Source organism: Henckelia pumila, chromosome 1 (genome assembly GCF_033568475.1).
Source record: "Henckelia pumila isolate YLH828 chromosome 1, ASM3356847v2, whole genome shotgun sequence".
Taxonomy (NCBI): domain Eukaryota; kingdom Viridiplantae; phylum Streptophyta; class Magnoliopsida; order Lamiales; family Gesneriaceae; genus Henckelia; species Henckelia pumila.
In genome coordinates this window covers 108875734-108947007 of record NC_133120.1, presented here as the reverse complement: position 1 = coordinate 108947007, position 71274 = coordinate 108875734, and the positions used below count along the sequence as shown (strand labels likewise).

The 71274-nt window shown below is 35.0% G+C and overlaps 8 protein-coding genes and 2 long non-coding RNA genes across 13 annotated transcripts in view; 3 read left to right on the top strand and 7 right to left on the bottom strand.

The window, feature by feature from the left end:
• The window catches only part of LOC140891813 (uncharacterized), a 3579-nt gene extending 10 nt beyond the window's left edge, over positions 1-3569 (bottom strand). Inside the window, exons 1-4 of one of the 2 annotated variants that reach the window (XM_073300477.1) lie at positions 3084-3569; positions 2069-2258; positions 673-2014; positions 1-201 (exon numbers count right to left, since the gene is read on the bottom strand). The exon at positions 1-201 is cut by the window's left edge and continues 10 nt beyond it. In XM_073300477.1, coding sequence (XP_073156578.1) covers positions 710-2014; positions 2069-2258; positions 3084-3421 — 1833 coding nt within the window. In that variant the 5' untranslated portion in view covers positions 3422-3569 and the 3' untranslated portion in view covers positions 1-201; positions 673-709. Of the gene's footprint in view, positions 202-672; positions 2259-3083 lie in introns of both variants that reach the window. The other variant, XM_073300468.1, reaches the window with a different exon arrangement.
• A 13864-nt stretch (positions 3570-17433) lies between these two features.
• On the top strand, positions 17434-18811 carry LOC140875959 (DNA-directed RNA polymerases II, IV and V subunit 10). The gene is made up of 4 exons (XM_073279791.1): positions 17434-17526; positions 17621-17679; positions 18162-18256; positions 18660-18811. The coding sequence occupies exons 1-4, from the start codon at positions 17491-17493 to the stop codon at positions 18683-18685; spliced, it is 216 nt and encodes a 71-aa protein (XP_073135892.1). The 5' UTR covers positions 17434-17490; the 3' UTR covers positions 18686-18811.
• A 468-nt stretch (positions 18812-19279) lies between these two features.
• Positions 19280-23041, bottom strand: LOC140875213 (uncharacterized). The gene is made up of 6 exons (XR_012148371.1): positions 22631-23041; positions 21673-21760; positions 20479-20575; positions 20128-20236; positions 19674-19744; positions 19280-19583 (listed from the first exon to the last, which is right to left on the bottom strand). It is a non-coding gene; the product is annotated as an uncharacterized lncRNA (long non-coding RNA).
• A 683-nt stretch (positions 23042-23724) lies between these two features.
• LOC140875215 (uncharacterized) lies at positions 23725-25882 on the bottom strand. Of its 2 annotated transcripts, none has more exons than XM_073278821.1 (4): positions 25724-25882; positions 25317-25414; positions 24331-24545; positions 23725-24147 (listed from the first exon to the last, which is right to left on the bottom strand). In XM_073278821.1, the coding sequence occupies exons 2-4, from the start codon at positions 25404-25406 to the stop codon at positions 23874-23876; spliced, it is 579 nt and encodes a 192-aa protein (XP_073134922.1). In that variant the 5' UTR covers positions 25407-25414; positions 25724-25882; the 3' UTR covers positions 23725-23873. The 2 variants fall into 2 exon arrangements, with proteins under 2 accessions (XP_073134922.1, XP_073134923.1); XM_073278822.1 differs by lacking the exon at positions 25724-25882 and adding an exon at positions 25580-25714.
• A 1812-nt stretch (positions 25883-27694) lies between these two features.
• LOC140876231 (uncharacterized) lies at positions 27695-30095 on the bottom strand. The gene is made up of 4 exons (XM_073280139.1): positions 29976-30095; positions 28819-28961; positions 28525-28739; positions 27695-28243 (listed from the first exon to the last, which is right to left on the bottom strand). Exons 2-4 carry the CDS (start codon positions 28906-28908, stop codon positions 28003-28005), a joined length of 546 nt encoding a protein of 181 aa, XP_073136240.1. The 5' UTR covers positions 28909-28961; positions 29976-30095; the 3' UTR covers positions 27695-28002.
• Positions 30096-36490: 6395 nt separating this feature from the next.
• On the top strand, positions 36491-37676 carry LOC140872139 (uncharacterized). Its single transcript, XM_073274908.1, has 2 exons — positions 36491-37481; positions 37642-37676. Exons 1-2 carry the CDS (start codon positions 36491-36493, stop codon positions 37674-37676), a joined length of 1026 nt encoding a protein of 341 aa, XP_073131009.1.
• Positions 37677-38825: 1149 nt separating this feature from the next.
• LOC140879795 (uncharacterized) lies at positions 38826-39189 on the bottom strand. The gene is made up of 3 exons (XR_012149508.1): positions 39123-39189; positions 38955-39042; positions 38826-38866 (listed from the first exon to the last, which is right to left on the bottom strand). It is a non-coding gene; the product is annotated as an uncharacterized lncRNA (long non-coding RNA).
• A 3760-nt stretch (positions 39190-42949) lies between these two features.
• On the top strand, positions 42950-45981 carry LOC140889139 (glucan endo-1,3-beta-glucosidase 5). The gene is given in 3 exon segments (XM_073296849.1): positions 42950-43895; positions 44734-45485; positions 45488-45981. Coding segments are annotated over 3 exon segments (1449 nt in total). The 5' UTR covers positions 42950-43551; the 3' UTR covers positions 45841-45981.
• Positions 45982-58827: 12846 nt separating this feature from the next.
• On the bottom strand, positions 58828-61827 carry LOC140878055 (uncharacterized). Its single transcript, XM_073281658.1, has 8 exons — positions 61674-61827; positions 61315-61603; positions 61074-61136; positions 60736-60775; positions 60432-60496; positions 60123-60239; positions 59130-59258; positions 58828-58996 (listed from the first exon to the last, which is right to left on the bottom strand). The coding sequence occupies exons 1-8, from the start codon at positions 61736-61738 to the stop codon at positions 58949-58951; spliced, it is 816 nt and encodes a 271-aa protein (XP_073137759.1). The 5' UTR covers positions 61739-61827; the 3' UTR covers positions 58828-58948.
• Positions 61828-63751: 1924 nt separating this feature from the next.
• On the bottom strand, positions 63752-69192 carry LOC140878045 (uncharacterized). Of its 2 annotated transcripts, XR_012149312.1 has the most exons (15): positions 68899-69192; positions 67828-67955; positions 67546-67731; positions 67327-67395; positions 67179-67235; positions 66256-66309; positions 66112-66174; positions 65961-66023; positions 65405-65569; positions 65172-65327; positions 64845-64925; positions 64682-64743; positions 64416-64531; positions 64141-64262; positions 63752-63768 (listed from the first exon to the last, which is right to left on the bottom strand). XR_012149312.1 is itself a non-coding variant. In XM_073281649.1 (14 exons), exons 1-13 carry the CDS (start codon positions 69062-69064, stop codon positions 64450-64452), a joined length of 1332 nt encoding a protein of 443 aa, XP_073137750.1. In that variant the 5' UTR covers positions 69065-69192; the 3' UTR covers positions 63821-64140; positions 64416-64449. The 2 variants fall into 2 exon arrangements, 1 of the variants encoding a protein (XP_073137750.1); XM_073281649.1 differs by lacking the exons at positions 63752-63768; positions 64141-64262 and adding an exon at positions 63821-64140.
• Between the last annotated feature and the right edge of the window lie 2082 nt (positions 69193-71274).

Genomic DNA, 71274 nt, shown 5'->3' with positions numbered 1-71274 from the left:
TTTCCAACCAAATTCATCATACGTATTATAGTCAAAACTCAAGAACAAGCAAACACAGCCTTACAAACTCTTTCTCACATTAGAATTTGAGATTTATTACAAAGAAAGATCCAGTACTTTGTGCCTAACCAGAAGTAGATCTTAACTAGTCCACCACTGTGACGTCCACATGTACCAGCTACCAACACCGAGATAATTCCACTGCAGAGAAAATGAAATCAACTGTCAAACATAAATGTATTTTGCATCAGCCATAGGCCCATATCCACAAAGAACACAACTTCTCAATAGTGAATGTCTGTATATTTTCAATAATAAATAGATTTCGTATTGTCTAAAATGAAATATAACTTGTCCACAGACCATAACTGAAAATGCTTAACTATTTACAATCGAGTGAGTGAACGCCTTATATGACTGCTATATCGGCCACATGTGGTCATTTTAAAAAAGTTATGATGACTTCACAAAGCATACACACATGGAGAGAGATTGGGAGCAAAAAATATCCCAAAAAACTTGACAGCCTGCCTACGTTGGCCTTATAGATAACAAGAGATGTGCAATCCTGTTCTAAGTGATTGAAACACGGAATGAGAGAAAATTGCAAATATTAACAGAGTTTCATGATTCCTAAATAAATGTGCAAGATGCAGCAGAAATTAAATTTACCATCCTTGTCTCCGGGTGCAAGACATATCAACCAGAACTACGACCTGTATCTAGGCCGTCTATCATCATTCCGATCATCATCTCTTCGTCCTGTAGAACGTGCATCATCATATCTACCTCTCTTCAAAGTGTGCTCTCTCTCTCTCTCATCCTTTCTATTCATGTGTTCCTCTTCCTGATCTTTTCCACGTTTTACCGGTTGGTGCTCTAACTTCTCCTCACGTTTTCTGCTTGAATCTTTACCTCCATCTCTGTCATGTTTTCTTCCACGGAGGTCTTCTTCATCTTCCCATTCTCTTCTACTTCGTCCATGATATTCACGATAATGCTCATCTCTCCTATTGTCATGTCGTAATTCCTTCCTACTGTGTAGTACATCCCCATGGTCATCAGCATCGAGGTTTTTTCCACCATGTCTTGGTGGCCTAGAATCCCTGGCATGATTCTCTTCCCTGTATGATTTATTCTGTCTATCCAATTCAATCTCAGGACCCCCACTCCCCTTGTCTTTTGTTTGATATAACTTTTTTGGCTTCACATCAGGTTCCCCATCCCATCTTCCACGCTCAAGTTCATCTCCAGATTCATCTTCCTTCGATTTATAGAGTAGTTCCAATTTCTTGAAAGTGACGTCAATTTTCTTAGAATGCTTCTCCCTGATATCATCTTTTTTCGATCTATCGTCATGGAGCTCCTCATCAGAATCATGCTGCTTGCTCCTCGAAGGTCCTTTTAACCTCTGAGTCCTATTTTTTGGACCTTCATCAGAACTACCATCAGAGTCATGCTGCCTACTGTACTTAGGCTGGGTTCGCTTCTGTCGGTGGTGGTTGCCTTCATCAGAACTATCATCATCATAAGAATAGCGATGCTTGTTTTTCGACTTTTTAGTCTTATACCCATGGTCTTCATCAGAACTATAATCATCGCGTCGTCTGCTTTTTGGAGGATGCTTTAGCTTTGAACGTTTGAGGCTGGAATCAGAACTATTGTCATCGTCTGAATCGTAACGCTTAAGAGTTTTTCTAAGGTTCTTGTCATGGTCGGACTCAGAACCAAAATCAGAACTACGCCCAGACGGAGCTTCAGAACCAGAAGAATCACTGTCGTGTTTTACAACTTTCTTTTGTGTCCTCGACGTCTCTTCCCTCCTCTTGCGAACACCAATCTTAGAATCAGCATCAGTAACTGCTCTTCTACCGTCCTTTTTGGGTTTACTCTTTGCCTTTCTATCACGCTTCTCGTCGCTGTCTGAGTCGGACGAATCACCTCGTGCCCCTCTGATTTTGTCCTTGTTGTGAAACTTGGGTTCATACTGACCAGAAGTATTTGGGTTAACAACCTTCCCTGTGTTATCCTTCTCATCTCTTCCATTTTTTACATGATGCTTACGAACATCAGCAGTATTCTTTTTGTGAATGTTTCTTGGCTCATCCTCGTCATCATTCTCTTCAATGCTTGTGGCCATAGCATCATGGTGTTTCTTTTCTCTATCACCTTCAGATTCTATTCCAAGAGCATTTTTTAGTGTTTCCATCTGTCTTTCCTTCAATGCAGCAATCTGGTGAGTCTGTGTCACTGAAACCCTAATTAACAAAAAAAAAAAAATCACGCACACAAACTCAACATATAATCCAAAAGCAAACTGCCAAAATATAATGGTTACTCGATGTATGCATGACATAATAGGAGGAAATTGGAAACAGCATAAGCTCCCCAAACATGTTTGATCAAAGTTTATGGTGGTTTATAAGAAGATAACCAGCAAGGGTATCTCTAGAGTTAACTATGAAAAACTCTGCTATTTAGAAGACGTAGACCCTGCCAATTTTGCACGTAGCACACTGTTGCCAAGCGAGGATCAATGATTTGTTAGTGATGCAACCAAAAAAACATAAGCTCGCTCAAAATATTTTATATACAACATGATATCTCAACTCAGATTAAAGCAACAACTGCCATTCAAAAAACTAACTTATCAAAATAAAGCCCAAAGCTATGGATTGAAACATTCCAGTTGTGCATCATGTCAGTATTCAAAGTTGACGGCATTCACCTTTCCCAGAATGCTACTTCTAGTGATACCAAATGGCCAAATACTTCAAACAAACAAGCTTGTTGATTTTTACCACATACAAAATTGACTTAAAAATCTTCGTTTGGACAAAAAATTTGTTTTGTAGCCCATACAAATAAGGGGACAATAAAGAAAAAGAATCTACTAAAATTGCAACACGGATTCCATGCGAAAGATGCAAGTTCAAACCAATGCCATATCATACCCAATACTGAATCCCCCCCCCCCCCCCAAAAAAAAAAAAAACTCTCCCCACCCCCAAAATAAAAAACCAAACAGACAGAAAGCAGAAATCAATTCTTATACAACGAAAGAAATAGAGAGAACCCAATACTTTTCGGGGATGACTGCTGAGTGACTCCCTTCATCAACATCAAGCGCCTTCCTCGCCTCATCAAGCTTCTCCGCAATCTCGGCATCAGTGTAACCCTGATCGATCAGCTTCTCCTCCAACACAAGAAGCTTGAGCTGAATCTTACGCTTGCGGTCGTGCTCCAATATATCCTTATTGGGTTTTCGGGTCACGCCGGCCATTCCCTGACCCGAATCGAAGCCCTTGCTTGAGTCCATAACAACTTTGTTGGTCCTCGGCTTGATGAAGAACTTGTTGGTTTGGACATAGCCATTGGTGCCAGACCCTCTCGCTGTCTGCAATCCTATCCCGTTGTACATGTTTACGGATTCCGATCTTGAAAAGAAAAAAAAATCCCCAATATCCGATTGATTTGAGTGTGCTGTTCCAAACCCTAGCGCCCAAACAAATCCATTACAAATCAATTTCCACTAGATCGAGAGAATGTCTCTGAAATAGCGAAAACGTTTGGAATTTTCAGATCCAATGTTTTTCCTTTTTCGGTTATGGGCTGGGCTATTAATCACATGGGCCTGTGATCAATCATTAATTTGTACTTTAATACTTACACAATGTTCCCCAAAATTTTGACCTTCAATAAATTAAAAATTTAATAACTTATATTTATAGGTTTCCCTTATGCGCTTATTTTATTCTTTATTTTATTATTCTAAGGAAAAATGATGTTTTTTGAGTGAAGAAGATATTGTTATATAACCAAAGGTGATTATTTAATTGGAATTACATGGTGTTTCAGTTGAACAATCTTTTAGCATATGTATTTGTATTTTTTAGATGACCAAAATTAGGGTTGGGATACCGAACCAAAATATCGACTTTTTGAGATACCGTATCGAAATTTTTTTGACATATAGACATTTTCTTGGTATATTAAATTTTTTTTGGGTATCTATACGGTATTAGTATGAATTTTTTCAATACTAAAATTTCAGAATTTCAATATCGGTATCGGTATGAATTTATTTCATACCAATATTTTTGATACGGTATACCGAAAACCCACCCCTAACCAAAATAGAGTTTTTAATGTCATATCATTTTCATAAAAAAAAAAAATTTGAACAAGATAATGAAAGACTATGAAAAAAAAAAACACACACACACATAACATAATTTTGGCCGGGTCCATTATGGTGTCTTGTTTTTCAATCAAAATAAGGGAAGAGTCGATGCTACCCCACCCGGGTAGTGCCCGGGTGGGGTAGCAACGGCCTGGATGTTGTTGCAGGTCAAATGATTTGACCTGGAAACAACATCCGGGTCGTTGATCTGGCATCAGGGGTATTACCCTGATGCCAGCATCGACTCTTTCCAAAATAAGATTGCAAGGAGTTGAACCAATTTAACTATTGAGATAACTAAGGGAGTGTTTGCAATCATTAAAAAAAGTGATTGTTAGCTTTTGGCTTAAAAAAATCATTTTTGTATGTTTCTTAAACCTAGATTATGTGTTAGCTTATGCTTAACTTAATTAAAATCCAAAAGCTAGTCATGTGGTGATTATGATTCTCCAAAAGTGATTCTAATAAAAAGATCATTGTTAAAATCTTTCTAATCACTTATTTATCAAACACTACCCAACTTTGATTTTTAGATTTTCACATTTGTTTCCAAACACTACCAAATTTTGATTTTTTTTTAAATTTTTTATAATCTATAAATTAATCACTTCTACAAATTACAAGCACTCCCTAAGTACTCTATTGTTATTACAATCTCTTTGTATATTAGGGAGTATTTGCAACCACTAAAAAAAGTTATTGTTAGCTTTTGACTTAAAAAAATTATTTTTGTGTGTTTCTTAAACCTAGATTATGTGTTAGCTTATGCTTAACTTAATTGAAATCCAAAAGCTATGTGGTGATTATGATTCTCCAAAAGTGATTCTAATAAGAAGGTCATTGTTAAAATCACTCTAATCACTTATTTATCAAACACTACCCAACTTTGATTTTTAGATTTTCACATTTGTTTCCAAACACTACCAACTTTTGGTTTTTCTTAACTTTTTTATAATCTATAAATTAATCACTTCCACAAAAGCACAATCTATTGCAAACACTCCCTTAGTATCTTGTTGTGTTGAGGTTCAAACAATTGAAGCTTACACTATAAATTTCCTAACGTTTACATCAAATATAAATTAATATTTAAATTGCACTCATAGGTTAATGATCTTATAATACACATGTAGTTTGAAGAAATTTTCCTTCGAATCACTTTGATTCAAACTCAGACTCTCGTACTTTGAAATAAAATCGAATGATATGTCTATTAGTATAATATTTTTTTTACTCAACTCGTATTATTCATTCTTAAATGGTTGCTTTTGGAATAATCAGTAAAACTTACATAAAATCACTTCCAAATACTATCATCATTACTAAATGTGTAAGGTCCAAAAGTTTACTAGCCCAATCACGATAATTTTAAATGATTCATATGATTTTATGCATGATATTTAATTGTTATGATTAATTTTATATGATAATATGATGTGTTTGATATTTAATGTGTTGCAAGTTATTTTAATGTTTTCAGGTTTGAAATTTAATTCTAGACCGAAAAAAAGAGACTAGCCTTCGAACAAGTTAAGAAAATATTTTATGTTTAAATTTAAAGTTTGGGGCAGTGTTATTTTATGGGCTGGGTGAATTAATTTTTAAAAGTTTTGTTTGCAGCTAATGGGCCGACTTTGAAGCCCATTAGTCACAAACTATCAGGCGTCAAAAAACTTTTCAGTCCTTTCTTTCCCCCTATATGCCGATTTCTCTCTCTCTCTCCCATTCTCACGTTCAAAATCTGCTTCCACAAGCTAGGGCAAGTTCTTCAGTATTCGAGGCCATATCGTTCCCAAGATGCAGAGTAAATCCAAATATCAGCGATCAGACAAGTTTTTAACGTTTTGAAACCGTCATTCAAGTTTATAGGTATTTTGATATGAACCCTAGGTGTATATATCGATTTAATACATGATTAATGAATAACTTTTGAAGTATGATGTATAGTCGTGAAGCGTGATGCTTTCCTGATGTTTTTGAGTAAAAAGTTACTGAAGTTTATGGATTTAAGGGTAAAAGTCTGATATTTTTGATGTGAGTATTTTAGAACTAAAGATTTAAATCAAATTGTTGATATTGGTTGTTTTTGGACAAACCCTTTCGACTTTTGAAGCTTTTGAATGACTAAGATTATTATTTTTCAATTGTCAAGTGTTTTTGGTGAAAAAGAGTCGAAAGGGACCGACTAGGGGAGAGGTAGTCGAGAAGAGAGCCTGCGCGTCGCTGCCTGGCGCGCTCGAGCGCGGGTGCGCTCATAAATGCGCGCTCGAGCGCAAATAGTGCTGCACACTTTTTATAACAAACATGATGAGTGGCTCCAGTGTCGATCCACCACTCCTTTGGATTTGATCCAATCAGATTCACTTCAGAAATGGCAGTGCAGAGGTTCATGTTTGAAACCTCCTTAAATATGTCATCCATGAGATTTGCCTCACGGTTTCTTTTCGGCTTCTTGCATTCAGAAGACTTGTGGTCTGGACCGCAACAATTATAGCACTTCCTAAGAAACTTGTTCTTGGACATATCATTCTTTGGGCCCAACTTGGAGCCTCCACCCGCAAATCTTTTTGCCTTTGAGCTTCTCTCGTGCTCGACAATATTTGCTTTAGCAGCAACTGAAGAAAACAATCGTCTTTTAGAACTCTTGTTGTCTTTTTCAAAACGAAATCAAACAATGAGCTCTTCAACATTCATCTCCTTTCGTTTGTGCTTCAAATAATTCTTAAAATCATTCCAAGCCGAAGGCAACTTCTCAATAATAGCTGCCACTTGGAAGGTTTCACTTAGCACCATGCCCTCCGCATGTATATCATGCAAGCGCACTTGGAGTTCCTAAACCTGGCTGATAAATTATTTAGAGTCGATCATCTTGTAGTCCAAGAATCTACCAAAAATAAACTTCTTAGCCCCGAAATCTTCGGTTTTGTATTTCCAATCCAAAGACTCCCACAATTCCCAAGCCGTATTTTTCTCACTATATACATTGTACAACGAATCAACCAAACCATTCATTATATAATTTCTACACAAGAAATCTGAATGTTGCCATGCATCAACAACACTAGCAGTCTGCACATCTCCATCAACCTCAACAGATTTGGAAGCATCCTCAGGGAGAAACTTTGCTAGATTCAAGGTGGTGAGATAGAAAAGCATCTTCTGCTGCCAGCTTTTGAAATTCAAGTCGTCGAATTTATCCGGCTTGTTAGCATGGCTCAGAGGCATCGTAGCAGCAGGAGCAACAACAACAGGAGAAGTGGCCTTTGGCATATTCGAGTCAATCGAATCAGTAGCCATATCTGAACTCTATTCACGTAATTAGAATAACGAAAATCTGTTTTAAGTTTGTAAGACGAAATAGAAATTAGTGAACTATAAATAATAATATACAAGAACATAAATGAAGCAAATATGAAAACATTATAAAGTGTAACAGATAAACATAATCGAGGCTTGTACGAGGTACAATTTCCTTAAAACGGATTCGTTTCCTCCAGGATGTGCTTCGAGAATCACAACGGACGACTGTTTCTCATGATACAACGGTAAAACCCTGTAGTCACCTAGCACGAAGGTACTACACTGACGAACTAAATATGTATCTGAACTCTATCACGAATGGAGCAGAAGGCAGAGACCAAAATATAGAAAGATTTCAAAATTGTGTTGTTTTTGGGACTAGAGGCTGCCACTATATATATGCACCAGAAAGCTATCCGAAAGGCCAAGGGTCGGGGCATACAGAAGGTGGCTAACATTAGGTAGGCGATTTTGCCTTGATCAGTCTGACATTTGACGCACCTAGGTCGCGCTAGTACGCTTGCACACACTTAATATAAGGACACTCATTTCAAGTTAATATTCCAAAGTGGGACACTTAATATTCCACATATAACCATCCACATAACAAGCTCACTTAGTCATTTGTCCAATTTCAATTTCCATTCACATAAATGGAAAAACTCAATATCTTATATAGTCCAACAACGGGGACTTCATGAAATGCGACGGAGGTACGACGGCGGTGGCGGGGAAGCTGAAGTCGTAGTCTTATGCGGTGGCGGCCATGGATTTGCTACGAGGATAGAAGCTGGTTGTAGTGACCCAACCCGGATCCACTACCTAATCAGAGTTAAAAGAATAATTAAGCATGCATTAAATAAAATCGCTGCGGAAGACTTAAATACAATCAGACCGGCAGAATACAACCGGCTAACAAACTCGATTTATACATCCCAATCGAATTACTTAGATAAAAACCTACAGCTAAATACTGCTGTCTTCAAGGTCGCTGGCTCCTCCAGGCTCCTGGTGCTCAATCCTGCACCTACACCTATCCCGTCGAAATAGGGTATCAAGATACACAAAAAATACTGGACGTGAGCTCTAAGCTCAATACGAAAGCACGGATAAACATAAAAATATGATGCATGCAAATGACAGGGTATCCATATCTGGGATAACTGTATACGAACTACTCAGACTGGCGCCTGGGATATAAGCTCGTCACATCGGGGTAGCTAACCACTGTGTGCGACCACTCATTCCCGAATCACGGATGCGGACCACGGAGTCCTTCAGGTATCAGTACCTAGGGGTACTCGATATCAAACGTCCTAACAGGGCTGAGCAACCCTAATTGGCTCATCTCGAAAGATATACAGATGTACAGGCACAAGATGATATGCACATGCTGCATAACAATAATAACATGCAAACACATAAATGCAACATATAAGCATGTATATCTGCTGGCAATCTCAGTCAGTACTTACATACCTTTTTAAAGCAGTCCTAGTAGTCCCACTCTAGGTTCCAAGCCTATCATCAAGTCTATAATGCAAATACCCATGCATCATTCAATAAGCGCTAAAAGCCTTAACTAAGCTATTGCATACTCCTAAATAATTTAAGGAGACCATAGCTATACCTGCGTCCGTCGTCAGCCCACTGATGGTGACTATCCCGCAACTAGGGCACTCTCCTACTGCAAATCCACAGCCTCGAACACGGCTCTACAACACGAGCACTGCTCCGCTACTATGTCAAACACTGTCTGACTATACTAAAACAAATATCCTATTCCAACTCTAGAATAAGAGTACCCAAAGCCTTAAAATAGGACCACGAGGGCGAAGGAGAGAATTCAGAATTGGCAAGAAATGAATGCCTCGGACCTTATATTTATAGGCATCGATCGGAACCTCCGATCCTCGATCGGAACTTCCGATCCTTGATCGAAACGTCCGATCCTGCCATCAGAGCTTCCGAACATCCTTATCTGCCACATGTCAAAATCTCACTGGTTGACTTCGGATAGGGGTGATCAGAGCTTCCGATCATGTTTGGAGCTTCCGATCAACCACACGTCATGGATGACGTAATTCGATCGGAGCTTCCGATCGTTCATCGGAGCTTCCGATCACCTTCGGAGCATCCGATCCTAACTTCAGAGCTTCCGATCTGTCTGATCCTCCGGACCATTTCTGATCATTTTGGGTCTATTTTCGGGATTCGTTAATCTATTTAGAAGTCTCCTTAATCACGTTTTTTTAAATCTATCATGATCACACGATAATTACTCATTATCATTAATTCTGGATATGGGCCACTACATTCCCACCACCTTAAAAGGATTTCGTCCTCAAAATCTAAGGTAAACCTCGGGACTATAGTATAAACCCTTCGTCCAATTCATTAGTAGTTTCGGTTCAAAATATCTTGTCAAATAACCTTCGACAATACCAAACCTCGCTAAACCTGCAGGGTCTGTTCATTCACTGAACCACATCAGAACATAAACTCGATTTATAATTCGCACTGATTTCAAACTCGTATGCTTTTAACAATCACTCTGGAAATCACTGCCTTCTTATCAGCAATCCTGCGAGAATCGAGTAACACTACTGACTATCGTCAGTTATCCATCGATAACTGCAACAACATGGCACCTTCAGTCCAAATTGCCGACTGTATCAGCCACACTGCCTACAAATCTTAGCGATGACACTCCTGCTAAGATCGTAACTAGCCATCACCTATTCTCTAGACATGCACGAACTCCATCGCTGCCCACGATAAAACCAGATACAACACATTGTATTTCACTGGTCTAACGGTAACATCGCATCCCTTGACGTTATCGCAAAGTTCTAAAACAAATTGATCTAGATTTGACTTTTGGTCAAACCCTAGATATCCTTCTTCCAAGAACTCATGTGAGTTACTCTTTATCACAAAGTATAAAATATTTTTTCCCAAAACAGTACCTTATGCGAATAGAAATGGCAACTACCGGCCACCAGTTCGCAAAGCAATCGCATCACTGCCACCACTCTAACCATCTGAAATCCTTAGACTGATTGCAATAAACCTTGTTCTGAATCCCGCTATCGTAGATAGCATCTACTCAATCGTATTAGTCATCCTTCTATGGATAAAAACAAAATCCTGACAATTCCTAGCGTCATAGTACGTACTTTCAGTACTTACTCTGCCCGATGAATGTTTCCCAAAGAACACCAACTAAGTAACCAGATGATAAAATCTGTATACACAATTTCTTGTCTAAATGTATCCTTCAAGGTCGTCGCCTCGAAATTCACTATCATCCTGCTGAAACTCCCAGATGGACTAACACCATTCTCAGCAGTAGTCTTATATCAGATGCTTACTTCTATCTCGGAACTAGAGATAGTATCGACGAAAACAATCTCCGTTTTATCCTGTTCCAGATAACCAAATCCTTGGCTCCCTAGCGGGGATAACCAAACTGATTCACCTTGATCCCGCACAGAATCTATCAATACTAGTGGCAATTACGTTATCTAACCCTCTCAATGACACAATATATCAAAACGCACTGGGATCTCAGTGACAAAAATCCTGCCAGACCCAGAAACACAAGTCTCAGCTGTTGTTTCATCCCATGAAACAACTAATGCTAACCTGCTAATGTTCATTGAAATCCATGAGCACTTGTCGAATCGCCTCTCAACAACAAATCTTGAGAAATCTTCTGAAAGCACCCCAAGAAAAACACTCTGACTAACAGTCTTCAAAATTCGTCCACTGACAAACCTGGGACGATCACTAAATCATATTTCCGTAAATTGAATAATTCATTGCTAACACCAAGCAATGCTCATATCAAAATCCATCACTGGTAGCCAAAGCAACGTTACCAACATCTACGATCACAAGAGCCAACTAATGATCGCAGAATCCAAAAGTCTCGATTCCCGCATTCCTGAAGATCCCTTAGCGACTAAAATTTTTTAAATGCACGTGAATTGTTATATCAAAGCATACCATACTTAAAGTACCATTCCCAGTACTACTTGATTCACTATATCTCATCTGTACCGATTGGAATAATCTGATCAATCAAATCTATATACTGTAGCTCTCGCCATGCCTGACGATATCAACCCTAATCAGACAATTACTGATCAATGAACTCTCATGGCTCGATCAATATCGATGATCTCACTGCCACACGTCTGCATATCCCAAATACTTGGAATAAAAAGAATCACAGCTAATTCAATCACTCATCTTTGACAGAGTCAGACAACAGTTACAAGTAGTCATTAGCGCTAAACATGCACCAGTCTAGACATACTATCATTGTCTATCTTCATCCAAGATAATCATAAGGACTTGTTCAATCCAAGCCGCAATACAAGTCCGAAAATATTTCAACTATCGTTGAACATGCTCTTGATAACTATATCTCTTGCTAAGACTGCAACAAATCGAGACTGAGGTTACTTGTCGCGGTGTCCCACCTGAAATCACCACCAAGTGTACACTGACATAAATCACGCTATCCTCACGCCTCAAATAGTCACGTGCAATCCTTAGCATCGGATATAATCTATCACTGAAGAAAACCATTAATGCTGAAAACTACTCATCCCCGAGTCAAATGTTTCAAGAATTTCACAAACCCATCTCCTGGATAGCCCCTATCACAAGAGCATCCAAACCCCGACTAGATCCACTATTCTATCAGTTCCCAATATCTTAAAACTATCTGCTCAGAGTACGCACTCGTCAAGGAAAATCCCTTCCAAGACTGGTCCTTATGACAAAACTACAAACCAATATCTCTGACGACAGTCAGTCGATATCTAAACCGTTGATACCTAACCAGGCATCTAATCCAATGTCATACCCCGTCGTGACTGTTACCAAAACTCTAGACTAGGTAGCCTTCCTACCGCCAATCCTGAAGCACGAAGGCTTCCAGGTATTCTCCGAAGTACAAAAGACTCCCAGAGTAACACTGGCATAGGGTCGCGCTCCATTATGTCTAGTCATGATCATAGTCCATAACTTTTGATATGTACTCAACTGGTTCCTCATGAAATCTCATCATCACGAATTCCCAACCTATGAAGGTCAATCAGGCTACTGTTCTACGAAAACAACCTAGAACGAGATTCAAAATTTCAAACAAGATCAAAATTCTCATGCCCCCTGATGAATTACCTCGTCAATGGCATTAACCCAGTCAAACGACTTATTAGGTCAGCCCTAGGAAGACACCTAGACTAACCCTATGTAAATTCGTTACCACTGGCTTACCCAAAATCCATGAGTTAACATAGTTGATCACCAATCAACTAATTCCAAGCCAAACTTAGTAAAATTACTTGTAATCAAACACGAATCTTTGAATAAGTAAAACATGTATCATTACTTTAAGTTATGTACAATTTCCTTTATTACAATCCCATGTAATACATACAGTATTCAAAATACAACAAAATGTACCTCCAATAACTTGAAATGATACAACCAGATTTTGATGATTTATTACAACTGAAATACTGTTTACAACTACAACAATACAGTATTTGAAATCATCGTACTAATCTTTGTTCCTTGAGCATGAAGCTTCCAATCGACACACGCATCGATACAAGCATACTTCCGTCCAAGTCTCTCTACATGTCCTCCTGCGAAGAACTCCGGAGAAATGGCACGTGATAGCTAACCAGCTATGCTCTGCGTCAGTGCATGTCGGTCGATTTCTTTTGCTCGCAATCTACCATCAGCGTTTTTCTTGTATCTAAATCATGTTTTTGAACATGAAGTTTCCCGTATGCCTACCAAAAGCATCGATACAAGCATACCGGCAAAACCATGTTCTTCACGAGTTTACAGACCTTACGTTCGAAACCTGTCATGCCTTAGGCACTCAAGGTATCTCCTGTGAAGGTCTATCTGACAATCTCTCTAGCTACGAGTGGAGAATCTTCAAGGACTGGAACCACATGGATTACTAAACATCATTCATTCCAAAAAGCCCTCAGAGGTATCTGACGCAATATACTCGATCTTCCCTTCCAATCTTCCCTGGTTGAAATTCATATATTCTTCGATCAACATCCCAATGCATCGAATGATGAACCGTCCACAGCAGTCAGTCTATCTATCTATCGATATGCTACTACTGGTGTTCTCATTACTGCTGCATTCCTTATAGTAAAGACTTATGCCGCAAACCTCGGCAATGAAAAACCAAATCTTCTTTCGCTAGGCCTCAATCAATCCTACAAGGATAATCAAGAAGTCTTATTATCAATTTCCTAAGTCCCTTGCATGCAGCTCTGATACCAATAAATGTAGTGACCCAACCCGGATCTACTACCTAATCAAAGTTAAGAGCATAATTAAGCATGCATTAAATAAAATCGCTGCGGAAGACTTAAATACAAGCAGACCGGCAGAATACAACCGGCTAACAAACTCGATTTATACATCCCAATCGAATTACTTAGATAAAAACCTACAGCTAAATACTGTTGTCTTCAAGTTCGCTGGCTTTTCCAGGCTCCTGGTGCTCAATCCTGCACCTACACCTACCCCGTCGAAATAGGGTATCCAGATACACAGAAAATACTGGACGTGAGCTCTAAGCTCAATACGAAAGCACGGATAAACATACAAATATGATGCATGCAAATGACAGGGTATCCATATCTGGGATAACTGTATACGAACTACTCAGACTGGCGCCTGGGATATAAGCTCGTCACATCGGGGTAGCTAACCACTGTGTGCGACCACTCATTCCCGAATCACAGATGCGGACCACGGAGTCCTTCAGGTATCAGTACCTATGGGTACTTGATATCAAACGTCCTAACAGGGCTGAGCAACCCTAACTGGCTCATCTCGAAAGATATACAGATGTACAGGCACAAGATGATATGCACATGCCGCATAACAATAATAAAATGCAAACACATAAATGCAACATATAAGCATGCATATCCGCTGGCAATCTCAGTCAGTACTTACGTACCTTTCTAAAGCAGTCCTAGTAGTCCCACTCTAGGTTCCAAGCCTATCATCAAGTCTACAATGCAAATACCCATGCATCATTCAATAAGCGCTAAAAGCCTTAACTAAGCTATTGCATACTCCTAAATAATTTAAGGAGACCATAGCTATACCTGCGTCCGTCGTCAGCCCACTGATGGCGACTATCCCGCAACTAGGGCAATCCCCTGCTGCAAATCCACAGCCTCGAACATGGCTCTACAACACGAGCACTGCTCCGCTACTATGTCAGACACTGTCTGACTATACTAAAACAAATATCCTACTCCAACTCTAGAATAAGAGTACCCAAAGCCTTAAAATAGGACCACGAGGGCGAAGGAGAGAATTCGGAATTGGCAAGAAATGAATGCCTCGGACCTATCATCAAGTCTACAATGCAAATACCCATGCATCATTCAATAAGCGCTAAAAGCTTTAACTAAGCTATTGCATAATCCTAAATAATTTAAGGAGACCATAGCTATACCTGCGTCCGTCGTCAGCCCACTGATGGCGACTATCCCGCAACTAGGGCAATCCCCTGCTGCAAATCCACAGCCTCGAACACGGCTCTACAACACGAGCACTGCTCCGCTACTATGTCAGACACTGTCTGACTATACTAAAACAAATATCCTACTCCAACTCTAGAATAAGAGTATCCAAAGCCTTAAAATAGGACCACGAGGGCGAAGGAGAGAATTCGGAATTGGCAAGAAATGAATGCCTCGGACCTTATATTTATAGGCATCGATCGGAACCTCCGATCCTTGATCAGAACTTCCGATCCTGTCATCGGAGCTTTCGAACATCCTTATCTGCCATATGTCAAAATCTCACTGGTTGACTTCGGATAGGGGTGATCGGAGCTTCCGATCCTGTTCGGAGCTTCCGATCAACCACACGTCATGGATGACGTAATTCGATCGGAGCTTTCGATCGTTCATCAGAGCTTCCGATCACCTTCGGAGCATCCGATCCTAACTTCAGAGCTTTCGATCTGTCTGACCCTCCAGACCATTTTTGATCATTTTGGGTCTATTTTCGGGCTTCGTTAATCCATTTAGAAGTCTCCTTAATCACGTTTTTCTAAATCTATCATGATCACACGATAATTACTCATTATCGTTAATTCTGGATATGGGCCACTACACTGGTGGAATATGTACGCGCATAATTAAGTTGGATTCTAACGGCTATAACTTGTCACTTGCGGCACTAGTTAATATCTTCTCGTTATTATTATTGGTATTAAGTATAGGATGGGGGACGTTTATTAAATTCTCACCAAAGTCTAGTTAATGATCACAGAGTTAAATATGGTGTAGTTATTTATTACGTTGTGTTTTGAATTTTGAGATTTATATGTTTGGGAATTATATTCGATAGAAGTTGTGTATTCGGTTTTATATTGTGTTTTTTACGAGAATTCGCAGTTGTTACTTCTACATTGCAATGAATAAACATCAACAAGGAAAATCATATAATTAAAAAAGTAATTTGTACGATCGCACGAAAAGATGTTGACTGAAATTGAATCCGTTGATAAGAATTATATATGATAAAATTGTGTTTTAATGGTTATTATTATCTCTCTATATATAAACAATTTTTCTCAACACCATCTTTTGTTTTGCCAAAATTGCCAATATGTGATATAGATATTATACTTTTGTTTTCTTTTATTTTTTTAAAAATTTGATATTTCAAATTACAAATTAGTCCCTAAATAATTTTTACAACTATGATATTACTCCTATTTGAATATAAATCAAAGTAATTACAAAAATATTATATAAACACACAGCATGTGCATCAATAGACTAGTGATTATAAAATATGCATATTACTAGAATATATGTTTCATGTAAGAACAACTCTTTTGTGAGAAGGTCTCATCAATCTTTATCCGTGAGATGTGTCAATCCTACTCATATTTACAATAAAAAATAATATTTTTTTATGGGTGACCCAATTAAAAGATCTATCTCACAAAATTGATTTGTGAAACTGTGTCACAATAATTTTTGTGTTCATGTAATTTGTAGTTAGACGACATATTGTCTCCTCTAAACCAGCCAAATCTCACACTGTTGGAACAAATATCTATTACGAAAATAATTCGATAGCTTTGGTTATCATTTTTTTAAAAACATATATATGTTGGTTGTTGAAAGCATCTTGTATGTGCATAAACAAATTTGGAATCAAATCATATCAGATTTATTTGGTGAAAATTATCTCAGAACCTCCCTCCATTGTCAACTCAGAAATCTAGTCTAGACTTTGTTTTAATGGATCGAGTTTTTTGCGACCCGTTTTATTAATATTGTTTGATCCCTATGTTAATTGTTTTCATCTTCATGTTCTTCTGCATGCATGAGTTGGTACATTCTATTTTTTTAAAAAAAAAATAAATACAGTTGTGAAAAAAATTAAAAATTAACTTTGCAACAACTACAAATCAAATTATCTTTTCTTATTTTTATCCCAAAGATAAAAATCAGGCATGATTAGTTGATGACTTGAGGTATTTTTTTGTTAATTTTTTTTAATCTATCTCGACTTAAGGTGGTTTTATTATATTTGACAAAGGTTTGATTTTTTCCATATTGTTATAAAACAATAGGGATAATTCAATAGGTTTGTTAAAAAGGCCTATTTTGAGATTGGAAAAAAATTCATTGGGACATTAATTGGAAATTAAATTTGAAAATAAAAAAATCAAAATTAAGAGTCTCTATTGGGCCCTATTTTAATATGTCGTAACCCATGCTGCGACTCTAAGGTCCAAACTTAAGTAAGCATCGTGTTGAGATCCAAACAATTGTTTTAAAGGCCCAACCAGCCTATTGAGACCCAAACAATTATTTTTAGAGGCCCAACCCAATTTCTTTCCATCTGAGAACCAAAAAATTTGTAATATGAATACCGGTTTGCCATTCCGCCAACGAAAAACCTAAGCCAAGATGATTATACCTGTTCGTTGCTTCACATGTGGAAAGGTCCCCTTTCAAATTTTAAATCCTTTGTTTATATTTGCTGATGCCTAATTCTTGTGGTTCGAAGTGTTGATTTTCTTAAAAAACTTTCGTTCAGGTGATTGGAAACAAATGGGATATGTATCTTGACTTACTCCAGTCTGATTACACCGAAGGGTGAGTTCTCTTGCGAACTGGCTACTGATTTGTTTCAATTTCATGTACTGGTGTTGATTTTGAACTCAATCGTCTATTTTCTCTGACGTTATGATGTTCTCTTGTTTTTGGCTCATAGGGCAAGAATTGCGGTTTGTTCTGGAAAAGTAAAATTCAAATTTTGATAAGCTAAAAACAGAACCTTGATATTGTACCTTGAGCAGTGGGAACAAATATATGAAAAAGATTTTGGTGTTTTCTTGCCTTTTTGGCAGCCTCTTGAACTGTATGATCTTGTTTTGTGTGAGAAAATATTGTGATTTTGGTAGAAAAGTGAGGATTACGTTTGTATAGAAGATTGTAGGTTGACGGGTTAACTAAACTCGATTTATCAGTCCTTCTTGTATTGAGAATGAAAGTGAGGATGAAGTCTTTAGTAATTTATTTTCCATATATGTTTTCTTTATACAATTTGAAGGTTAAGAAACAAATTTTGTTTGCAGTGATGCTCTAGACGCACTTATGCTGGTTCGGTACTGTTGCCGAAGAATGCTGATGACTCATGTTGATCTCATCGAGAAGCTTCTGAACTATAATAGTCAGTGTCATCTCCCTCAATCTTTAATTCTCTCTTGCTTGCTTTCTATTCTTAGCTTTGACCTCTCTGATTGGTGGAGTTATTGATGCTAAGGGCAGTGAACATGTGTCCTGTCACTTAAAAGTTTTTCCTTCTTTTTAGAGGAATGTCAAATGTGGTTACAATCAATAAATTGCGGCTTGGACTTATGCATATATGACAAACCACTTTGTAAGATGAGCATTCAAACATGTGGAGTGAATTAAAAAGGCTTTTAAGAACTCGTTAATCACCCACACATTCACATTAAAGAATGCAATATAATATGAATTACCGCATATTGAATCTGTTCGTGCTTTGGATGCTAAGAAAGAACCTTGAGCTTGTTCTCTGTTGTTGAAACTCATTTGGCTCTATCTTGCAGCTTTGGAGAAATCAGAGGGCAGTTGATGTAGCTTCTGCGTATTAATTGTTTGCAAGTTTGAATCTCTAGGTGCATCGTTTTGTTTCACTGCAAGTGGGAGGCTCATGTTGGAAGTGTAAAAGAGCAATTATCGTTTTGTTTTTTCTCTGTCATCTGATTGTTGGATGGAAAAGAGCTGAGCTCAGACATCGTGCGAGAGTAGCTATCACAAGCTCTTTTGTTTCTATATCTCAATGATTCTCTTGCGTAGTGGAAGTCCAAATTTTTGGTTCTCTTTATTTTTGGCCTCTGGCTGAAACTTTTCTGTTTGGTTATTGATTCTTGGGGGTGATGTTGATTAGTAGACTGATTTTTGCTCAAGAACATTATCCTGCTGGTTTTCTTTCTGATACGTTAACCACAATAATGTTTTTGATCGAGGAATATAATTTACCGAGTGCTGGTTTCGAATGTATTTTTGTTTATCACGAACACTGAATAGCAAACACCACATTATCTATACTATACATAAAGTAAGAGGTCTTTTGGTATATTTACTTTCAATTTTTTTTTGTTTTTAAAAAAATTCCTACAAAATTATAAATTTAAAAAATTAAATAAATTTTTAAACCAAATACGTGAAACAAATAAATTTATATTATATACACAGAACATAATATGTGTATATAACGTTATCACACAGTGCGTATGCGATGCAGCTAGTATATATGAAATGACATATTTAACCGCGTGACAAGGTGGATTAATGCATCACATTGTTATTTGCAAATTGGCTACATAAGCAAGCAACCAGATGGACCTCTTATTTTGCCGGGAAATCTGATACAAGCACCCTTTTGAATCCGAACCTTGTTCAGGAGTTTGAGCCACAGAGGATGTAACGTCTGATTTTCTTGTGTCAGTTACCTCGTGGAGCCCCTGTAACTATGGTGTAAGTGCAACTATTATTAGCCAAGCATTATGCTAAGAATGTGCTGTTGCTAGAAAAGTAAAGACGGTGAAATAAACATGCACCTTCTTCTGTATATGCATGTAAAGAACTGGAATGTAAAACTTGGAGAAATTCAATAACGGCGCTCGCCCACCTGCGGATAAAAAGAACTTTGAATTCAAAGATCCATGCCAAATTTCAGTGTTGAGCATCACGGTGTAAGTTTAATTTTCAAACCAGTTGGCATTGGCTGACAGGTCATATTGCCATCTCATATCTACGACGCCACCCTAACTAAAGCTTATATATATTTATAAATATATCGTGGACATTTAAGCAGTGAAATACAGAGAGCATCCAACTGTTCACTTAGTTGCATATTAGATTTGTATTGTCACATAACAATAAAGACGATAGTTTACAAAGAGAGTGACAAGATGGGTATAAAATATAAATAAAGAGAAAGAAGTACCACAGGATCTATGTTTTACATAAAGAGTGACGAGATGGGTATAATAAAAAGAAAGAAAGAAGTACCACAGGCCAGATCCCCTCAAAGAATGCCAGGTGCTCCCAACATGGTTGCGGCTAGAACGATGTTTTTTTTCTTTTTTTTTGAGAAATAGAATGATGTTTTTTATTCGCTCTACAATAAAAAAAAAATTAGTTGTTGCGAGTCAAATTAACGATAGATGAGATCCTACCACATGGATAATACACAAACTATGCATCCAACGGTTCGTATTTTTACACATATGCGTAATTAATTATATATTGCTGACGTGGCAAATCATGGGACATTAAATCCATCATTGAAGTATTACCCATATGCTATGTTGAAATCTACCCAAATTAACCGTAGAAGAAAGCAAGGAAATGTGAGCATACCGGCACTCATCCCAAGGAATGGCTTCTCTAGTGCAAACCGGGTCGTCCAATGCACTTATGCATAGTAGTGGAATCGAAACTTTGAAAAATTATACCACTAAACCAAAAAAATAGGCTAATTTAGATGACTAAAACTATAATTTTCATAAATGTCAATAAACTAATTCTAAACCATATAAATTAAGAAAGTTTTGTACGAGAGGTTCGCACAAGAATTAGTCAACTGAAATTGATTCCACTGATAAGACTTATACCTGATAAAATTGTGTTTTAATGGTTATTATTATAAAAGATGCATAATTATGATGCACGTATGTTCACAGTGGGCAGATCGATTTGATAAAAAAAAATTAAACTAACTTAAATTAAATATTTAATAATTAAAATGTTAATTTACAATCAAGAACACTTGCGAAACATTTAATATTTAATAGTCGCTATAAATATGATATAGTGACATAAAAAAAATATAAAATACTAAATAAGTGTGTTTCAAGTGAGTCAGCTGACTCTGAAAATAATTTTGATGGCTATAAAAAATTTAGCTTCCTATATATAATATATTAAATTTTCTTCTTCAATTGATATTCTCACAATATACCAAAAAAGAAAAAAAAAATGATGTTTCAAGAAATATAATACATCATGAAAAAATTCATACATAAACCACTCAAAAAACACATCATTTCTGATAAAAAGAATGAAAGTGCAAGGGTTTTTGAATTTTTTTGCTATTTAGAAGACATAGATCCTGCCTATTTGCACGTAGAACAGCATTGCCAAGCGAAAGATCAATGACTTGTTGGTGATGCAACCAAAAAAACATAGGCCCGCTCAAATTATTTTATATACAACATGATATGTCGGCTTAGATTAAATCAGCTGCCATTCCAAAAACTACAACTTCTCAAAATAAAGCTCAACTCTGTGGATTGAAACATTCCAGTTGCGAACAAGTTTTGCTTCATATCAGTATTCAATTTTAAGGAAATTCACCTTTCCCACAATGCTACGTCAAGTGATACCAAATGGCCAAATACTTTAAACAATCAACAAGCTTGCTGATTTTTAACACATTCAAATATTTGCTTATATTTTTTTGTTGGGATCGACAAACAAACAAACAATCTGGACAAGAATGTGTTTTGTAGCCCATACAAACAAGGGGGCAATAAAGAAAAAGAGTGGTCATACTTCAGATTATATTCCAAGAGCAGTTTTCAGTGTTTCCATCTGTTTTTCCTTCAATGCAGCAATCTGGTGAGTCTGCGTCTCTGGAAACCTAGTTAATCAAAAACAAATTTACGCACACACATTCAACATATAATCCAAATGCAATTTGTAAAGATATAATGGTTACTCAATGAATGCATGACATCATAGGGAGAATGTGGAACCAGTATAAGCTCCCCAAATATGTTTGATCATAGTTTATGGTGGTTTATAAGAAGATAACCAGCAAGGGTAGCATTAGATTTAACTATGAAAAACTCTGCTATTTAGAAGACACAGATCCTGCCTACTTGCACGTAACAGAGTGTTGCCAAGCGAAGATGGATTATTTATCAGTGATGCAACCAGAAAAACATGCCCGCTCAAAATATTTTATATACAACGTGATATGTCCGCTCAGATTAAATCAATAACTGCCATTCAAAAAACTAACTTATCAAAATAACGCCTAACTCTCTGGATCGAAACACTCCAGTTGCAAACAAGTTTTGCTTGATGTCACTATTCAAACCCTTCTTTTTTATTGTTGTTCCTCCCATATACATGGCTTACATATCACATTCATCTCTCCCAGAATTTTAGGTCAAGCGTTACCAAATGGCCAAATACTTTAAACAAACAACGAGCTTGTTGATTTTTACCACATTCAAATATTGACTTAAAAAATCATCATTGGGATCAACAAACGAAGTGTCTGGACAAAAAATGTATTTTGTAGCCCATACAAGTAAGGGGACAATAAAGAAAAAGAATCTACCAAAATTGCGATTATTTTGACCTACATCACAAAGATGCACGGATTTCAAACGAAAGATGCAAGTTCAAACCATTACCATACGCTGAACCCCCAAAAAAAAAAAAAAGAAAAAGAAACATAGACAATTCTTATACGAAAAAAGAAATAGAGAAAACCCAATACTTTTCCGGGATGATTGCTGAGTTACTCCCTTCATCAACATCAATCGCCTTCCTCGCCTCATCAAGCTTCTCCGCAATCTCCGCATCAGTGTAACCGATCGTGCTCCAATATATCCTTATTGGGTTTTCGGGTCACGCCCGCAATTCCCTGATCCGAATCGAAGCCCTTGCTCGAGTCCATAACAACTTTGTCGGTCCTCGGCTTGATGAAGAACTTGTTGGTTTGGACATAGCCATCAGTTCCGGACCCCTCTAGGCGTAGGTAACCCTTTACCATTGTACATTTTCAAGATTTTGAAAAACTCTGCTCTGATTTGAGTGTCGATACTGTTCCAAACCCTAGAAAATCGATTTCAACATGAATAATAGAAAGAATAACAAAGCGAAACATTTCAAGGGAAGGGAAAATTTTGATCCGATCACACAGGACCCAAAAAGCCCATACCAATAACCGTAAGTTTTATTTAATTAATTAATTTATTTAATTATAATAGTTTGGTTTAAATATAAATTAAACAAAATGATATATATATATATATAAATATATTTGGTTTTATTTCACATTCATGGCTTCGAATTTATTTAATTATTAAATAAGTTAAATGAAGAAATTCAAATTCATATCCACTATATTATATTAATTGTAATGGATTTCAAATGATATTCTAAGATTTCAAAATTCAAATCTATTGTGGTCAGTATAGTTTTAGGGTAATTTAACTCATTAATAAGTAATTAAAGAAAGATATAGATTTGAATTTCTTTTCAATAAGTTATCTAAACCGTAAACATGCATTTAAATTCATGAATTTCAAATCTTTCTATTTAAACAAAATCGTAAAAATTTCGACACAATGATTAACGTTTTACTCAGTTTAGCCTCAAAATTCTTTTCCAAAAATAAAAAAATTTATTTGCCAAAATAGCATAAAAATTGATCTTCTATATATATATATCATGTTCATCCATTTGACCAAGTGGCTATTGAGAAAAGGTTGTATTTAAATTCTTTTTAAGTTTTCGATAATAACTAATCTATATTTTAAAATTCAATCTTCAAAATCAAAGAAACTGAACCAAAACAAACCAACGGAGTGAAAGAAACAGTAAACGCCAATCGGAGCCATTATCAACAATTAAGATTCATTTAACACAATGAATACCCATAATATCATAGATTCATAGTGTTGTTCAAATAACACAATCGAAATCTAAATGAAAGTTTGAAACAATCGTTGCGTGCTTTAGACACTGCTTTTCATAGCATCGTCAGGGCCAAGACCGGCTGCGGTTTTGTCGTCGGAACCGAGGTAATCCTCTCGAGCATTGTCTGCTAACATCAATGCAACGAGCCAGAAAAGGCACGAATCGAGGGACAAAAACGCCCCTCCACCTAGAAGACCAGTCTTGGCCGTGGGGCACTCGGTTGCAAGATTGTTATGGACGTTGCGGACCTGGTGAAGTTGTTCTGTTATGGTCGGCCATAACAACATCGTGGCGGCCAAACCAGTTGTCGCCCTGAAAAGAAACCAAGAATACATAACGACCAAACAGATAATAACAAAAAGCTATGACAAGGATGGATTAAGCCAAACAAATTAAACTACAATAATAAAACAAGAAAAGAGTCATTGAACTAAAACCAAATCAAGGGTGGGGTTGGGGGTTTAAACAATAGAAAATGCTTTGAAGTATACTCACAAAGCAACATTAAAGAAGACAACAAAGCCCGTGTTTTGGAATAATGCCGCCTGTGGAACGGACTTTCCTTTGTACGGGTAGAATAAGGCGAAATAACTGAACCCAGTGCAGACGGCAAGGAAAGCAACAGACAAGTAACCCAAGACAACAGTAGGGTCAGATGGATATTTGCAAATGACAAAGCTCTTCCCAGTTATGATGTTGCCAGCCGCTGGCTGCAAAATGTGAGTAGAAGAAAACAGGAGATATCAGGGCTCACCACTTTTAAACTAAAAACAAGATAACGAAAAGGAAAAAGACAGATAGCGATACAAAGCAGATCAGGAGGTAAAACATTTCATCATGGGAACCAATGAAAGAAAAAATATTTTAGCTTATCTAAATTTGTTAGAGCAAATGCTGCTCGATATGAGCAGATGCAACAAGTAACTGAAGCCGATCTGAAAAACCACCACGCATTGAAGACAGACACACAACATAGAACAAATATCCATAAACTCGAGAAACCGGTTTGATTAAGCATAAATCTCACATACAGAACAAACACCAAAACCACGGAAAACTTGAGAAAATTAACCTTGATCAAACTAAGTTTCGAAAAATAACATTCTCCAAGTCTTGAGATTTTCAAAATAAATAGTTTGACCAAGATTATTTCTTAAACTATCTCCTAAAAGAAGTGTTTTATACTCCAAAAGGAAAAAGATCTCATTCATTCTACTTTCCTTTCAATATACTATCACATAATTAATCCTCCAAAGTAAGAATTAGAAAAAATAATCACATTCTAAGAAAGATAGTAAACTACTGGAATAAGAAATTGATTCGTAAAATCTAACCCCACCCCACCGCACCAAAATTACAACTGTCCGCTCGTCGAATTGCTCAGTCGCAGAAAAACAAAAACAAATTTATTCCACTAAGGAATATACACTAAAATGTAAAGTATCAATTATATAATTTTCACTCATAATTAAAAAGACAACCTTCTTGTTCTCGGCAATAACTCCAAATACGAAGGAAAGCACTCCAAGAGTCGCCACAATCAAAGAAGTTTGCTTGATTGTAAAAGCCATCGATTTGCCTGCAAAAAAATTAGCAGAATTTTTTTTTTTAAAAAAAAACCCCCCAAAAATTCAAGAAATAGGAGATACAGTACTCCAGCACAGATTACAACGAAAAGTGTAAAAAACGAAATCACTCCTTTTTCTCCTTCTTTTTTTTTTTACAACTCAGATCGGACTTGAACCTGAGTTTATGGCGATTCAAAAAAAGACAGTCTTGGAAAAAACAAATCACACCCACTTCACCAAGAAAAAACAACACCACTTATACGAAGGAAGATCCACCATTATCACGAAATAATCGTAAATCTACTGAAATAAATAAATACCTTAATAATTCAGAGACACGGATCCTTGAGAATAAATGGAAGGATGGAGGAAAGCAAATGGGAAAGGATATTTATGTAGAGCTCGAACACGGCTGACTGCTGACTTTGTTTTTGGGAAGATAACAAACAGAATCCTTTGGGGATTCCGTTCCGAAAAGGAAGTTTATACGGTGTGTGCTAGTCCACGAGAAGCATGAATGTGGACGTTTTGGTAGAATAATACAAACTGCAAATGGTAATAGTTAATACTAATAATCGATTCAATAAAAGAGGAAATTGGTTGTTGGTTTATTATTCAGATTTTTTGAGAATGAAAAAAAGATAGGGTCTTTATTAATAAAATAATTTTATAAATCTGAACAGTCGGAGCTCGATATATACTAGCTTATGTGTACATGCAAATATGCAATGCGTGTGAGTCGATTTTTTATTTTGTTTAAAAAATAAAAATAAAAATAAAATTGACTAAATTTAGAATTTTTCTTATTTTTTATATGTTTTAAGACATTTTTACATATATTAAAATTTTCATCAAATGGAAAGGATTAATTTTGTGGATGAAAAAATAAAGAGAGATGTCACGGGATTCTAAAAATTACACCAATACAGTATTTTGTTTTTATTATGACTAAGAATTTTATATATCTACCGGTGTATCGTTGCACGCGTTGTGCGTTTGTACATATTTTTTTAATTAATTTGATTTATATTTAAATAAGAGTAATATTATAGCTGCAAAAATTATCGAGAGACTAAACTGCAATTTGAAAGGTCAATTTTTTTTTTTAAAATGTAATATATATCATATAAGGGCAATTTTGACAAAAAAAAAAGATGGTGTAATTTTTTGTCTAATAAGCAGATTCTTTATATATACTAGCATAATCGCACACACGCGTTGCGTGTGTATAAAATCATATAATATATTTAGTATTATATGTTATGTATAAATATTACTTTTTCGATAATATTTAAATTTATTTTTTTCATTAATAAAATAAATTTAAAATTTATTTATCAATTTATCTTATCTATAATGTTTAGTTGAGAAAAATATGGAAATTTGAAATATTGAAATGTCAAAAAAAATAAAAATAAAAGTGTAATATTTATATCAGATAAGGGCAATTTCGGCAAATGAAAAGATGGTGTCAAAGGGGGAGATTCTTTATATATTGAGAGATATATATATCAATAATAATATGCTAAAATATTTTCCATTTTTGAATGATATTTATAATTATGAATATACCAAATAATACGGAGATTAAAAGAAATTTGAAAACCATATAACTTAATTCATAAATCCAAAATTCATAGTATTGTGCCAAAGAGACTCAACCACTATAGAGGAAGGGATTTCGTGCGTGTGTGTGAACGTATTATTAGTTTTTTTTTTTTTTTTTATAAATATTACTCGGTTTCAATATTTTTATTGTACAAAAAAAGTAGAGACTTTATTAAAATCATGAACGTAAAAAAAATTAATAATGAATTTTATGGGTGTGTAGATTAATTGTTTTTTCACATATATAAATATATTTGTTTACTAGAGATTACTAGGATTTGTAAAAGGAAGATGTTTATCGTTGTTTCAAGACAACATAAATTCACCCGAAAATATTTGAGGATTACACATGATGCAAAGCCTTTTTCTATGCTATTTGATGTTTTTTTCGCGGGAAGAGATTTTTATCGTTGTATCACAAATGAGGCACTATTTTATCGCTTGTTAAATATTTATGTTCGTTATTTATATATATTTTATCCGTTTTGATTATATAAAATAAAAAAAATTGGAAAAACAAATTATACAAAAACTTCTTATTTTTAATTGATTCAAAAACCAATTGCACGTTTTTCAATACCTTAATATATATTAGTAAAAGAGTAGGAATAAAAATATTATTAATTACAGCACAAAACTATGTATTTGGGAAAAAAACGTGATGTATATAATTGAGATGAATGTAATAAATCATAACAACATATATTTCATCAAATGTGTATGAGATCAGAACCGTATGAATATTCGAAACTAGGCAGAAAAATTACCATTATTTATATACACTTACATAGATATATATCACTCTCTAAAAGATAAAGGCACATGATCAATAAATCTTCATCCAAATAAACCTAAGTGAATGCTGGTGTAAACATCACAAGTTCCTGCACGAATCCACCATTGCACCAAGTCTCTCTTGTTTAAAACCCGCACGTGCAAGATGATCGATCATGGTGTATATTGGATTTTGATTAAACAACATATATATGTTTCATATGGTCTCTTGTGTTTGGGCGTCCTCGAAGTAATCGTCGCGGACATTTGAGGTCAGCATAAGAGACACCAACCAGAAGAGAGATGCATTGAGGGACACAAACGCACCACCACCAAGTAGACCCGTCGCAGCAGTCGGGCACTCGTAATCAAGGTCGGAGTGGATGTTTCTCGTGTGGAGAAGTTGCTCCGTTATCGTCGGCCATAGCAAGAAAATCGCGGCAAAGATGGTGTTTGCCCTGTAAAAAAAAACATCAAGTATGTACTCTCTTCACCATTAAGTTGATGCTGTTTAAGATGTTAATTAGGGGATAGTCTATGCTCGCATATGAACATTTGAAATGTCCAAAAAAAAAAAATCGTTGAATGCAGTATATGGGCACAGTGCCCATGTGGTAGCATAAACTTTTAGATGGTCTATATGAATATGTAAAATATTCTAAAGATGTTATAGAAAATGCATTTATATAGTGTGTCTATATTTTATATATATAAATTAAATATGCATGCCTATGCTTACACTGAAACAAATAAGAATGAGGTGCACCAACTGCTGCCAAAGAGTGCAGCCTTGGGGATTGATTTGCCCTTGTAGGGATAGAACAAGGACTGATATCCAGTAATGGCGGCGGCCAGGAGGAGCCCGAAAGAGGCGTATCCGAAGACTACGGAGGGATCCGACGGGTATTTGCAGATCACTACTTCTTTCCCTGTGATCACCTCTCCTGCTGCTGGCTGAATTATAATATATTCAATAAATATTTTTTAGTACTTGACCAGAAAAATATGCAGATATATATATGTAAGAACTCACTTTTTTAAGTTCTGCCAGAACGCCAAGAATGAAGGATGCACTGCCTAGGATGGCCACAACCACAGCATATTGTACCGGAGTTACTGCCATTTTTATACCACGAGAAGCTTTCAACCACTCTGTTTTTTACTGCCTCCCCACCCCTGCCAAAACATGAATTGCAAAACAAAACAAAACAAACAAACAAAAATTAAAAAATTAATTAAAATTGCCCTTAATTTTGATTGGCAAAAGCATAGACATGAGTAAATTAATATTTTCCAATTTTTCTAAGTAAATCCTATGACTTTCTATTCTAGGCTAGATAAAAGAATGCTAGACTCGATTTGTCGACTACTGAAATCAACGAAAAGATAACAAAGAGGGATTTAAAAACAAGGGTTGTGACACAATACAAGTGAATATATAACACATATATTACATTCATTACACGTGAATAAAAAAAAAAAGGAAAATGATTTTTTTTCCCAATTTAACTTGTTCATTTTTTTGGCTTTTTGGTTTATTAACTTTTCAAAGTTTGGTTTTGATAAACTAACTTTTAATTTTTCGATTATTTTGGTCCAATTGTTGACGTGGCAGTTTGACATGTTATCATTTTTTTATGTCACGTCAACATTTTTCAGTAATACGTCGTCTGTTGGACCAAAATAGTCGATAGTTAAAAGTTATACTGTACCAAAACCAAAATTTGAATAGTTAATAGACCAAAATTAAAAAATAGACTAGATAATGGACCAAAGTATCTCCTTGGACTCATAATTTTAACAACTTTTACCGATACTATTTACATATGTTTGGAGAAGAAAGCATTGTTTCCTACAAATACAAAGCTCTGTAATAGTCGAGGATCCCTTGCTCTCGAGGTCTGAAGATCCTAGTGGTCTTGAGTTCAAATCTCACGGACTGCGTGAAATGTTTATGCAGTTAGGTTAGATTTACGTAAATCTCCTATCTCAATTATATAAATATAAAAGATTAAAATGCAACGCTCAAAGTTTCCCTTGCAAGAATGATGCATTTACTCTCATCTCATGAACCATTTTTCCCCTCCTCCAAAAACATAAATACGTTTATAATCTTCTTTCAATTACAAATCAACATGAATACACATAATTAATTTGAATATAGAAACCAACAATTTTCAAAGCACTTGCCTTATGTTTCAATCTCCTTGGGGTCGTTGGGAAATTCAGGAGATGGTTGAATGCGTTGCGAAATTCTTGTATTAATCTTCAATTCTCTTGGTCGTCCTAGGATTCTGTCTCTCTCCAAGAGGCAACTTAAATAGAGAAAAAATTAACATGAATTTAGGCTCTTTTATTGGACTAGATTCATTGTTTCCAGCTGGGAATTTTCCTATACTCAAGGGTATCCCCTCAACCTTCGAACGATGAATATAGGTTTACTGGGAAGATTCAATACCGGTGCCTCCTTAAAATTCTGCGTCAAATTCTTGATTATTATTATAATTATTATTCATCAGTTAAATTCTCCACTCAGAATAATTACTATACACCTTAAATTGCGCTCGTTTATTCACATCGTACGTACCATTAATGAATGATTATAATTTATTTCATTTCCCTGTTTTTGGTATCTAAATCTAAAAGTGCAAACATGATTACGTTTTAAAACGAATAGTGAAATAGGATTTGACTATGTTACATTTTAAATGATATGCGAAATATGTACTTGACACACTGGCTTCTCTTACGTTTAAATGATATGCGAAATAACGTAATATAAATTCAAATTTAATAAGTTCGTAATATAATTAAGTAAGAACACCTGCATAAGACAATATATAAGATTAATTAAAATAAATTATGGATAGACTCGAAATATGGGCAAAAAAATTTAGATAGTGTTTTTTAGAAGTTCAAATAATGAAAATTTTATTAATAATGAGCTGGATTGTTACATAATTGATCCAAATAAGAAATAATAAAATTCGGAGGCTCGTTCTAAACCGCAGGACTAGCATGGAAGCGAGAGACTTTTGTTAAAAAAAATTGAGATAGTTAAAAGTGATATATTTGAGATTTATTATACACAAAATAAATTTGATAATTTATGATCCTTAGCTACTATATATAGCTACTTGCACAATTTTTTATTCAAACCCTAAGACATGTATGTATGTATGTATGTATCATAGTAAGTTACTCCAACGCTTTCAAGTGTCAATTAATAATATAGTGTAAGTGGCATTTTTTTAAAAATATATAATATATCAATATATACTTTTTTTTGAAACATAATATCAATATATACTAAATTATTAAGTTCGGGTGATTTAAAATAACTACAGTTCGTTATAATTTTTTTTAAAAAATAAAAATAAAAATACCTCTATTATCAAATCACAACGTACAATATTCCATTTTTTAATAAAAAAACATCATAAAAGTAGTTCAACCTATAAAGTTATATATCATTTATAACTTATCACATCTTAATAAAAATATTTCTTTATCTACATTTTTAAATTTTGAAACGACCATATAACTAATAACATACAAAATTATTATAACAAACCATTTTCAAAATTTTAAATTTCAATATAATCTCCAGATCTTCTCTAGATTTTGCACATAAATTACTTAAAACATAAAAGAGAAAAATGATATATAATATACAGTAGATGAACCTAGCTATTGCATACAAAAAGAACACTGGTTGTAATAAAAGTTCCACTACTCCAACAACTCATCATCTCACTTTTGAACAAGAAAATGAATTGAAATTAATTTGTTTGAAAAGATTTGGGGCCTCCATAGCCATCTGAAACGACCCTAACTCTATAATAAATAAATATGCGGAATTTTTTTTTTTTTTTATACTATTAAATAAACTATGTACATATATGCCCATACATATATGCACAAAATAAAAAGATTTAAAAATAACTAACTAAATAAATAAATAAATAAATACTTAAATAAAATTGCATTCTTTAAAATAATTAAATATCTGAGTCAATTGTTTAATTAAAATACTGCATAATTAAAATGAATAAAAAGTGTGCATGCACTGAAAATATTAAATAAAATATTCGAGACTCTCAACTGCTGTAAAATAAAACAGACTGTATCATGCTAACAAAAATAATAACATGCATAGTGACTCAGAATATTTCACGGTCACGGGGCCACTGCATGCATGCTCATACGTCCTCGCCTCCGGTGGGTACAATGTCATCCTCAACGTACTCACCTGCACCATACCAGTGTAGTGAGCCTAGAGGCCCAACATGCTAACATAACAAGGGTTTAAAATAATTTAAACCAATTTAATACTAATACATACATATACATGAATGAGCATGCTTAAAAATTACATAACATATCTTACTTAAATAAACATACATAACTTAATACATAACATTATTGAGCAATTCATTTTCTAACATAGCATGGTTGTATCCGTAGTGTAACCTTAAATCATACATTAAATACTGATCAGCGTGGAAACCTACGTACGTGGCCGGTGACGAATCACCTCTTAAATTGGCAGTAAACTGCCCTTCAATCATATGGGGACGAATCCCCCTTAAATTGTCACACTACTTCAACTTCCAACATAAAATATTTTTATTGCTCAACTTAAACTTTAAATCATGCATAAAATATTATTTCATAAATGCATGTACTGGAATAAAATATGTGTCCATCATATACATTTAATTTAATTTCTTACTAACATATAAATATTAAAATAACTTAAATGCATAAAAATAATTAAATATATATTCAGGACACATGCAAATTTTTTCATGGATGGTCCTGGACAGCTGGCCCTACTCAAGCTCATTAACTTAAATCTGGCCCATTAACATACTTAAGCCCATTATTTCAAACTTTAAGCCCAAATAATTATTCTAAGCCCAATTAAATTAATAAAGCCCATTAAAATTTCACTAAGCCCAATAACACTTAAACTGGCCCAATGGGCCCAAAAATCCATAGACTGGCCCAATAACTTTTATGGGCTCAAAAGCCCACAAAATTAATGGACTAACTTAATTAAAATTTTAAAAGTCCAAATAATTTTATTTTAATTTAATTGACTCAAAAACCCATTAATTCATAAAATATTTTAAAAATAAAAAGACTCGAGCCCGGCCCACCTAACCCGGACCCGGACTCACTTAACCCGACCCACTAACCTCCTGACCCGACCCGGACCCAAGAACCCGACCCGGACCAAGTCTAAACCCTAGAACCCGACCCTCCCTTCTCAAAACCTCTCGGCCGCCGCGTGGACTCGGGCAGCAGGCCTTCATCGCCTGCTGCCGCCCTGCTCCGGCCATGACCGGCCGGAGCGCCGCCGGCAGGACCTCCCCAGGGTCCTGCCGGTTTGAACCATGCCATGGTTCGAGCCCCATGCAAGCCCACAACCGAACCCGCAGCCCTTAATCCAACAACCCTAATCTGTCGCCTACCATGGAGCCGAATTGATGCAGATCAGTCCTATCCTCATTCCAGCCCAAACTGACCGACCCCGATCGACCCTAAGGCACTCTAGGATCCCTCTGGACCGAGCCATCAGCTGTACACATCCATGGAATAAAAAAAAAAACGTGAACATGAAGCAAAGCATGGAAAAATTCGAACCCTTCAACCATTTTCTGAAATAATTCGAAAGCTTTAATGCATACACCATCAACACAATATATATATCTGATTGGCACGAAAAGTTGAAAGAAAATCATGCCTTGCACCGTGGAATGGAAATACGAAGGCGTAGTTGACGATTCCGGGACGACGGGGCGACGAGAAACCTTAAAACTTGAAGAGAATCGGCTATGGAGTTACCTTGGCTTGAGGAAGATGATGAAGATGGAGAATGGAGGTGAGGGAGGCGGCTACTAGGGTGAAGGATCGGTTGGTTTGGGGTAGACTAGGTTAAAGTTTTAAATAAAAATAGGTTTTAGGATTTTAATAATAATAAGAGTTATAATTACATAATATATATAATTTAAAAAGACTCTAAATAACATTTAAAATCTGATAACTTAGTTTAAACATATGAAAATCCCGAAATTATAATTTAAGGGAATTTTAAAAGTGATTAAAAGTCATTATCTTGGCTAATTTTGGATAAAAATGACCCCTAAAATTAAATAAAATTAAATACTTAAAATTTTGAGATAATAAAACTCAAAAATAATATTTTAAGGCTCCAAAAATAATTTGGGTGGAAAGTTGTCATCTCGTCCGTCCACGGTCACGTCTACGCGATCAAATATTTAAAATACTAAAAAAAATCATAAAAATCACTAATTATGGGTTAAGGGCTTAAAAATAAATTAAATCATGCATAAATAATTCACATAATTATTTAACCCATAAATCATAAATTTAAATAATTAAATATCCTAATTATGCAGGCGGATTTATGTAATTAAAAATACCGGGTGTTACACCATCCGTCCTCTGTTTATTTCCAGGCTAGAGCAAGGATATTATCCTTGCGATCAAAACAAGTCAAATCGAGCTGAACATGTGTTATAATAAAAAAACAAACAAAATAATCAAAGAGTCCAAAGCAAAAACTCAATCCAACACGAGCCATCTTCACTGTAGGATCGAATTTTCTGGCAAATAACATATGTTATCGGTTTTTTTCGGGTTTTTTTTATTTTTAGTGTAAATTAAATAATAAATTTCAAAAATAATGTAAAATTAAAAAAAATTTACAAATACTGTAAAACTCCAAATCTGACAGCGGACTTTCATTTCCACGTAAGCATCGTCCTCCGCCACGGGGCGCGGATGCTGCGTATTTGGCAGCGTCCGCGCCTCGTGGCAAAGGATGCTGCCTTGTTGGCAGCGTCCTCCGCCACAGGGCGCGGACGCTGCCTAGTTGGCAGCAGCGTCCGCGCCCCGTGGCGGAGGACGCTGCTGCCAACTAGGCAGCATCCTCCGCCACCGGCGCGTACGCTGCCTAGTTGGCCCGTTAATTAAATAAAACGCGTATTTAACGCGTAATAAATTTTTAAATATATTATATAACGCGTATTCAACGCGTAATAAATTTTTAAATATTAATTATAACGCATAAAGAATTAATTTAACGCGTAAAGAATAATTCTACGCATAATTGTATTACTATATATATATGTTCACAAATGTTATTCGGATATCATTCATACAAATATTAAACTTTTTAAAATTTTCTCTTTCCTTTTATCCGTTTTTCATTTTTATTTCAAAAAAATATATCGAGAATGGAAAACATTGATATATTTTTATATTTTGATGGTCATATTATTGTGGATAGTGGATCGATTGTGTATAGTATTCCTTATACTAGACCGATGCGAGTTCTACGTACCATTACTTTGTCCGAGTTGGTTGAAGCTGTGCATCAAATATTGAGGATTGATCCAACTACTTTTACCCTCAAATTGTCAACGAAATATTCTTTTATGAAAAATTCATCTTGGCATGAAATTCAAGTCAATCTTGTCGATGACAACGCTTTAGAGTTTATGATGCAATCTCCCAATATACGTATATTGCATTTGTACGTGGAATCAAATCAAATTGACCATCACGTTGGTCATGTCGACCAAGAATCGGATATTTTACACGTCACCGAAGGAATGGACAACATGATTCTTTATCCTGAAAGTGGATCGTGGGATCAATATATCGCCGGCACATCAGAACCTGATCCTGCAAGTTGGCCGGAAAGTACACGTATTTGGGAACAAAATTATGATGAAGCAAATTGGAATTCAAAAATTCAAAACTTTGTGCCACGTGTTGATGATCCTAGGAGTGAAAACGAAGATGTCCAGATAAGCGATACAGAGCCAGAGATGTCATACGGGGAGTCTGAGGAAGAAGATGATGACGATGTTGAAGATGTGAATGATGATGTACATGTGAATATCCATGCAAATACTGATGAGGAAATATCATCTCGTCCACCACCTCGTCAGAAATTACAGAGGCAAGATGTTCCTTTCTTTTCTACCACTTCTGATATGCCATCTTTTTTTAATACATATTTTGGAGAAGAGATTCCTGATTCTATTGGCGTACCTCATGACATGCGGACAAGATACTATAATGAGGAGAGAGGAGAACTATGTGTAAACATGGTTTTCAAGGATAAAAAAGATCTGATTGCATCTGTGAAGGATTATTCGGTCAGAGTTTCTAGGCGTGAATATCTTGTTGTTGAGAGCACACGCATTTTGTGGAAAATTCAATGCAAAAATGATTCTTCCACCGTCAGATGTCGTTGGGGTCTTCGCGCATCATCACAACTTGAATAGTGATATGGTTGCACATACACTATTGGGAATTGTACGATGTGATCCTTCGTACGAGATTAAATATATAATAGAGAGTGTGAAAGATAAATATGGATATCAAATCTCGTATACGAAGGCGTGGCGGAGTCTGAAACGTGCAGTGGAAATTGTTTATGGAACTTGGGAGAGCTCTGTTCAATTACTGCCAAAATATATGCGTGCTCTTTGCAAATACAATATTGGAACAATTGTCGACTGGAAGCATCCAGAAACAATGAAGAAATAAAAACATTGAACTACTGTTTTTGGGCATTCAAGCCATGTACTAATGGATTTCGACACTGTCGAAAAATCATTAGTGTCGACGGTACACATTTGTACACAAAGTACAAACACAAAATGTTGATCGCTGTCACTCTCGATGCTAACAATCAAGTTCTACCATTGGCTTTTGCAATTGTCGATGAAGAAACGTCTGATTCCTGGAAGTGGTTTTTGGAAAATGTTGGACGACATGTTGTATGTGGCGAAAATGATGTGTGTCTAATATCTGATAGGCACAAGGGAATCGTGCGAGCCGTTGAAAATCTACCCTATTTCAAACCTCCACAAGGTGTGCATCGTTTTTGTTTGCGGCACGTGTGCTCAAATTTTAATTCCAGGTTTAAAGATGTGCATTTGAAAGATTTGTGCTGGGAAGCAGGTAGTCAACATCAAATTTGTAAATTTGATGCAACAATGGAGGCAATTAAGAACAAAAATATTTTGGCACACAGATATTTGGATGGAATATCAAAGGAAAAATGGAGTATGGCCCATGACGGAGGTTGGCGTCGTGGAGTGATGACGACCAACATGTCCAAGTGCTTAAACAGTGTGTTAAAGAGAGCTCATAGACTGCCTATATCTGCAATAGTACACTTGACCCTTCTGAGATGTGTCCAATACTTCATTGAACGTGTGGCAAAAGGTCAACGTATGGTTCAAGAAAATCAATTGTGGTCGGATTATGCACGGCGAAAGTATGAGGAATGGGCAAAGAAATCTAGTGAACATCGTGTTGTTAAATATGATGTACGATCACAAACTGCTCAGGTTGCAACCGGAGGAAGGCCAAGTCGCGGCCAACACATGCAAGTGGTGAGAATATCAACAACAGATTGTTCATGTGGTAAATGGACAATTTTCGGCATCCCGTGTTCTCATGCTATTTGCACCGCTAAATGGCACTCGTTAGATCCCACGACACTTGTGCAGTCATGGTACAATATATCGGAGTACCTCGCAACGTATGAAAGAAGATTTGAACCTCTTGCAGATGAAAGATATTGGGATCGTCCTACCTTTGAGTTGCAACACAACCCAGTTAGACGTGAAAGAAGAAGAGCAGGTAGGGATACAACGACTCGACTAAGAAACGAGATGGACATGCCGATAGCGAGAGAGAGAGACAACAACGAAGAACTAACTGGTATAACTTTGAAAATTTAATTTGTTCCTAAAAATATGTCTTGTAATATATTTTAATTTGTATATGTTTTTTTTTTCAGGAGTATCAGATGAACGTGGACAATTGATTGTTTGACGAAAAATGTATAACAAATAAATGTTTGTTGGTAGCATATGCGTTTTTATAATTGTGTCATATAATATATGCATTGAATAAGATATGTATTTGATATTGGTTAAATGCATTGATCTATTACACTAATAGTATTTTTCTTCATATTTGTTTTAATCAACTTAATAAAGTATTTAAAATAATTGTGGTGTAATTAAAAAAAATCATACGGAAAGGAAAAAAAATCACACGCATAACTAATTATCAATTACTATAACACAAAAAAAAATATTATTATTGTTCATGACAATTGGAGTTATACAAATGACCACCGGTACCACAAGCAGATGGTCTACGTCTACGTTGTCCTCTACGCACAACAGGAGCATCAACAATTTCTTCACTCCTCTCTTGTTGCTTATCTGAATAACTAGGGAATATTACAGGTGATGGAACGTTTCTTTCAGGAGCCAGAATATTGCGTTGACCAGTATTAAGCAGATCTGTAAAACTTTGGATATTTTCACAAAATGGAGTATGATAACCGGCATCAACATATGAACCAGATGGTCCTGCACCGTAAAATCCACCGATGGTCCGGTATTGTACAACCCACTAGATGGCCATGCGTTGTCGAACCCACCAGATGGACCCGCGTTGTAGAACCCACCAGATGGACCCGCGTTGTAGAACTCACCAAATGGACGAGGAGGAACAAACCCTGATGATGACTGCTGCGAATCAGAGGATGACACACTAAAATTTTGTGGAATATTACTGTGTCTGCCAATATCTAAATTCGGTTGATATGGCCTAAAACCAAGCCCAGTTACTGCAGGCGATATAAATCGTACAGTAATGCGATCATACCATGGAAAGTAATCATCATCGACTTCGCTAGATCTTCTGTAACGTTCTCCTCGGGCAACATTACTCAATTTTCCATTCCAAAGAATAATTGCATCTTTATGATACTCTCTCCAATCAGTGTTGCGATGACCTGTTCTATTAACATTGTGTAGGTTATCGTTGTCAAGTGCAGGCCTAGGAATAGATTGTCGCATTTTGAACTGCCTCAAGACCCGATCAGGACGATGCATCTCCACAATATCAAAACAAATCAGAGGACAAACACATCTTCAGATTCTATTATCGTATGTACTAATGATCGCTTTAACATCAACATCTTTCTTGTTGTAAACTATCCAATTAAACTGCATAATAATAATAATAAAATCATTTTTAATTAATAAATAGAAATTAGTATAATTGCTGAAAAATTTCAATAATCCAATAACACACCTCGGCATTAGTCATACGATCGAAGCAATCCCTTATAATTCTAACAGCGTGCGTTGGTGAATGAGTGTAACTAAACACATTTGACCACCTACAATAAAAAAAGATTATTAAAATTATTACAAAATGAATTTGTAATTTATAAAAAAGCTAATATTTTTCAAATATTACCGTGCACCATAAGGAGCATATGGAATATCTTCCTCGAATTCATTTTGAGGCACAGTCAGAGATAATCCATTTATATCAGGATTAACAAAATGTAATCCTGCTCCATGCCCATACCTGCCATCAGTAATAAATTAAATTATAAATTATTATAATGTGATATTAGATGCACTTAAAAATTTATACCTGTAGGATAAATAGAGGCCCGGATATTATAGCTTTTCTTATCCGTGTTGCATTGCATAACTCACGATATAGGAATGCTAGAACTGCACTTCCCCAACTATAAGATCTGATGTGTTCAATATCCCGAAGTAGTTGCAAAAAAATCAATTTAACAGATCCTCCTTGATAATCTGGAACCATGATTCCTCCAATAATCATTAATGCTACACAACGGGTATATTTTACGACATCTATTTCTGGACTATTATCATCGATATGTGCAGCCATGCAATGCTCATATAAAGCGGTCATCGATAAGTGACCACCTTTGAAATGCGATGTCAGTGGCGTAAATCCCAATAAATCCAAACATATATGCTGCCACTCTTCAATTTTGCGTGAAACATCTATACCAATTACAGGTTCACCATCAATAGGTAGACCCCAAATAATGGAAATATCTTGTAAAGTGATGGTTGCTTCACCACATCTAAAATGAAAGGTATGTGTTTCACGTCGCCATCGTTCAACCAAAGTAGTAATTAAATGATTATCATATTGCCGAGATCCACACAACAAAACACCATAAAACCCCATATTATTTAAATATGCAATCACACGACTGTGCAGACCATGCTCATTAAATAACTGCCAAATCAAATTATCGGATCGTTTGACTCGAACTATGTCATCAATTGTTATTGTGGAAACTTCTGACGACATATGTGTGGCTTGTAAATATAGCACACTGGAATCTATTGGCCCTCGATTTGTTGTCATCCTGACAAATATACTAACAATTATATAATGCAAACCAATAAACACATAATATAAAATTACATGGTTTACAAAACATAAAAATAAAATAAAGTAAAATATAATAAATTTTAATATATGCATATAACAATATATGTCTATATTATATTGCACATTTTTAATATAATAACGATAACAATAAATTATATATATATATATATAAATAATATATATATATATACATACATATATTATATATATACATATATTATATATATATATATTATATATATATATACATACGTAATATTATATAGTATATCAATAATACAATAATATCACCACATGCATATATATCTAATATAATAACAACCACAATAATAAATTTTATATATATATTTTTAGTATTTTAATATATATATATATAATTCTATATTTATATATATTATAAGATTAAAATAATAATAATAACAACACTTAACGTAACATAACTATTTTTATTATTAATACATTTAATTTTTATTATATTAATATAATATATTTAATTAAAAAAATGAGAAATTTGAAATATATACTAAAACAGATTATTAAAATAAACTCAAAAAATCAAAATAATGCTTAAAAAAATTCTGAAAAATAATTCATACATTCAAATGGTTTTTTTAGTACCTGTGACCAACAATTAAACATATTTCAATTATAGTAACTCAATTAAACCAAAACACCCAAATTAAAAAATCATAATTTCGAATTTACCTTAATTTTGAAATAAAGCTCCAACCAACCAAAATATATTCTTGCTAGTTTGAAAAACGATAGGCGGTGATGGAAGATGTGAAAATGCTCCGCATGTGGTCGGACGATGTTTTCAATACGGCGAAGAAAACTCAAAAAATTGGTGTAAAATAAAACCTCTCGTTGTAAGGATTTCGAAACTACTCTCGGATTTGTAATTGGAGGAACGATTCTGAAGAAATCTAATATTAAAGAAACAAAAAAATGAAGAAGAGAAGAAGGAGAGAAAAGCCGATGATTTCTGCAGAAACAAATGAATAATTGAGCATAATAATGGAGCGGATGCTGCGTGCGTGGCACAACACGCACACCACGACGCACCATCCGCTCCAAATGTTGGCGGATGGTGCCACGTGTACTGAATATCCGCTGTCAGATTTTGAGTTTTACGGTATTTGTAAAATTTTTTTAATTTTACATTATTTTTGAAATTTATTATTTAATTTACACTAAAAATAAAAAAAAACCCGTTTGTTTCCCCTTACTATCCCTAGTTTCGATACGATTATTGAATATATAAATGCGAAAAAAATTAAAGGACATAATACACATATACTAACTAGGCTACTAAAGCCCACATAGTTTTATCATTTATGATTTATCTTATTGTTAGTTCTTCATTACTAAGAAAAATAGGTCCCGGGGTCCTCTCTACGTGTAAACGTGTTTTAATGCGATAAGTTTCCAATACATATCCTTGAAAATGCACCCAATTCCCACCGTCCCTATACAGCTAATAATAATGTTCTCTACATTCAAAAATATCGTAACCAACAAATCACGATATCTTATTTACAAAAACAGACGGTTTTATGAGTTAATTTTATGATACGTATCTCCTATTTGAATCATAAGTGAAAAAATGTTTTCATGCATAAATTGTAAAATTAAAAAGATACAAAAAAATATAGCGTTTTTACAAATAAATAGTCACTAAAACGCAACAAATACAATTTTACAGGTGCGTGAAATTTTCATAAATAAAAAGACACCAAAGTTCACAAAGTTAATGTAACTTTGGTAAATGAGAAAAAACCTAATGACTAAGAAAATATAAAGTCGTATAAAATAACTAATTTGTCTAATAATTTTGATTTTGCTAATTAAATTAGAATATAATGATAATTTTATCTCAAATTTAAGCAATTAATTAGAAATAAATTAATTAAAAAGCTTATGCTATAATAATATAATAATATATACACGTGGGATAATAATTTTTGTTCTAATAAAACATAATATATACATATACATATAGAATTAAGAAGTTAAATAATCGATTTAATAAATAAATATTTTTTATGATGTGGGAAACCGCAGTCGTTACCTTTCGATGCGTACTGAGTAAATTTCAAACTAACACAATATCCTGCAAATCACGTTAGTCAGGTAAATCGCACTAGATAAACTTGTATACAAACTCACAGACTAATATTATCCAAAAAATTGTCGGTAGAAAGAATAAATAAATATTTTTATCAACACGTGTCAAGTATAAATACATATATATATATCCCTTCTTAATCTCCCTAGATTATTACAACCTAATAAAAGTCCGACATTAAATCCAAGAATCCCACCCACTCAAGAGTCATGAAGAATAAATGAAAGACACTCCCACACGATAACCATATTTTAATCAATCAAATTGTATAAATATATTCATCCTTTAGCCATTTGGCAAGAAATATATAATTAAAAATAAAAACTTAAGGGAGGTTAACTAACTATTCAATTTTACGAGATGAAACTTTAACTCGATTTAACTAATAAAAAATATTATTTTTATTTATATCACAAACACTTATTCATCATGATACGGTTAACAAATAATCAACTCGTAAAAAAAAATATTATTTTTATCTATATCACAAACACATATTCATGATACGATTAAAAAAAGATCCACTCGTAATTAAAAACAATGACTTTATTCTAACTTCACATTCAATTAGTTGACCCCATTATCTCTATCTTTATATGCAATCACCTGGTAAATATCAATAATGCAATAATTATTATCAGAAAAAAAATAATAATCATGTTTTTCAAGCAAGAACCAATAAACCCGCAGCCACACTAATTAAATTATCAATTTTTTTGTTTCTTGATTTCTGAAAACAATCGCAGCTCCTATTCACAAATAGAATAATATCGTAGTATTTATAATTAATCAAAATAATTTTTTTTTTTAAAAAAATTATTAATTGACCTTTGTGATTCTAGCCCAGTTAATACCTTAATGTTGAATGCAGTTGAGATACAATACATATTCATGTTCGAGAAAGCCATCGGCTGACACTACATTACAATTACATGACTTCGCTTCGGTCTGCATATATGCTGTCTGGGCTCTAAATATACAGATAATCATCAAACTTTCCTAAAACACTCTACGATTTCATCACATTTTTTGCTTCAAAAATTCATTCTTTCGTTTCAAGTTTTCTTGTTTTCCAGCCTTTTTCTTGCATCTTTATATTCCACTTTTAGTTTCACCGTTCAAAGTCATTTCTTGAAATTATAAAAAAAGCCTCCGTCTCCAATCTCTCCATCATCTTTCTCTGTTATCGGTTATTCCTTTTACTGTTAATCTTGAAACCCTTCACAGTTCATAACGTTTCCCAAGGCGCAAACATATGGTTCTTTTCCACAATCTTGCAACCCTTTGAAAATCCCATTTCTTTTTTTCAAATTTTAGTAGCCGAAATTTTTAATGGGAATTTTGGGGATGAAACAAGTGTTGGCACTCGCCGTGTTCAAGGTTCTGTTCTCGATAAACACAGTTCATGGTATTGGAATCAACTGGGGAACACAATCGACTCACCCTTTACCTCCTCCGATTGTGGTGAAGCTTCTGAGGGACAACGGGATTCAAAAGTTGAAACTTTTTGATGCAGAATGGAGCGTGCTTCAAGCTCTGAGTGGATCAGGGATTGAGGTGATGGTGGGAATCCCAAATGATATGTTGTCGACTCTTGCAAATAGTGTGGATGCTGCCGAGAGATGGGTGGAGAAGAACGTTTCTGCATACGTTTCATCCAACAGTGTCGATATCAGGTGATTTCTGACTGTTGGTTTTGCAGATTTGTTCTTGCAAGTTTGGATTTTTGGGATTGCGGGTCGAAGATTTTTGGTTGTGTTTTGTTGAATCCAGATGAAGTGTTTGTATTTCTAGAGATGTTTGCGTCCTATTTGAAGGCCTTTGGTGTTCTTATGCTATAGCCAGCGATGTTTCTTGATATTTCTGTTTGATTAATTTGGATTCAGATGTTAAGGATTGCTAAAATTAGGATCTTTCCTATAGTGAAATTCCATTAAAAAAATTTCATCACGAGAATTACTTGTTTTGTAGGTGAAAGCAGTTGTCTGTTTTTTTTTTTGCCCTCTTCTTAGCTGAATTATTCGTTCCTTGCTCAAAAAGCTTGTGGGATGATTCTTTGCCATACTTGGATCATATTCTGTGTCTGTTTGCCTACAAAAGGTAGGCTTGAAAATCTTGGAAATTTCTGAGTTCTGCTTTATAAGGGGAGATCCTATGCTAGATTGGAAGTGCATGAGATGTTCAGGCCGCTTGAAAACAAAAAAAAAAAAAAAAAAAAAAATGGACTCACATGTTTGTTTTCAAGACGTTCAACTGAACACGGGGTTTTTCTCTCCGTGTAGTATAGACTCGTTTATAATTCGCTTGACAAGAAAATATAGACGTTGATTACGTGACTTGTTAGTTGTCACCGTGTGAGCTTATAAAATGTTGATTCCCTGCCCCTGTGATTTTGATTCAAGCCAAAACTCAGGTCCATAAACTTGTATTAATCAGACAGTGAATAGACAGACATAGGATGCATGTCTTGAACTCTTGTTTTACTTTTCACTGAATGAAGTCTTTTTTTACAAGGTATGTTGCAGTTGGGAACGAGCCATTCCTACCTGCACTAAATGGGACTTTCGTCGGCGTAACATTTCCTGCTCTCAGGAATATTCAAGCGGCCCTTATCAAAGCCGGTCTTGGTAGTAGAGTCCGAGTCACAATCCCATTCAACGCCAATGTGTACCAGAGCTCGACCCAAAATCCTTCCACTGGTAACTTCATGCCAGACATCCACGATCTCATGTTGCAGATTCTTAGTTTCTTGAGTCTTAATGGGGGCATATTCACAGTAAACATATACCCTTTCATAAGCCTTTACGATGATCCAAACTTTCCGGTGGATTATGCCTTTTTCGATGGGTACTCATCCCCTATAAATGACAACGGAAGAATCTACACGAATGTGTTCGACGCAAATTATGATACCTTAGTTTGGGCCTTGCAGAGTAACGGATTCGGAAACTTGACAATCGCTATCGGAGAAATCGGATGGCCTACTGACGGGGACAGAAATGCTAATATTGTAAACGCTCGAAGATTCAACCAAGGATTCTTGTCTCATATGAATACAGGTACTCCAATGAAACCTGGTCCTCTGGATGTCTACTTGTTTGGTCTTATTGATGAGGATGCCAAAAGCATTCAACCCGGTAATTTCGAACGACATTGGGGAATCTTTAACTATGATGGCACCCCAAAATACAACCTTAGCCTTGGTTCAAACAATAACGGGCTCGTACCAGCTACCAACGTTGGGTATATGAACCGACGGTGGTGCGTTTATCACCATCTGCCAATCCTGAAGACCCCCAGTTAGGCCCAAGTGTGAGCTACGCTTGTGCGAATGCCGACTGCACGAGTCTTGGGTATGGAACATCTTGCTCAAATTTGAATGCTCAAGGTAACGCTTCATACGCTTTTAACAGCTATTACCAGCAGAATAATCAGCTCGACAGCGCCTGCCAGTTTCCAAATCTTTCGGTGATCACAACTACCGATCCTTCGGTTGGAACTTGCAAGTTCAACATCATGATCCGAACAGCAAACTCGAGATACAGCGGGTTGTCGTTGGAGCCCAGTATCGGGCTTGTTCAGGTGTTGGTGTTTTTGTTGGCACTTTTTGTGGTTGTATAGGGGGTGGACTACAGATGATATACGGTTTTTTGCGATTCTTTTGTCATATGTATAGGGTTCAGTATAGTTTTTATCTTGTACCATAATAATGTCAAGGGATCGAACAATAGTTACACACTTTTTTTTGTTTGAAATGGTATATTATTTGTGGCCTATCTTCTTAATACATATATTTTTTATTACCATTGTGGGTGAGGTTATGATGTCTCAAACGTATAGGCATGAGAGAGAGGATTATGTCATTGGTCCAAGAGGGCATCTGCGCCACCCCCTTTGTGAAGGGTGCAATGCTGTCATCGTCATTGATGTAATAATACAACTGAACTTTCATAACATGTGAGCTGGTGTGAATGTGATTGAGGAAATTTCATGACCTTAGCGTATTTATCATATAAATAAGATTTGATATTAGCCATCAAATTGGGTAACAGAAAGTTTAAATTGACATGAGAATTGGGTCGTTAGAGCAAAATACAGAACTTCCTTTGTAAAACTTCCTTTCAAACCGTTTCATGGATTATATTGTGGGAGATTTTCCAACGCGACCCATAAAAAAAAAAATTTCCGGATCCTTTATTTAAAGCACAAGGTGCTGTGCCATCAAACGATAAGTTTTGTCTATGTTGCTCCATTTAAACAAACGATATCGTTGATGGTTTTTTTGTATTTTTTTTTTTTAAATTTTAATTTCTCTTTCTGTAATACAACATGGGCTTCACCTTTAATATTTTACTAGTATCTCACCCGTGCAATGCACGATATGTAATTGCATGTGATTATAATTAGAATTCGTAGATTTTTATTAACTATTTAAAATGACAAAAATTTCTATGAAACGGTCTCAAGGGTCATTTTTTAGATGAGTCTCTTATATTGATTATCCATTAAAAAATATTACATTTTATACCAAAAATATTACTTATTATCATAAATATGGATAGGTTGACCCGTCTCACGGCTGAGACCATCTCACAGGAATGTTACACATTAAAAATTATCATTCTAATATAATTAATATTCAAAATATAAATTTTATTATAAAATATTTATGTCATTTGAGATAAAACTCAACTGCATTACCTCACATTTTTTTATTTCGCATTTATTTTTTTCTAATAATATTTCATGTTTTATATGTTAAGATATACCTTGATATTTATTTATTTCATTAAATTTTTATTTTGACACAAATTTACTTTTGTTATTTTATCACATTTTTATGCATAAGTATATATGTATTTTTAATTGTAAACTATCAATTTGAATTTATGCATTCATATCTATCTATATTTTTTGAAATATTACATGACATTCTTTTTTATATATATATATATATATATATATATATATTAATTTTTTGGAACATGTACCAAGCATTTTAAAGTCCAAATTTATACGATGACTTTTGATATTCTGCCACCTAATTAATAGCACATTCTATTTATATTATTAATTACGTCATACTTGCATTCTATAAAATAATTTATATACACAGTTCAAAAAATTATATATATATAGATTTGTTTTGAGCCAGATATATATAGATATTTTGAGTGAGTATATTAGTTACCGATAAAAATAAATTATAAATTAATTTTAAAAATCTATATTATTTTACTTTTCAAAATTTTACAAAACAAATATTTTTTTTAAAAAAAATTCAAAATTATGACCAAAATAAGTGATATATTATTATATTATAATAAATATAAACACATAAATATAAAATCATATTTTCATGGAATTGATTAACATTTTATTTTTAAAAAAAATTTATTTTTATTAACATTTAATTATTCATTTAGTTGTTGTTTATTTTTAAATATTAATGTGAAAAATATAATATATATATTGATAATTCATTTAAAAAAAATTGCGAGTTTAAGAAATTTGTTATTTTGAAATATTTTTTAGCAAAAAAATCATTGGATTATTTAAATCATATTAAATTTTAAAATTTAATTATATGTTATTTAAACTTTTTTACTATTATTTATATATATTTTTCATCATAAGAATCCTAAAATTATTTAAATCATATTAAATTATGAAATTTAATTTATATATCATTTAGACACTATTATTATTATTATTATTTAAAAATAAATAGTTTGAACATCTATGTAAAATCCAAGAAGATATTCATTTATTTTGTCTTGAAAAGTGTCAAATAGTTGTCAATAATTAATATTCTTCATAATAATTTATTATTTTTCTATCATTAATTATCTTTCCATTTTTAGTATTGATTTTTAGGCGAAAAAATTACTTGTTACTTTTTTAAAAGACTATTCTGTTTTTATATATATATATATAGATTTTTCTTCCTTTTTATCCTACAACTTTTTGGGCTTCTTATTAAAAACATATGCCAAATTTTGTTTTTTTAGATAGTTAATTAATTATGACAAGGCCAAGGGAAATAATAATTATATATATTATTTTTTAAAACAATCAATCATTTCATATCTAGTGTATTAGTATTAAAAATTGAAAAAGAACAAACAGAAAAATAAATTAACAAAAAATTAATTCAATGATGAAATATTGATTAACTTGACTTAGAAAATTAATCAAAAGATATAGTTTTTAATAATTATAATTTTGTAATTTTTTTTTCATGAAAAGTCAATTTTTCTTTAAGGGGATGGAAGGGTTGTAAGGACCCGATTTTACTATATTAATTAATTCGTGTGTTAAAAATATGTATTACTAAATATCGGTTTATAGACGATATTAAACTGCATATTTAATTTATAGAGTACACAAGAGTTAAAATAACTCAAATCGGGTCAAGTTTTAACCCCGAATGAATAAAAAAAATACACATTAAACTAATACATATCCATATACAGATATATGATATATATTATCTTTTACACTGTTTCTCTCTCCTCGTAAGTCATCTTCCACCGCCATCTGCGTCTTCTTCATTCTTTTCTTTTCAAAATTTTTTCCGTCGCTTTAAATGCTCGTATCTTCTTCGTTTTTGGCCGGATTTTAAAAGTAAATATAGTTTTGGAATCCTCGTGACGAGACCTATCTTTTGATACCGCTTGTGTAAGGTTTCCTCGCAGCACTCGAAAACCCGCCGTCCTCTGTCCACATTTTCCGGCCGGTTACCGCCGCAATCCTCATCAGTTTTTGTGGTGTTCGATTTACGAACGTTTTGAGGTTAATTTGTAGTCCTTAATCACAATTTCAAAGGTTGTTTAGGGTGACCAGATTTTTAGTTCAAAGTCTGTGATTTTCGGTTGGATTTGGATTCAAGGAATTGATAATTGTTGTGTTTTGGATGTAGGAACAACAATTTCGTGGATTTGAGGTAACGAACAAAATTTCCAGACTTAATTGTGGAATTTTGGAAATTTCAGATTTATATAAGTTAGGATTTTTGAATTTTTAAGTTGTTTAAAGCATTATTTAGATGTTTAACTGTGTTAGAATTACCTTATAGTAATTTAGGATTTATTAACTAATTCTGGACAATTTCAGATTATTTATATTTAGGTAATTCGACTTTTAGCGTCGTATATCGAATATATGGTCATTGATAGGATGGTTTAATATGATATAAATGGTTTGCCACAGGATTGAAATATTCGAGAAATACTTGAGATATTTTCTATGGAAATTAAGTGTTGGTTGAGGTACGTATGAGCTGTTTATATTACGACGCCTATAATGGCATGTTATGATATTAAGTCTTTTGTAATGAGTGATAATGTGCTTTATATGCTTATGTGGATTATATGATTGCATTCACTCATTTACAATTTTTCATAGCACGTTGAGCCTTGACTCCTTTGATTGCTATTGATATTGATCTCTTGAGATGTATTGAGTCATCGATGGAGCGAGTGACATTATTTAGTGCACTCCTGAGTTAGCACGAGACCGAGCGGGTAGCAACCGTGCTCTCGATGCTACGTACGACACTCCTGATGACAGCATGAGGCTGGACGGGTCGCTCCTGTCACCCTCCGATGCTACGTGTATGGATTAGCAGTGATGATTCGAGGTCTGCGGCGTTCCTGGCACGGGTGGCCACTGAGTTTATTGTGATACGATTATTTGGACCCCTTTTGGTATCCTTTATTTCATTGATACCTGTCACGCATTACATTGCATTTCATTGCATTGTACTTGATTTTATTCATGTTAGTTATATTTGTCGTAATTTTTATAGTTCGTCGTACTGGGGTCCGACCCCTGTTTTCTTTTTATGTTGTGGTTGTTTGTGATTTCATAGCAGGTTATCCAGGGGGATTTGACGCATCTGGTGGAGCATCATCTAGTGGTACCCAGTGAGGCGAGCGTGGAGTCGAGTTCCCAGATATATGTAAATATATCAGTTTAGCGAGTTTTATATTTGCCGGGGTGATGCCCTGTGTAACTGTATAAATAGTTTTGGATCTTGTTTTGAATGGTTATTTGTGCGATCGAGCCTTGCCGGCTCTGCATGTGTTTAGTCCTGGCCAGTGCGGCTATAGGTTTGTAAATTGAAGTTGTGACTCTATTTTCGAGTATATATTGCTGGTTGTGTTGTACAGGTTTTTGGGATGTCCTATTTACGAATAGGTCATGCCGAAATTTCTGTAGGCCCAAACGCAAATTTTTAACTCGTTTTCGTTGTTTACATTAATTAATCCTGGTTTCTTGATCATTAAATATTAAATCAGGACACGGGCCCTTTCATTTGGTATCAGAGCGTATACTGGGATATGCTCGAACTAGAGTCTAGGACACTCGAGTTTAGACACTAACAAAATGGTTGTGTATGTGTGTGACTACTTGTTTTTACGTGACTTGCTTGTTGTGTTTATTATTTGAACTTATTTGATAGAACCAGTAGTTCTTGGCTTCAGAACTTAGTTTATGAATTCTTATTAGAACTCTGAGTTTCTATCATAGTTTTCTGTTCGTTAAGATATTTCTGCCTGTGTATTTAAATCCTTGTGTCTTGTAGAATGGCACCGGGAGGAAGAGGTAGAAAAGGAAAAAAAGTTGTAGAAGAGTCTGCAGCGGAAAATGTTAGAAATATTGATGATATTTTCAGGGGAAGACGTGGTCGACCAGCCGTTCAGCCTCCGAGAGATGTGGTATTAGAGGTGGAACAAGAGCCACGGGTAAATCCTGACAAAGGAAAAACGATTCAGGCTGAGTTTGATCCAGTAGCCCAATTGACAGAGAAAATGGGAGAAATTCGATTAATAATTTCTCAATTTCAGGAGTTGCGTCCGCAAAAGTTCTTTGGCAATGAACTAGTTGGTTGAAAAGTCTCAACAATATGTTTAATGGACTAGAGTATCCTAATGAAATTCGACTGAAGTTAGTTCCTTTCAACTTAAAGACCGTGCGCAACTTTGGTGGGAAACGACAGCAGAAACACTTTCTGATTCTGGTGAAAAGATCACATGGGAAGTATTTCGTAAGCAGTTTGCACAAGAATATGCACCACCATCATACTATTCTGCTAAAGAAGATGAATTTAATCTGTTGGTGCAAGACAATAAATCTGTTGCTGACTATGCTTATCAGTTTTCTGCTCTTTTGCCTTATGTTCCACATGTTGTAAAGAATGATCGATCAACTCTTTCACATTTTCTGAAGGGGCTTACACGAACGATCCATACTTTGGTGACTACTGGAACTCCATCGACTTATATGAAAGCGGTAGAAAAGGCAAAGAAGATTTAAGCGAGTCTACTCAGGGGTGAACCACAATCAATCCCAGCATCTGTTCCTCAAGGAGCTGGAAGTAGTTCACAGACACCAATGGGTTTACCTTCATATCAGCCTATTCAGTCTTCTCAGCAAGCGAAAAGGCCTTGGTTTAAAGCTAGGGAGAAACCATTTAAAAAGAAGCCACAGTCTAGTTCGTCCAGTTCCAGTGGTAGTCGTGGTGGGAGTTCAGTTGGATCGTCTGGTAGGGTGTACTGTGACAGATGTGGTGGTAATCATTTGAGTGCACATTGCACAGGATTTCCAGGAATTTGTTATACTTGTGGGCAGGCTGGACATTCGTCTAGAGTATGTCCAAATGCTGGAAGACAGCAATTTCAACCACAACAGTTTGGTCAATTTCCTGGACGACCATCATTAAGACCATATGCTCCTGTACCACAGTTTGCTCCTACACAGCCTTATATTCCAGTACAGTCCACTCAGCAGCCTAGGTATCCATCTCCTCAGAGTCAGCAGCGTTTTCCAGGTCCACAGCAGGCTCAAGTCCATGCTATGACTCAGGATCAGGCACAAGATGCACCTGGGGGAGTTATTGCAGGTATTTGTTATATTTTTGAGTATCCTGCACGTATCTTGATAGACACAGGAGCATCTCATTCATTTTTATCTATTACATTTGCTGATGAGCATGAGATTGATTTTACTCCGTTATTGGATACTGTGTCTGTTGCTACTCCTGCTGGTGTTTTCTTGATGTCTAATAAGATAATTTTGAATTGTGTGATTAGATTTGAGGATAAGATCATGATAACCAATCTAATCAAACTAGCTATGTCTGATTTTGACTGTATCTTGGGTATGGATACACTGATGAATTATAGAGCTACGGTTGATTGTTTCCATGGCATTGTGAGATTTAGACCGTATTATGGCAATAAGTGGAATTTTTATGGTAGTGATTCACAATCTCGCATTCCATTAGTATCGGCAATGGAAATGTTTAGATTATTGTCGATATGAAATAAAGGATTTATGATTTATGCTCTTGATGCGACGAAGGAAGAAAAATTGAAAGTTTCAGATATTCCCGTCGTTAAGGATTTTTCTGATGTATTTCCTGATGAGATTTCGGGTTTTCCGCCTCAAAGGAAAATAGATCTTAGCATTGAATTAATGCCAGAGACAAGTCCTATTTTCCGAGCTCCATATCGATTAGCTCCAGCAGAATTGAAAGAACTCAAGACGCAATTGCAAGATTTGCTGGAAAAAGGTTATATTAGACCAAGTGTATCACATTGGGGTGCTCCAGTCTTGTTTGTGAAGAAGAAAGACGGAACGATGAGAATGTGCATCGATTATCGGCAATTGAATCAGGCTACTGTGAAGAATAAGTATCCTTTGCCACGAATTGATGACTTGTTTGATCAGTTGCAGGGTACATCTGTATATTCTAAAATTGATCTTCGTTCCAAATATCATCAACTTCGAGTTCTAGAGGAAGATGTTTCCAAGACAGCATTTCGAACGCGTTACGAACATTATGAATTCTTAGTTGTGCCTTTCGGATTGACTAATGCTCCAGCGGTTTTTATGGATTTAATGAATCGTGTGTTTCGGGAGTTTATAGATCGATTTGTTATCGTGTTTATTGATGACATTTTGATTTATTCTAAATCAAAGAAGGAGAATAAAGAACATTTGACCTTAGTACTTCAGAAACTCAGAACATCGCAATTATATGCTAAGTTTTCTAAGTGCGAATTTTGGTTGGACATAGTATTATTTCTAGGACATGTGATATTAGCACAAGGGGTATCTGTCGATCCTAGTAAAATTGAAGTTGTTCTTAATTGGTCCAGACCAACCAATGTCTCTGAGATTCGTAGCTTTTTGGGTTTGGCTGGATATTATAGGCGTTTCATCAAGGGATTTTCTGAAATAGCTAGGCCTATGACTATATTGACGCAAAAAGATCGACGTTTTGTGTGGACTGAGGAATGTGAAGCTAGTTTTCAGACTTTGAAAGAGAAATTGACTACGGCTCTAGTACTAGCATTACCTTCAGGTTCAGGTGGATTTGTTGTCTGTACAGATGCTTCTTTGAATGGACTGGGTTGTGTTTTGATGCAAAATGGATGCGTGATTGCGTATGCATCTCGTCAATTGAAAGCACATGAGACTCGTTATCCAGTTCATGATTTAGAATTGGCTGCCATTTTGCATGCATTGAAAATACGGCGTCATTATCTGTACGGTGAACAGTTTGTGATTTATTTCGATCATAAGAGTCTAAAATATTTATTCACACAGTCTGATTTGAATATGAGACAACGTCGATGGTTGGAATTACTTAAGGATTTTGACTGTGATATTCAATACCAGCCAGGAAACGTGAATCAAGTTGCAGATGCTTTGAGCAGAAAAGTTCATACTAAGATGTTGGCATCTTTAACTATTTTTAAAGTTCATGAGCATTTGAGAACTTCATGATGGACTTATCGAGCTAAAGGTAATCATTTCATAGTTTCATCTATTCAAGTTGAACCACGAATAATTTCGAAAATCAAAGCAGCACAAAAGACTGATCCATATATTCATCATTTGAAAGAATTAACTCCAGCTGGTCAGTCAGGGAAATTTCTTGTTGCTTCTGATGGATATTTGCGTTATAATGGAAGACTTGTGGTTCAAAATTTGATAGATTTGAAAGACGATATACTACGAGAAGCTCATTGTAGTCGACATAGTGTACATCATGGAATTAGAAAGATGTATCATATCTTGAAAGCCCATTACTGGTGGGAAGGTATGAAAAATGATATTTCTGATTTTGTGGCTAAGTGTTTGACGTGTCAACAAGTTAAGGCTGAAAGAATGAGACCAGATGGTATGTTACTTAATCTTGAAGTACCACAGTGGAATTGAAAACACATTACTATGGATTTCGTGACACACCTACCTCGATCTAATCGTGGTTGTGATGCCATTTGGGTTATTGTGGATAGATTGTCTAAATCTGCCCATTTTATTCCATATGATTGTACTTGGACATATACGAAAATGGCGAAAATGTACATTGATCAGATAGTGCGATTGCATGGTGTGCCAGTTACTATAGTATCAGACCGTGATCCCAGATTTACTTCTTAGTTTTGGTCTAGTTTGCAATCAGCTTTGGGTTCTAAATTGGCCATGAGTACTGCCTATCATCCACTGACAGATGGTCAATATGAAAGGACTATTCAGATACTTGAAGATTTATTACGAGCTGTTGTGATGAATTTTAGTGGTGGTTGGCAAGAATCTTTAGCTTTGGTGAAATTCTCTTACAATAACAGTTACCAAGTATCTATCGGGATGGCACCATTTGAAGCCTTGTATGGCAGAAAATGTAGATCTCCGATCTGTTGGGAAGAAGTAGGAGAACGACAGTTGTCAGGACCAGAGTTTATTCAAGAGATGAAAGAAAAAGTTGAACTGATCAGGAAAAGAATGAAAGCAGCCCAGGATCGTCAAGCCAGCTATGCTAATAACAGACGTAGACCTTTAGAATTTCAGGTTGGCGATTTTGTTTTCTTGAAAGTATCACCATTTCGTGGTACTATGAGATTTGGGCGTAAAGGAAAATTAGCTCCTCGTTATATCGGTCCATACGAGATTGTTGAGAAGATTGGTATTTTAGCGTATCGTTTGAACTTGCCGCAGAGTTTGTCTGCGATACATGATGTATTTCACGTATCTATGCTGCGAAAGTATGAACCAGATCCTTCTCATATCTTGAGGACTGATGATGTGGAGTTGGATGTTTCCTTAGCTATGTTGAGTATCCAGTGCAGATTGATCATAAAGAAAAGCAACTGAGGAACAAGACGATTCCTTTGGTTTTGGTGGAATGGAGTAGACATGGGAGAGAAGAAGCTACATGGGAATTGGAGTCTCGAATGCGTCAAGAATGGCCTCATTTGTTTGACAATGTCATGAATTATGCCATGTACTCTAATTTTCCTATGTACTATCTGTGGTAGATGTTTAACCATTTTGTATATAAGTTTGATGTGTGTTTGATTTCTAGGACGAAATCTTGTTTTAGAGGGGAAGAAATGTAAGGACCCGGTTTTACTATATTAATTAATTCGTGTGTTAAAAATATGTATTACTAAATATCGGTTTATAGACGATATTAAACTGCATATTTAATTTATAGAGCACACAAGAGTTGAAATAACTCAAACCGGGTCAAGTTTTAACCCCGAATGAATAAAAGAAAACACACATTAAACTAATACATATCCATATACAGATATATGATATATATTATCTTTTACACCGTTTCTCTCTCCTCGTAAGTCATCTTCCACCACCATCTGCGTCTTCTTCATTCTTTTTTTTTCCAAACTTTTCCCGTCGCTTTAAATGCTCGTATCTTTTTCGTTTTTGGCCGGATTTCAAAGTAAATATAGTTTTGGAATCCTCGTGACGAGACCTATCTTTTGATACCGCTTGTGTAAGGTTTCCTTGCAACACTCGAAAACCCGCCGTCCTCTGTCCACGTTTTCCGACCGGTTACCGCCGCAATCCTCATCAGTTTTTGTGGTGTTCGATTTACGGACGTTTTGAGGTTAATTTGTAGTCCTTAATCACAATTTCAGAGGTTGTTTAGGGTGAGCAGATTTTTAGTTCAAAGTCTGTGATTTTTGGTTGGATTTGGATTCAAGGAATTGATAATTGTTGTGTTTTGGATGTAGGAACAACAATTTCGTGGATTTGAGGTAACGAACAAAATTTTCAGACTTAATTGTGGAATTTTGGAAATTTCAGATTTATATAAGTTAGGATTTTTGAATTTTTAAGTTGTTTAAAGCATTATTTAGATGTTTAACTGTGTTAGAATTGCCTTATAGTAATTTAGGATTTATTAACTAATTCTGGACAATTTCAGATTATTTATATTTAGGTAATTCGACTTTTAGCGTCGTATATTCGATATATGGTCATTGATAGGATGGTTTAATATGATATAAATGGTTTGCCACATGATTGGAATATTCGAGAAATACTTGAGATATTTTCTGTGGAAATTAAGTGTTGGTTGAGGTACGTATGAGCTATTTATATTACGACGCCTATAATGGCATGTTATGATATTAAGTATTTTGTAATGAGTGATAATGTGCTTTATATGCTTATGTGGATTATATGATTGCATTCACTCATTTACAATTTTTCATAGCACGTTGAGCCTTGACTCCTTTGATTGCTATTGATATTGATCTCTTGAGATGTATTGAGTCATCGATGGAGCGAGTGACATTATTTAGTGCACTCCTGAGTTAGCACGAGACCGAGCGGGTAGCAACCGTGCTCTCGATGCTACGTACGACACTCCTGATGACAGCATGAGGCTGGACGGGTCGCTCCTGTCACCCTCCGATGCTACGTGTATGGATTAGCAGTGATGATTCGAGGTCTGCTGCGTTCCTGGCACGGGTGGCCACTGAGTTTATTGTGATACGATTATTTGGACCCCTTTTGGTATCCCTTATTTCATTGATACCTGTCACGCATTACATTGCATTTCATTGCATTGTACTTGATTTTATTCATGTTAGTTATATTTGTCGTAATTTTTATAGTTCGTCGTACTGGGGTCCGACCCCTGTTTTCTTTTTATGTTGTGGTTGTTTGTGATTCCATAGCAGGTTATCCAGGGGGATTTGACGCATCTGGTGGAGCGTCATCTAGTGGTACCCAGTGAGGCGAGCGTGGAGTCAAGTTCCCAGATACATGTAAATATATCAGTTTAGCGAGTTTTATATTTGCCGGGGTGATGCCCTGTGTAACTGTATAAATAGTTTTGGATCTTGTTTTGAATGGTTATTTGTGTGATCGAACTTTGCCGGCTCTGCATGTGTTTAGTCCTGGCCAGTGCGGCTATAGGTTTGTAAATTGGAGTTGTGACTCTATTTTCGAGTATATATTGCTGGTTGTGTTGTACATGTTTTTGGGATGTCCTATTTACGAATAAGTCATGCCGAAATTTTTGTAGGCCCAAACGCAAATTTTTAACTCGTTTTCGCTGTTTACATTAATTAATCCTGGTTGCTTGATCATTAAATATTAAATCAGGACACGGGCCCTTTCAAGGATTGAGTCGATGCTACCCGCAGGGTAGTGCCTTGCGGGAGATGTGGCGATTTATGATTGGTTAAAATCAGTGGGCCCTACATGAAACCCACTAATTTGACCAATTATGGGGTTACACGTCACCAGCATGGTAATGCCCTGCTGACGGCATGTACGAGGAAGAAATATGGGAAAAAAATTAATTGTGAGAAAATAGTTTGTCTGGGGCCGGCGGGCCCAACACGGTTTAGTACAGGCCGCCCGCAGGGTACTACCTTACGGGTGACGTGTAACCCCATGATTGGTCAAAATTAGTGGATCTCATGTGGGATCTACTGATTTTAATCAATCATGAGCCACCACATCACCCGCAGGGCACTACTCTGCGAGTAGCATCGACTCAATCGCCTAACACTTTACATGAATTAATCGATTATTTAAAAAATAATATATAGTTATTATTTCCTTGGTCTTGTCTTAATTAAATAAGTTTTCTTAATTATTTTTTAAAAGAGAAACAAAATTTGAGACATGTTTTTCGCAAGTAGTATACTTCAATAATCAAAATGACAAAATGAGAGGAAGAAAGGGCATCAAACGGCACCATCACAAGAATTCGAATTTGCATGGTAAAAGGAAGGGAAAAAGGCATTAAACGGCACCTTTTTATGGCATTGCCCAAGGTGTTGTTATCTCTGCAGTACAGAGAATCTAAACCAAAAAAAAAAAATATATTATGTCTAAAATATTATTTTTTACAGAAGATTTTTTTTTGTTAATTATGTTACGGAAAAAATATTGTGAAATATATGCTTATTTCAGTTAAAAATATTATTTTCTATATAAAAAATATACTCATTTGAGTGAAGATTTACTTTTTATGTTAGAACAAATATATATTTAAAAACAATAAAATATTAATCAGTACGAAATAGTTTAAACTTAGATAACACATCATTTAATAACTCTATAATTTGGTAAAATTTTAAAATGTGATTAATGAATTATGTTTATAATATAATAATGGAGTTGTTCCGGCACTGCTTACACAAACCATATATGTTTCGGGTTTCTAGCTCTACCATATCTTTGGTTTCATTTCTTCCACAACAATAACACAATTCTTTTCTTTTTATTATTAGAGTGATGTAATAGAGTTGCTTGGATTTGAAAATATAATCGCAAAAAAGAAATATGACAATTGGGTGGGTGAAAAATAAATGTACATTCGAGAAATAACTCAAATAGGCATTCATTTACAATTTCCCAAACTAAAACCAAACATAATTGAATTGCATTACCTTAAGCCATGCTTCCTAAGGCAATCTTTTGATCTAATGTCAGCCTAAACAATCAAATTGTGAAAAAACAATAAGGTTGTGCAGAATCATATCTTTCAAACTTTGAAACAGCTGAATCATTTAGCAAGGATGATGGAATCTTAAAAATCGACAGGAAAAAAACATTCACCCTCTCACCTGTCTGATGGGTTCTGGAACCCGGAATTTGCAAGTGAATTTCGCAACTTTAATGGCCGTTGTAAGGGATATGCGATGCCCAACAGATATAAATATGGGTTTAACTGAGCCTTGAGTCGATCTCATAGCCTGTACACGGTACAAATATTGGCTGATGCTACTTTCAATGGTGGCACTCCACAAATAAAAGACAAAAACAGTCAAAGAATCAAATGCTATACGATTGCAGATGACACAGGACTATGTTTCTGCAATTGTATCAAAATTTTTAGCGAGCGACGACATTGCAGCTTAACTCTTTTAAATTGTAGAAACCCAAGCACTATGGTTCAACCACGACAAACCATGTAGGCTAGCGAGGCAGTTGTTCTCCAACAATTCTCTAGAAGTAATTGTTGCAACTTGCAACTCATAACAATCAAATACATGACTTTGGATTTGATACGAGTCAAGCATTTGTACCAAAATTTATACTCAATAGTAATTGTATGAATCGAATATCTTAAATCTAATAATTGCCCAAACACCAGAATTCAATTACCAAGCCACCTAGGCATGTGCACAAGACTGACATGACAACATAGACGATTGTAGCTTGCCAACAAATTCTACACTTTTGCACAAGACCAACACGACAACATAAACCCAGAAAAAAATGGTTGTTTCATCAGCTGGGGAGGTAGAAGAATTCTAATTTGCTAGACTTGGTGAAGACAATTTAAGGGAGTAATTATTATCCCAGGTTGTTTTTGTTTGTTTTTTTTTTGAGTTGGGGATGAGAATTGTTACTATTGGGTTTCGATCAAACCTAAGACCTCATCTCAAATTTGAGACCTTGGTGCTAGATAAGCTACAAATCATCGCCCAGAATAGTTGTTGATTAAATTAAAAAGAACACTGGCAGGACATGCGACAGAATATAAATTGAAATTGAAATTGAAATAGAAGAAGTATATGGAATTAGTACATAGGTTATGTAGCAAATTCTATTACCGCTCCTAATGCTGATCCGGAGGCACCAATCAAAGTGAAAACATCTTTTGATGAATCCTCCTCGGCCTCAATCATCTGTCTCACTTTAGATTGTGTGAGGCCATCTACATGGTGTAGCTGGAAAAAGAGTGACACACATCTTATTGACAGCTTCAAAAACTAGAGCTTGATAAAGATATGCAAAATTTTAGAAAAGTCGACCTAGTATCAATGACATCAAGTAACAGATTGGAGGCGATTGCTACTACAACTTAGATTTACATATTTGCCAATTTTGGCGTATAGAGACATTTACCAGTGAAAACTTACTTTCTTTCCTATCCCAATCGTAGGAAGATCAGCCAAAACACCAAGATGGCAGGCCAATCCAAAGCCTGTGCAAGCTCCCAATAAAAAGATGAATAAACAAAGAGCAAATTTAAAGAAAATAAAACAAAAATTGAAGAAAAGTATGATCCATTGAGTTGGCACTTAAACATAATGAAAACACACTATTGTCCCAAATTCACAACCCAAGGGAGGATAGAAGGTGCATGAATGATATTATTTCAAGGATAACTGGTAAATATATGCTATCTTTTCTTGTATGAGTATATAACAGAAAACGACTTGCCCCGAGGATGAAGAAGTCCATTGCCGTCAACCATCAATAACTGTTATAATACATGACTTCAGAAATTTTAGTATCCACATCACGAGAACTTCATTGGTCTAAGAACCATATATGGCAACAAACACACATGTTATACCTGCACATAACTTTTAAGGGGGAAAACTCCCTAGCAACTCTCAGTTTCTTAAGAAATGGAAAGCATTGCATAAAACCTTTATTTCATATTTTCATGAAGTAAATTTAGTAACTTTCACCATTTCGCCTTACGCATCATGGGCGAGCAATTAGCAATTGGAAACAAGGTTGGAAATTTCAATTATATAAGATACGGCGGGCACCTGAGGATAGGACGGAAGATCTTTCCTCTTCATTTTATCTAAAAGTTCTAGAAGCACTGGAGCCTGTAAACAGATCAATATTAAGATAGATCCCAAATTATTATCATCCACAATCGACCAAAAAAAAAAAAAAAGAAAAGAAAGCGAATCTTCCATTTCCTAATATCTTATTCTAGAAACAACATGACAATTCCAAATTGGAAAGGGGGAAAACAAGAAATGGGGTTTGAAGTAGGAAGACCTCTCTGAATGCCAAAAATCCAGGAATATAAGGAACACGCAGCTCTACCACGGCAGAATCTTCGTATACAACTTGAAGAGTAGTCATATCCAACACCACGACGGTCGCACATGCAATTGAAGAGTCGCTTTTCGAAAAGCTCAAGTCAACCCCACACACGTACCTGAGGATTTCGCCACATTCTGACGAATCCTGATCCTCTTTCGCTCCAGAACCATCGAAATTCACGGGCAGATTCCAGCTGAAGTCATCCTCTGCGATCAAGCTTTTCTTGAGTGAATCCTGAATCCTGCACTAGCGTGAATTGGAAAAAAGTAAAATGGGTTGAAAGACTGGTAATTGAGATGTCTGAGCTTTACTCAATCCACTCCTTGTGAAATTCCGGAGACCGATGATTTCTTGGGAGGAACGATCTTTCTTCCATCGGGATCGCAATGCGACTATGCGGGAGACTGGAAAAGATCAATTCGCTGCATATATTTTTCGCGTAATTAAATAAAAGAATTTTTCAATCTCCTTTTTTTTTTTTTTAACAGACAAATCATTTATTTTTATTTTTTTTGACAGAATCATTTATTTAATTTTTTTTTCGAGTTGATTGATTTATTTATTTTTCAAATGTACTAAAATAACTTTGTTGTAATATTTTTTTTTTGACATGAGAATATGTAGCTGTTATTTTTCAATGTGCAATGGGTAAACGCTGCGCTAGCCAAGTAAATCGCATTAGATAACTCACGTGTGTTAGGCTAGTCCAATAAGTTGGGAATGAAACTCTAATTTTTAGAATGAATCTAGAATTAAAGTTAAGAGACTTACACCTAAAGTAATAAATTATATATTAGTATCAAAAATTTATAATAAAAATATCTAAAATATATTTTAAAACTCATTTGAGAATTTCATGAATTTAAATTGATCGACAATGAAAACGAATTGTTTTCTTCTTCTTTTTTTTTTCACTCCTTACAATTTATTTTGATCCAAATAACAAACGCTTTCTCAAAATTAACAAATTAAAATTTTCATTATTCAAGAACTACGATTTTAAATCTTTCAATCACTAAAGTCTCACTTTGTAACGCATGACATTACACCACGATTACAATATTTAAAAATTAATTAATCTAAAACAAAAGGGATTTTGTGTTTTCTGTTTGTACTTGAGACTATAAAGCCTCACGAGACTGAAGTTTAGAGAGAAATTTAGGGAAGCAACACGTATAACAGTATTAACTATGTTGGACATCAATAAAAGTAAATAAAATAAAAGTACAACCCTAATGAAGATATGTCCTGTGTGTATAAGGTCTTTGTCTATGCTGCTCATGTGCTAGATCCAAGAGCCTATATTTTTTTTTTTTCATTTGAAATGACATCATTTAAAATAATATCATATCAAATGCTAAAAATAATGGATCGTTAAATCTCATTTGGACACTACCCCAATGGGATAGCATAGACAAAACCATGTATAAGATCTCAACATACCTACCGAATAATATCGAAAGTGTTGTAATTTTTTAGAATTTGACTATGTGATATTCTTATTATTATTATTTTTTTGAACAAGAAAATATTCATTGAACATAATCAACTAGAATTACATCAGAATAAGAGAAGACGAAGGAGAAAATCGTCCCTCCAGATCAGACATAGATTTGATATTCTTATATAAACTAAGGTGGTATGTTGAGACTGCTGGCTGTTTCAAGAAGTGCCCAAAATTTTTTCTGCTTATTCACAATTTGTTCGATTCAGGTATATATTTTTCCATTGATGAATGATCATATCTAGTTGCATCAAAGAAATATGGGATTTTTCGTGGCCATTTACGTCTACCGGTTTCTCTTCCACGACCAGCCACAAAAGTACTCACCTCTTCGGGTACACAGAGAGCTTCGCAAACATGTGTAGCACTGCAACAATATTTCAGAGCACCATCTTCTCTTGCTTGTGGAATCTATTCAGTGCTTCGAAAAATACAGAATGATCAGAATCTTGTTCCTGCATTTTCAAGGGCCCATTGGCTTTCTTGTTGACAAATTCATCAATGCAAATGGACTTGCAACCATGTTGGAATTGTGTCAGGTGGGGTTTAGTGCAAATGGTCATATAATTGTTTTTTTCTGCATATACCTCATTCTTTTGTGTTTTATTGACAACATGTTCTGTTGTATGCACTTGCTGTTTTGCAAATTGTGAAATTCTCAATTGAGTTTCACAATCTCATTGTGAATGCCTTCTTAAGGGATGGTGGATTTGGCATAGCTGTCATTTTAGAAGCAGCACATGATGCCTCAGGATGTACAACAAAAAAACAATGGAAGAATTATTTTTCTTTCTTTTGTAACACGGAAATATTATCAGAACATGTCCAGAACAATTACATTGAAAATCAGGGTAGAAAGCGATGCGACCCATCCCTCCCAACCAGTCATAGAAACAGCTTTCCTAGTCATGACATGAAAATCATGATTCATTGATCTAAACTATGGAAGATATATATAATCAAACAAATTTAATGCCATAAAACAAAAAAACAAAACGTGACAAGCTGTTTAGATTGTGGGTCTGGAATGGAACAGTATAGATGGCCATAAAGAAAGGAAAATACATTGAAATAACATTAGAGACAATGGTACACATATCCAGACCGCTACTTACAAAACAAAACTACTCAACTCTATTCTAGATAAATTAAAAAGAAAAAGGAAAAAAGAAAAATAAAAAGAAAAGGAAATTCCAAAAGCTTCAAGATCAACAGTGTAATACAAATGCTGCGGCTATATGCTAAGAAGGCGTGGAAGAGAGGCCAAAACTAACCTGCGAAAAGTAGAAAATAAAGCGTTGTCAAATGTCGAGATACTGCCATCAAATTCAGATGCAGAAATGGACTGTCCACATGAAATGCTGGATATGATGACACAAAACGAGGTAACACTGAGCTGATGAGAAAGAAATAGGTTTAGAGTCTTCATGACCTTTTAACAGTGCAAAGCACAGTAAATAGCATCCACACATATAATGACATGGGAATGCTGAAAACAAATCTCGCAACATAAGGTTCAATTGACGCTTAACCACTTAAGTGGGCACACCTGGAATTAAGTAAAAATGGAGTGGTTTAGCTCATCACTCATCTGAGTGTCCACGTTTAGCCTTCCGACGTGAATTTTTAGCGTTACCATTGCGAACAGGCTTCCTCCCCTTGTTGCTGCGGCAATCAAAGGATTATAAAAAAAACAAATGGCGTCGCATAAGTTAGATTTTAAAAACAAGTTCCACGCATACAAACTCAAAACAACATATTCTCGATATCAGAAGTGAAAATAAAGCAGGGTATGTAGTAGACCAGATGACTAACCAGCAAATGGCTGAAAATAATTTCCACAGAAAAAAGATGGGCAGAGCCAGTAGCGCGGAGGCCTGCAATATTAAAGGTCAATTTAATAGCATTGTCCAACCTTTTTTGGCTTTTGCACTGAAATATTGGAAACATAGACACAAAAGCCTTGTCAAATTCTTACAAGAAACCAAATCAACTCTTTCGTTGCAAGAGGTTTAGTAAGCTCGTGACTCTTCAGTTTCTCTTGTAATGTGTCTTGGACCTTCATTACAGACGAGAAAAATATGTTGAGATCATTAACCAGTAATGTAGCATATATATGGACAAAGACAACAGCTAATAATCCGTTCACTTAGGAAGGAGCCCCTTAAGATTAATGAGCCACAAGAAAACAAAGCTCTGGTAAGATTCAATTAAGAACATCATTTTGACGAAAAACCTCAACAATCCTCTCATCTGAGAGGCTGCAGAAGAGAAGACAAAACTTGAAGGGTTTAAGTTCACATACCTGATGATGGTAAGTAGTTGCTGACTGAAGGAATTTCCTGTAGGTATGAACTGCCTTCTTTTTATAAGGCTTCAGAGTAAGATGTACTTTATCAAAATAAGGCCTAGTTGCAGTGGCAGCTTGATCAATATACGGTTTGCTTAATCTCTTCATTTCCTGCATGGTAAGTAAATTGTCTTATGCTGCAGAATAGAGAAAAGATCAACAAGGGAAATAACCAAACCATATCTCACCTGAAAATAGGGATTCGTAAGCTCCTGAACTTTGATGACATGGGGAGTAACAGCAACCTTAGAAGCTTCATATATTTCAATAGTTTTTCCAGTGAGCGATTTGACATGCGGTTCAACATTGGTAGATATCACCACCCACTGTTCCTTTATTGCTGGTACCCATTTCTTCATAAGATAATATGGAATAGAATAAACACCAAATCACAAATTAATAGAAGAAACAATGCAGGCAAAGCATGACAATAAACCAAGAGATAAATAAACAAATTGTACACTATTAACACTATGGAATGCGGGATGAAATTGAAAGCAAAATAGATCTCATTAGACAGCATAATCCAAATCGAAGTGCATAAAAACACAGATCAGCTAATTATCATAATAATAGGGTGTAAATAAGTGAAAATATAAATATAAATGTAAATATAAATAAAGAAAAAGAGTCATTGAAATTTAATCACATCGTCAACTTCCCCTTTCTGCAACAAAACCTGACCAGAATAAATCAAACACAAACAATCAGGATATATGAGCTCTTGTGACTTGTGAGACTTACAGTTTTAATTGTTTCCACATGTGGTGCAGCCCATGCTTCAGCTTGCGTCTTCTTCTCTATAGCCTGAATTGACATAAACGGGTGAAAGCTGAATTCTAAATATTTCCGAAGGGGAGCATGAGCCATCATGTATATCACACCAATGTCTGACCTTCTGTGTCATCATCTCCATAGCAGGCTTCCCATGCAGCTGCCAGTTCTTCTCCAAAACCAACTGAAAATTGAAAGTCAGTCAACTACATAATAGATAACACACAAATATTGGAGTGCTTAGATAAATATTATAAAAAAATACCTGATATTGCATTAAATATTCTGCAAGCCAAGGTGGAAACCATGCACCATGGATCTGATTACAGTTTTCACAGATTGAAGAGGCAAATTCAATAAGAAATATATCCAAATTGACTTTTACTTGCTGAGAAATGAAACGACATTAAATATAATCAAAATACCCAACCAAATGAAAAATAGCAGGAACATGAATTACGTGCTCTTTTCCCTTTATGTTCAGAATGTCATTCAATTTGGTCAAACTAATTGTCAGAAGTAAGACAGTCGAACATGAAGTTCATTTCTGCTTTTATGATAATCCAAATTTGCCTTGGAAGCTTGTAATTCTAAATGAAGTTGTCCAGTATCTCTATCCTACACATTTTATAACCAAACAGATTGATAACAATTATCAATCATATATAAATCCAAATGGTTATACTTGGAGAAAGCCTTGAAACAACTCTCATACAACAAGATATTACAATAAATTGATGATTTAAAGATTGGACCTAAAATACCAAATCAAATAGTCTATTTCCACTAGATAATTTTTGCATGTGCGATATTAAGTCAATCTAGTTCTAGAACACATATATCACTTCATCAGTATCTGTTCAAAGGGCCAAGCATTGCTCTCCTCTAATGATTAAATAGAAAATTAAGTACTGCACTGATCTATGCATTGGCTCGTATGTTGGGCATGGCCATTACAAATTAGTCACTATGAATGTATCGAGGACTTAGGTACACAACTAAGTTAGGCAGAAGAAAATCTCAGTGTATTTTATGGTAAACAAAGATTTCAAGGGAAGGGGAGAGGTGAAGAAAACGGTAAGGCTCAACAAAGACATGGACGCGCATCAGGATATTACAGCGCATATCATTTACCAAGTGCTCATATCCAGAGCTGTAGAAAGAGAAAATAATATGATGAAACTATACCTCCATCAACTCCTTGGTTTTGGATGTAGCTTCAAACTTTGCCTTCATCATTTCTTCCTATATATATTTGGTACAGAAAAAATAAATATTCGATCATACAAATCCATGCGTATTTGTATCTATCGTCTTGTCATAGTTGACACAATACCTCAGCAATTTGAAGAGCTCGTTCTGTTTTCCGCAACTTTGTTTTCTGTTCATCATAAATCTTTTGAAGCTGTACAGGCAAAGAATGTCACGGTATAACAAATTATACAGATAGTTAAATTATATCCAAACCACATTAACCGGAAAATTGTGTAAATTTAGTTTCCAAATAGTTTCAACTTTATACACGTGTGGCTCTTTGGATACACATGTGACTTACATTCTCAACTTTAGCATTCAATTCCGACGCCTTCTTTTCAACTTCAGCAGACCGGGTTTCCAATATATCTCTTTCCTTATTTCTCAAATCAATATTGGTTTTGAGTTTCTCCACCTCCTTTTCCAGTTCATCAGCTTTTGCATGTGCCTTCCCCATTTGTTCTGCAACATCTAGCTTTCCCTTTTTCTAGAAGTAAAAAAAGTACCTTAGATACATATATAGCTTGAACATAAGCATTTCTTGAGCTCGTGGTTCTATGCACTATATTAATTAATGACTCACCTGCAGAGAAGCAATTTCTCTCTCCAATGCTGCAATGCTATGTAATTTTTCTTTTATTATCTTCTCCTTTGCAGCAATCACCTCATCCTTGAGTTTTGTTTCTCGAGCTTTCTCATCAATAAGGGACTCTTAATACCAAACAAACATGTAAGATAACATAAGACATCAACCAAATAACATAGCAATACGTAATTTTGCTCCGTCTGTGGCAGGAGAAGGTAGCAACACGTATTATACACTTATAGGTTCTCATAAACTGAACAAGGGAATAAATTATAAAGTTTGAAACTAGTCGTACAAGATGAAAAAGAGGGATCACGACGATCCTGATGGATTTTACATTCTTATATGTAACTAGCCTTCCTTCAGTAAGGCCTGTAGCAATAGTGATATGATATCCTATGAATCTAACAGATAGTAAGTTTCACTTTTCAAGAATCATGAATCTGATTAATTCTTGTATGTACTAGATAAGCTTGGCATTGATAAGCCAATTCTTTAAAATAAACTATTATATCTCACAAAATTAAAATTTAGGAGACACCACCCAGATGTGATTGCCTAAAGACGCAACATCTATCCCTACCACCAAAAAATTCAAATACATAAAAGTTCATTCCTTTAAAATAAAACTTGACGTTTGTTTTCGATGAATACATAATTGAACGCAATCAAGCAGAAATACGGCCAGTCCCACTTATCAATCCACCAAGTTAAACAATTTTTCCACACACTCCGCACGAATGCTCTTCAAATGGATATTTTCATATGTTGCCAAATGCCAAGTATACGGAAGGTGTTAGCAGAAACGGAATACTTCATACCTTCCAAAATTTATTATTTTTCCGAGGTTTTCTTTTCATTAGTAGACCAATCCAACCTCTGAACATGAGTTCCAAAGTAAGGATGATGGGATAACATTTTCCTTTCGCATTAAAAAAACTTGAAAACAATCGGAAAACCACGAAAAATAACCCACAGATTCAAAATTATGCCAATGAAACAGGTTAAAATCAAGGGTTTTCCACTTTGAATAAAAAAAGAGGAAATCTTCAACAAAACAAAACTAACCAAGAATATGGATCTTGGACTTGAACTGCTCTACGACATCTGAGCCATGGCCATGCGATCTAGAAACACCATCGGCGTCCGAAATGGACACGTCAGCATCGGCAGCGATCCGGCCAACAATCAGCGAAAGAAACAGGGTAAATATGAACAGCTTCAACACCGCCATAAAGCCACAAATCGAGGCTACGGCGCTCCGGTGGCTGAAAATCGAGCAATTATAATCGTTTATCTCGAAATCTGAGAAGATAATCTTTGGTTTGCAGAGTATTGTCTGTTCACGATGGGCACGAGGAAAAGCATAGGCTTTACTACTTTGTAATATTTGCCTTTAAATATCCTCTCTACGAGTAACTTCTGAGCTAATTGACCATAATGCCCTTGCCGGCTAACAATACCTGAAATACCTCATTTGCCCTTCATAATTGCCATTTCCCAAACTACCATCAAATTTTATTAAAACAAAATTGAAGAGCTATATATAATTTTTTAACATATATATATATTTAAGATCTAATTATACATTTAAACAAAATTTCATGTTGTAAATCATTCATCTTAATTTTATTTAATATTTAATTCAAGTTTTACGAATGATTAAAATCATGTACAATTATTTTATTCAAATATAAATATAATTCTTATATTAAAATCTTTCATAATCTCATTTATAAATCAATGATGTCTTATATTATTATTATGGTCATCTCCCTTGTTAATCATAAGAAGCATATAATATTTTATTTTAAAAAATATGTTAACATAATAATTATATTAATTAAATTTTTATATATAATATAATTAATAATTTGTTTCTATATTATTAAATGGGTGTGGCTCTCAAAAAATGGGGTGTGACAATTTAGTCAATTCATGGTGCATGGCGACGTGTCCTTTTGAGTTTCTATTAAAATTAATCTTATGTTTTTTTTGGGGGAAATATATAAATTAATCATTTATGTGGTGGTGGTAGGGGTTGTTGGCATGCACGTGTCTTTTTGGTCTGACCCAAATAAATTCCACCTGGACTTTCTAATGTACAACTACCGCAGCAAAATGTACACTTGAATAATGATCCTTTTATATGCATTTTTGTAGCATTATTATTATTATTAGTTTGTGACCATGTAAGGGGTTTGATTGGTGTTATCATTCAAATCAAACTACTTTTCATTTGTTGACAAACGATAAAATGGTCATATACACCCAAAAAAAAATGTCATTTTTGCTATCAAGTTTGAAAATGTGCAATTACATGTAACATGATTTATGACGATTGTGATATGGATATGGTCATTTCAATAGACCATATAAATAAATTATAATAATGCATCAATCTAGATTAAGCATCTTTATCATTTTAATAGACATATCTCTACTTTCATTCAATAAAAAATATATTATAAGAATCCACTTTAGTGAGTTCTAAAAATAAGCTAATCATAATAAATAACTTAAATGATTTAAAAAATATCCTATCATGTTAAAAATCTACACACAAATTATCAGGGACACGAACACTTAACATACATATAAAAAGATCACAAGGTTTGAGTTAGGTGTTCTTTTTGGGTGTTTTTTCACCTTAATAAACACTCCATCTAAATTTTGAACGGAGAAATTCAACTCCACAATTTTATTCAACAGATTTGAAAAAATGTAATACTTGATTATGAATAATTATTAGTCAATAAATCCTGAGCCAAAAATAAATAAACTGTTGTTTGATGTAGCTTCTTAATAAATTTATCCTCAAGTGAACTTTTATTCTATTCAATTCGGACTGGTAATACTTGGCTGCGGCGAAAAAATAAAAAAGAAAAAAAAATAGAAAAGAAAAGAAAAAAAGAATTCGCTTTGTGTAGTAAATGTCAATAATTAAATGTAAAGCTAGTATTCGTAGAAGCTATTAGAGAGGAGACAACTCTTTTAATGAGAACTCACAGAGGGGCTATTAACGAATCTGGTAGGAAAATTAAGGTTGGTAGGTGGAGTGTGGTGGCCTGGTAGGAGAGCTGAATATAATTTGCAAACAAGCATAAAACTATTTATTTAAATTTAAAATTTCAAAAAAGATGTGGGAATAAATTAAATATGCAGATTAATGATTCTAATTACCAGATTTACCAATCAAGTTTCCAGTTTAAATGCAATCATCGTTGTTTCATTCATAAAGTGTTTTTAGAGTTTGCAAACACTATTTTCGTAAAATGCTGATCAAATCTGTAAACATGGTCGATGTGTTTTCGTAAAATGTTGATCAAATCTGTAAACATGGTCGATGACTCCTCCCCGCAACACTTAGTCGTTGGTATGCCAAAACTTGATTTGAAACTTGATTCTGTTTGTGATACGTGTCAACTTGGCAAACACACAAGA

Coding starts and splice junctions, on each gene's coding strand:
- LOC140875959 (XM_073279791.1), top strand. CDS start 17,491: ATGATTATACCTGTTCGTTGCTTCACATGTGGAAAG. Junction 17,680..18,161: donor CAGTCTGATTACACCGAAGG/GTGAGTTCTCTT, acceptor TTTTGTTTGCAG/TGATGCTCTAGACGCACTTA. Junction 18,257..18,659: donor GAAGCTTCTGAACTATAATA/GTCAGTGTCATC, acceptor TCTATCTTGCAG/CTTTGGAGAAATCAGAGGGC.
- LOC140875215 (XM_073278821.1), bottom strand. CDS start 25,406: ATGGCTTTTACAATCAAGCAAACTTCTTTGATTGTGGCGACTCTTGGA. Junction 24,546..25,316: donor TTATTGCCGAGAACAAGAAG/GTTGTCTTTTTA, acceptor CACATTTTGCAG/CCAGCGGCTGGCAACATCAT. Junction 24,148..24,330: donor GTCTTCTTTAATGTTGCTTT/GTGAGTATACTT, acceptor GTTTCTTTTCAG/GGCGACAACTGGTTTGGCCG.
- LOC140876231 (XM_073280139.1), bottom strand. CDS start 28,908: ATGGCAGTAACTCCGGTACAATATGCTGTGGTTGTGGCCATCCTAGGC. Junction 28,740..28,818: donor TTCTGGCAGAACTTAAAAAA/GTGAGTTCTTAC, acceptor ATTATAATTCAG/CCAGCAGCAGGAGAGGTGAT. Junction 28,244..28,524: donor TCATTCTTATTTGTTTCAGT/GTAAGCATAGGC, acceptor TTTTTTTTACAG/GGCAAACACCATCTTTGCCG.
- LOC140872139 (XM_073274908.1), top strand. CDS start 36,491: ATGTTGATCGCTGTCACTCTCGATGCTAACAATCAAGTTCTACCATTG. Junction 37,482..37,641: donor ACGTGAAAGAAGAAGAGCAG/GTAGGGATACAA, acceptor TTTTTTTTTCAG/GAGTATCAGATGAACGTGGA.
- LOC140878055 (XM_073281658.1), bottom strand. CDS start 61,738: ATGGAAGAAAGATCGTTCCTCCCAAGAAATCATCGGTCTCCGGAATTT. Junction 60,497..60,735: donor TGGACTTCTTCATCCTCGGG/GCAAGTCGTTTT, acceptor GAGCTTGCACAG/GCTTTGGATTGGCCTGCCAT. Junction 58,997..59,129: donor TTCCAGAACCCATCAGACAG/GTGAGAGGGTGA, acceptor TTGATTGTTTAG/GCTGACATTAGATCAAAAGA.
- LOC140878045 (XM_073281649.1), bottom strand. CDS start 69,064: ATGGCGGTGTTGAAGCTGTTCATATTTACCCTGTTTCTTTCGCTGATT. Junction 65,570..65,960: donor ATGTGGAAACAATTAAAACT/GTAAGTCTCACA, acceptor TATCTTATGAAG/AAATGGGTACCAGCAATAAA. Junction 64,744..64,844: donor AAGAGTTGATTTGGTTTCTT/GTAAGAATTTGA, acceptor TTAATATTGCAG/GCCTCCGCGCTACTGGCTCT.